Raw genomic sequence first — 72,089 nt, forward strand, 5'->3', positions numbered from 1 at the left:
CTTTGATACAGTCTCTTATATGTCCAGAATAGTGAGTACTAGGTAGATAAGGCGAGTTCGGCTTGTGTTTGTTTTCTTTATTTGCAAATGTGTATTTGGCTGGAAGGAGTTCAAATTTGTATTTTACTGAAAGGATTTTAATTTGTACTTGTATACTTGGGCTGGGAGGGTATTCCCAGTGTCTATAGCTGAAAGACCCTGTAACATATTCCATCTTAAATTTACAAAGATAATTTTTACTGTTTTTCCTTCTTTAATTAAAAGCTTTTCTTGTTTAAGAACCTGATTGTTTTTTTATTCTGGTGAGACCCCAGGGGACTGGGTCTGGATCCACCAGGGAATTGGTGGGGAGAAAGGAGGGAAGGGGGAGAGAAAGGTTATTTTCTCTCTGTGTTAGGATTACTTTCTCTCTCAGGGAGAGTCTGGGAGGGGGAGAGAGAAGGAGGGGGGAAGGTGGATTTTCCTCTCTGCTTTAAGATTCAAGGAGTTTGAATCACAGTGATCTTCCAGGGTAACCCAAGGAGGGGAAGCCTGGGAGAGGCAACGGTGAGGGAAAGGGTTTACTTCCCTTGTGTTAAGATCCAGAGGGACTGGGTCTTGGGGGTCCCCGGGCAAGGTTTTGGGGGGGGACCAGAGTGTACCACACACTGGAATTCCTGGTTGGTGGCAGCGCTACAAGTACTAAGCTGGTAATTGAGCTTAGAGGAATTCATGTTGGTACCCCATCTTTTGGATGCTAAGGTTCAGAGTGGGGAATTATACCATGACATAGGGGTAAAATAATCCCTGCACATATTCAAAAGGAAAAGAAATCCACAATGTATAAATACAGTAACATATCAATATGGCTCACGAGTGTGAGTGCCAACCCCAGGGCAGACTGCCCAGGACCAGCACACAAAACCCAAACTAGTTGTGTGTTGTATAATTAGATTTTGCCAACCATGTAACAAGCATGAACTCCTAAAGCACTATAACCGCCTTACCATGGAGTCACAGACAGTCCCCTTGAGCTCTCCAGTCTATTTTGCCACCCAGGCAAGCTGGACTATGTGATATATGGTCCCTTATACCCTGTTAGTCTTTAAGGTGCTATCGGACTCCTTGTTGTTTTTGTGGATACAGACTAACATGGCTACCCCTCTGATACTTAACAATAGTCAGGTTACTCCCAGTCCCAAAAGACCAGTAATTTACCCCAGGTTAAGTGCACCCCCAGATCTCTCACCAAAGACCACACTTGTAGCCAATTCTGTAATTAAGGAAAGATTTATTAATTGAGGAAAGAAATGAGAGTTATTTACAAGGTTAAAGCAGGTAACATACACACACAAATGAGTGGCAGTCTTAGGATCCAAAAGATAATAGAAACTTCTGTAATAAGCAAATTCCGCATGTCTGTTCGGGCTAACCCAGGCAAAACAGCTCGGAATTTTTGCCTATACCTAGTGATTCTTGCCCCTCTAGAGTCCAAGCAGCAAACATTTCTCCTTCTCAGGGATTTCTGTCCCCTCTTCCCCAGAGACCAAGCTGATGGGATGAGTTCATGCACAGGTCTCCTCTTCCTAGGGTTGGTGAGGAATGCAATTAACAAAATCATTGTTCTTTGATGTCTCACAATGGCTCACTTGGTTTCAAAAGCCTTCTAGTTGGGCAGGACCTAACACCTTCTGTAGGAAGCCAGCATTTACATTAGGGAAGGCTTCTTTCCTATTTGATGAATTACACACTCACAGAGGTTTGCAATGCAAACATTTGCCAGGGGAAAGCCTAAGATTTTGTCACGGATATTTTTAGTAAAAGTCACAGACAGGTCACAGGCAAAAAAGAAAAATTCACAGAAACCCATGACCTGTTCTGACTTTTATTAAAATATCCATGATAAAATGAGAAAGGGCTGGGCAGATGCTGGGTAGCTGGGAGCTCCAGCCCCGCTCCACAACCTGCCGTCAGCCAGGGAGGCGCGGGAATCCTGCTGCCATCGTCTGCGGCTGGGGAGCTGCAGAGGTCCCCCGATGCCACCCATGGTGGCAGGGGAGCTGCGAGTTTCCCCCAATGCCACCTGCGGTACCCGGGGAGCTGCTGGGTCTCCCATGCTGCACGAGGCAGTTGGGGGGCTGCATAGTACCCCCCAGTCCATGGCGGCTGGGAGCTTGGGGGCACCACTGCATCACGCGGCTCTCGTACCTCCCAGTTCCCTACCACTGCGACAGGCTGCAGGACCCTGTAGCTCCCAGTCCCCGGGGCTGAAGTCACAGAGGTCTTTGGAAGTCACAGATTCCGTAACTTCCGTGACCTCCATGACTAAATTGTAGCCTTAGCCATGGGGGTATAAATAAGTGAGACTAATACATGCAGCATCCTACAAGCTATTTGTGAGTGTTAAGTGCCAAACACATTCTTACAACTCTAATATCTATCTTAATAATACTAGTTTCCAGCTCTGTATTTGTTAGTGTTCAGAGAGCCCTGGGGCTTTGGCATGAGCTGGCACCTGGTCTGCCAGCATCACAATCAATCATAGATTAAGTCCTTCTGATGAGAAGCTGAAAATCGGACAAAGCGTGAAATAGAACACTATTCTTCCAATCACATCGCAAAGAATTAAAGAGGAAAATAATAACAAAGCGACAATTTTTAACATTGACATTTTGTTGTTTCTTGCTGTACAGCATATAATTATTTTCACAGTAAAAGTTTCATTTCTTTTCTGACCCGCAATTAGATCCTAGTTCTCTGCCAAAAATACATACAGGATAAGAGGCTTCCGCTTATTATCAGTGTTGCCATTTTGTTACACAATAAACTATCAGTAAACGCACAGTAGCTGCGGGGGGGGGGGGGGGAATCTAAAGATCACACAGAAGAAAAGAGAGAGAAATGAATGAGTAAAACACTGATAATCAGAAATTTGTAGCCAATAGAGCAGAAAATATCAAGCTAGAAAACTGACAGCAACAAACAGGCTTTTCCATTATCGTATCTGAACTAAGAAGGAGATTCTGTTAAGGAAATATCAGTGTCACACTAAACAACTGAAAAGAAGACACAAACATGATAATTATTTTCTTCACTTTCTGCTGAGAGGCTTGGTCTTTCTGGGGAATCTTAAATAAAGTTGTGTGCTTACAGGGCCGCTTGTTGGGGGTGGGGGGGAATGGGGCAATTTGCCCCAGGCCCCGGGCCCTGCAGGGGCCCCCACGAGAATATAATATCCTATAGTTTTGCCACATTTTTTTATGGAAGGGGCCCCCGAAATTGCTTTGCCCCAGGCCCCCTGGGCGGCCCTGTGTGCTTAACAGCTGAACTAAGAGGAAGGATGATCTAATGCCCATGGCATTGGCTGTGGAATCAAGAAGATGTGTGTTCAATTCCTGCCTTTGTAACGGGCTTCCCGTGTGGCCCTGAGGAAGCTGATTAAGGCCTGATCCCGCTCCCACCAAAGTCAACGGCAAAACGCCTGAAATTTGGCTGGAATGAGAAAACCTTTAATTCCTCCATCTCCTGTCTGTTAAATGGGGATCATAATTACATCTGGTTGAACAAAGGGACAATTTCTTTGCAAAAATTTGCCTTTTTTCAATCAAATAGTTTCACAGTTAGAAATATTTCAACCCGATCTAATAAAATGGTTCCTTTCTTCTGCCATCCATCCTGTCTTCTTATATTACAAGCTCTTCAGCGTAGGGGGTTATCTCTTACTATGTGTATGTACAATGTCTAGCACAAGGGAGGCTTTGTTTCACTTGGTGCCTCTAGATGTTGTGATACAAACAATACTAAAGTTGGGCCTTTTCAAAAATATAGCAATCTTGTACAGTCATTTTTTTATTTTTTAAACCTACTAGTCATATAAATAGAGTGTTTTTTTACATACAGGATCTTGCATTTTTCATTAAAGATCAAAATCCTAAAATTGTCTTTCCTGAAGTGGCAAAATAAACAGAGGACACATTAAAGATGTTTCATAGGAGAGGAGAAAGCTTCTAGAAAGCTGATTCTAGATGGCTTTTACCCTGGGCCACTTCTGCTGGAAATAGACTGTGGAAGTGACATGCAGAACCAGATTAGCTTTAGGCTTTGTTTGAGGCTATTGTTCACATGTCAAAGCCCTCGTCCAGACTAACCCGCGGCATCGGCGGGTTAAAATCGATTGCTCGGGGATCGATATATCGCGTCTAGTCTGGACGCGGTGTATCGATCCCCGAGCGCGCTTACATCGATTCCGGAACTCCATCAACCCGAACGGAGTTCCGGAATCGACGCGGAGAGCCGCGGACATCGATGCCGCCCCGTCCAGACTGGTGAGTACCTCGATTTTAGAAATTCGACTTCAGCTACGTTATTCTCGTAGCTGAAGTTGCGTATCTAAAATCGATTTTAATTCCTAGTCTGGACGTGGCCAAAGAAAAATGGGAGTTAGGATTTGGTGTTGACTGCATCTAAAACTTGCAAAATAAAGTCAATGAAGCTACACGCACTCTGTAAAGTCAGGCATGTCAGTACACTGTCGCAGGATTAGGCCTAACAGGTAATACTAGTTTTTGTCTCTAGTACCCCTGTACTTTGTGCTCTGAGCTTTCACACAGGGCATGGCAGCGTGGTTTGAGGGCCAGATGGGAGTTAGGCACCTAAATACCATTAAAAATCTGATCCTGAGACAACGGGACACCTTTTGCCACAGTTTCCATGCTGTCTAGCCCGACCCTTTGCAATCCGGCATTGTTAGATACACAGATGCACTTTTAGACATCTTGAATGGTAAAATGCTTATGAGAGCAGCTGTTCCTACACTATGTTATCTGGTATTGAAAATGACCCCCTTTTAGTTTGGGATCTGACCCTGCATCTAAACTAATGGGTGGCTTGTACCGGAATTTGAATTCAAACCACACTCTCCACTCTAGCCCAAAACATTTCCTTTGGGGAGATTTCAATCCAGAGTTCCAATTTTGGCCCATTTCCAATGGAAAGCAGGAGAAATGTGAAGTATAAAACAATCACCCTGGGAGGATGATGAGCCAGATTCTAGTCATAATGACGCCCGTGTGCAGTAACTGCTCTGCTGTAAAGATAAATATTTATACCACTATCACTGAAATCAACAACAGTCACTTTATAGTTGATGTAGTTTATTATCATGTTTACATTCATCTGTCTGGTTCTATTGAATATCCTGATATGATGAGGTCCAATCAGCACTTCTGCAAGAGAAAAGTTGCACCTCTTTAACCTACTAGCGCTCTGAGACATAGCCATGACACTGCCAAGAACCTCGGGCAAACCCCCTCATAAGAGGCTATTATGAAAACTAAACAGTAATGGTTCAGAAACTGGGTAAGGCCAAAAACGAAGAGTACATGGCCAAAAGGCTAGTGGTAGCTCTTTAGAAAAGGGACCATCTGCTCACAATGTCATATGTCCTCTTTGCACAGTGTTTGAAGTCTATAGCTCATTCAGTTTCATGAATGCTTTGCCAGTGCAATGTTCCTCAGTGGGTTACTAAGCATTCTTCACACTAATATTACACTGCTCTACAGCCAAAATGCTTCTGAAATAAATGTAGTCCAACTTTACTAATTCTTGGTCACTGAGAACGAAAATGATGCTTAAAATTGTTGATTGGCTCTAGTTTTCAAGATATGCTATTGGGTCAGTATATACGACCCTTGACTTGGGAATGGCGGAGGATAAGTGAGTTACAAAGGGAAGGGATCTCAATTTAAACCAGAAATGACTAAAATACATCTTTGACTGGATCTATGAATAAATCTATGACTGGGTTTGGACAGTACTTGCTTTTTAGGCAAAACAATGAAGGATGCAATCTGAAGCTGGTATTGCGTCATACATGATATGAATTGCATCATGTTATTCCTAGAAGGATGATGCAATCATAATGAAGCTTACATCACTCTGCTGAACAAATTGCCCTATATCAGCTCTAGAAATCATACAGTGTCGTGCTCTCTTATTTGTCAGTGTTTGATTTTGCAAAGGGACACATTTTTGTTTAGCCAAAGTGAGCAGAGATGCTTCATACTTGTGTGAACAGTGCAGATAACATCTGCTATGTTTGTGGTGAAGTGACTTTTGCATCACAAAAGCGCAGTCTAACTACTATGGTTAAGAAAGCCTATCACCTTTATTTTGGCTGCAAAATTGGAGATCAGGACAAGAGCTGGGCCCCACACATATGCTGCAACACTTGTGCAACAAATCTTCGCCAGTGGTTGAACAGGAAAAGGAAATCTATGCCTTTTGCAGTGCCAATGATTTGGAGAGAGCCAACAGAACATACCAGCAATTGTTACTTCTGCATGGTGCCTCCAGTTGGGAAAGGTGTGTCAAAGAAGAAAAAGTGGACTGTGCATTATCCAAACATTCCATCAGCTATACGCCCAGTACCTCACGGAGAAGGACTGCCGGTTCCTGATGCACCAGAATCATTCTCACTTGAGTCAGACGAGGAAGAGGAAGAGGATGAAACTTCTGGTCCTGAACCATCAATTTCACAGGACCCACATTTTCTCCCATCCTCCTCCTCCTCTGAACCACACCTCATAACACAAGGTGAACTGACTGACCTTGTCAGGGATTTGGAACTACCCAAGAGTAAGGCAGAGCTGTTGGGCTCCAGACTACAGCAGTGGAATCTCCTGGCAGGCTATCAGGGCAAATGGAGCCCATCAATGCTTGCAGACTATTGCTGGACAGTGACAAGAGATGCTCCATTTAATGAATACAAGAGACAAGCCAAGAAGCACCGAGTAGACACTGAATAGGACTAAACTATGTACATAATAGTTTTTTGCCTTTTGTTTCATAATAAATTTTATTTATATAACCCTTTTGCTGATTTTTAAAGTGTTACATAAACAGGACAGGTGAAATATTATCATGTAAAGCAACCATAAACACATGAAAAGACCTAGGTTTACAATTTATGATTAAAACTCTACTATCTACACAATATACATAGACATAAAATGTAAAAACTTAAATATCTTAGAAACAGTAGCCAATCAGTTGTTTTAATTGTCATATTTGAATTCAGCACATCAAAATACATAATAAATAGCACATTTTATCTCTGAAGCAGACGACTTCTCAAAAATTGTAGACCAGTGTTAGCTGTGCCACGTATTGACTATAGAACATATACTAAGGATTTAATTCAGTTCTGGTAATCCTATTGGTTGAATGATTGGTACCACACGAAGTTTTCATCAAATGATTATTTCAAACTAGAGAGGAAAAAGAATTGTCAAGTTTTATTTCCACCACATTCACTCTTCTGCTTTCTTAAACAGATGCATATAGGGTGTGCACAGACTGTAAACAAACAGGAGCAGAAATGTTGGATTTGTGTGCTCCTATAAATCATAGAAGCACACAATGCTGTACCTTTTCAATAGAGAACAGACTAAACAGCATTTTATTGCTTGTCTTAGAATCTAGATATGGGAAAGACCTAATCAATCATCCTGTACTTCCCTTACCGATGCAGGATTTTTATCATCTATATAATTGTATTGCTTTTTCCAATCCAGTTTTAAGTAACCCAGATAATCTGTCTATTCTTACTAGCCACTTGGTTTAGTGATAAGAAAAAAAGTGCAGAACATGGTCCAACCTTAATTACCATCAGCAGCACAATGAAAGCAACAGAGCGATGATGGGTTTGTGTATTTCTGTACATTGCCAGACTGACACAATGTCCTTGGATAAAGTCTTTAGAAAATATGTGTCTTGTTGAGCAACTGCAACTGAAGAAAAACTGCTGTCATGTTAGTGCAAAAGAGCAAATACCATTTCTTCATGCCCTAGTTATTAGATAAAGTATAGCTTGAGAGGCAAGAATAATCAGAGACAAAATGCTCCACCAGCTCTCCATTGAAAGAGTGCAGTATTCAGGAAAAATCTGACTCTTACAGAACATGAAAGGCCAGCTGGAAAGGATTCTACTTGCCAGGTTATCAGCAAGGACAATGAATTACTGATACCTAAAAAAGAAAAAGCACTTCGAATCCTGAGAAAGCACAGACACCTTTAAAACAGAGAGGTGTTATGTAGTATGTGATATGATTGAGGACTGTATTGCAGAAACTAATTGCATGTGCTTTAATGTAATAACAGGGCAGTATCCTATCAAAATTACTATTTAGTTCAATAATTATATCACTGTTATTGTAGAGATGCATTTTCCCACTTCTTCCCCTGTGAAGTTTGGGCTTCTCTGCATGTATGTTGAAGAAGTTGTTGTTTATAATTTCTTGTCAAGAAACCCAATTTCCTGTGCTAGTGTGACAGAGGGCAATTTCCTGCAATATCCTAGATAAGCTTTATTAAATTAAGTTTAATAACTTTGGGGTCCATTGTATTAAAAATGCAATTGTTTATGTGTTCTTGTAGGACTGTAGGTAACTTTTCCAGGAGAATGACTAATGTAAACCATGGGTAAATGTTAAGAACTTCAAAGATCTGTTTGGGATCTAATACATAGACTCAGACTTAAAGTCAGAAGGGACCATTATGGTCATCTAGTCTGACCTCCTGCACACTGCAGGCCATAGAATCTCATCCACCAACTCCTAGAACAAACCCCTAACCTATGTCTGAATTATTGAAGTCCTCAAATCGTGATTTAAAGACCTCAAGGTGCAGAGAATCCTCCAGCAAGTGACCCCATGCTGCAGCGGAAGGCGAAAAACCTCCACGGCCTCTGCCAATCTTCCCTGGAGGAAAATTCCTTCCTGACCTCAAATATGGCAATCAGTTAAACCCTGAGCATGTGGGCAAGATTCGCCATCCAGACACCCAGGAAAGAAATTCCTGTAGTAACTCAGATCCCGCCCCATCTAACATCTCATCACAGACCATTGGGCATATTTACCTGCTAATTATCAAAGATAATTAATTGCCAAAATTAGGCTATCCCATCATACCATCCCCTCCATAAACTTATCAAGATTAGTCTTGACTCCAGACATGTCTTTTGCCCCCACTACTCCCCTTGAAAGGCTGTTCCCGAACTTCACTTCTCTAATGGTTTGAAATCTTCGTCTAATTTCAAGTCTAAACTTCCTAGTGTCCAGTTTATATCCATTTGTTCTTGTGTCCACATTGGTACTAAGCTTAAATAATTCCTCTCCCTCCCTGATATTTATCCCTCTGATATATTTATAAAGAGTAATCATATCTCCCCTCAGCCTTCTTTTGGTTAGGCTAAACAAGCCAAGCTCTTTGAGTATTCTTTCATAAGACAGGTTTTCCATTCCTCGCATCATCCTAGTAGCCCTTCTCTGTATCTGTTCCAGTTTTAATTCATCCTTCTTAAACATGGGAGACCAGAACTGCACACAGTGTTCCAGATGAGGTCTCACCAGTGCCTTGTATAACAGTACTAACACCTCCTTATCTTTACTGGAAATACCTTGCCTGATGTGTCCTAAACGGCATTAGCTTTTTTAAGGGCCATATCACGTTGGCAGCTCATAGTCATCCTGTGATCAAACAATACTGCAAGGTCCTTCTCCTCCTGTTACTTCCAACTGATGTGTCCCCAATTTATAACCAAAGTTCTTGTTATTAATTCCTAAATGCATGACCTTGTACTTTTCACTATTCAATTTCATTCTATTACTATTACTCCAGTTTACAAGGTCATCCAGATCTTCCTGTATGATATCCCAGTCCTTCTCTGTGTTAGCAATACCCCCCAGCTTTGTGTCATCCGCAAACTTTATTAGCACATTCCCACTTTTTGTGCCACAGTCAGTAATAAAAAGATTAAATAAGATTGGTCCCAAAACTGATCCCTGAGGAACTCCACTAGTAACTTCCTTCCAGCCTGACAGTTCACCTTTTAGTATGACCCGTTGTAGTCTACCCTTTAACCAGTTCCTTATCCACCTTTCAATTTTCATATTGATCCCCATCTTTTCCAATTTAACTAATAATGTGAAGTGGGTTTCCTAAAAGCTACTTTTGAGGCCTTTTGAAGCTACAGCTTGGGGAGAAAACCAATTGTCTCCTGAGTACCTGCAGATCAAAGACCCTGAACTGTATAAAAGAACGAGTGGACTAGTCTTTTCCTATGTGCTAGTTCTGAGGTGAAACTGTTATGAACTTGTGACCATAGGAGAGACCCTTTTGTGGGATCTGAAGGACTACTCACCTACCAGAGCCCATGAGATGATCTTGGGTAAGCTTATTAGCATGCGTGTAGATTCTTTTATTGTTTCAAATATGTTTTCTCTGTAATGATTTCACTTCCAGAATAAATAATCTTGCACAGGAAGAGCTGTGTGGTAGCTTGACTGTGGGCAGTTACACTCTTCCTCTCTGAGGAGAAAGCGAGCAGGTGTGTTTGGGCAGTCTGTTTCTTGCTGGGAATAACACAGTGAAGCAGGGAACTGTTCAGCCTGGACACACCCCAGTCAGAAGGAAGACAGATGCCTATATCACATTCTAGGGTCAAACCAGACCAATGAGTGATTGTATCTCCACCTGCCCTGCAACTTTGGGCATCTCACAAAGCTTTGCTGTTGTAGCTCCCAACCTGGGCCACTGACAGAGTGACAGATCACACCCTGGGTGTCTGTGTTTAGCTGCAGTCCTGGACCAGCAACTTTGATCCCAGAAGCCTGTCAGTTACACACCAGCCACCCTGTGACTTCCAGCAGTCTTGATTACTCCCTGCAGGGTGACCCAAACACATTCCCAGTGCCAAATTTCGCCCAAAACTTGTGTTCTGCACTGTCCACTACTCTCCTGGACAGTTCAGATATTATAAAGCTCTTGATCCTGTAAGGGATCAATATGCAACTGCCCACTACTTTAAATGGAGTTACCAATCAGCTCAGTTTAAATATAACACTGGATTAGTTTAGATAAAAAACACAAGTTTATTTAACTAAAAAGAGAGAGTTTTTATGTGAGTACAAGTATAACGTATTAAAGTCAGAAATGGTTACAACAGAAATAAAGATAAAACATTTTCTAGTAGCTAAAAATTAACACATTAGGCTTGGTTCAAGGTAAAATCTTTGCCACATGCTCCCAGTAACTTTGCTGATGGGTATATTAAAGATGGATACACTTGCGCTGAGGTTGAGATAGAAGTGGGAGGCAGACTTGTTGAAAGTTTTCTGGGTAAGGATAAAAAGGGTAAAAAACAAGGATGATGTCATTGCAGGGGGTCTAATATAGACCACCTAACCAGGGACAAGAAATGAATGAGACTTTTTAAATAACTAAAAAAAATCCAAAGCACAGGATTTAGTAGTGATGCGGGACTTAAAGTATTAAGATATCTGTTGGGAAAATAGAACAGCAGGGAACAGATTATCCAGCAGTTCTTGGAATGCATTGGAGACAACTTTTTATAGCAGAAGGTGGAGAAAGCAAATAGGGGAGATGCAGTACTAGATTTGATTTTGACAAATAGGGAGGAACTGGTTGAGAATTTGTAGGTGGAACGCAGCTTGGGTGAAAGTGATCGTGAAATGATAGAGTTCATGATACTAAGGAATGGTAAGGAGGGCAAATAGCAGACTAAAGACAATGGGCTTCAAGAAGGCAGACTCTAGCAAACTCAGAGAATAGGTAAGTAAGATCCCATGGGAAGCATTTCTAAGGGAAAAAGAGATCAGGAGAGTTGATAGTTTTTAAAAGAAACATTATTAAGAGTACAAGAGCATAGGAAAGATAGGAAATATGGTAAGACTGCCTTAACCAGTAGATTGTCAATGACCTGAAACTCAAAAAAGAGTTATATAAAAAGTGGAAACTAGGTCAATTTAGGAAGGATGACTATAAAAAACAATACAAGCATATATGGACAATATATCCTGCCTATCCTTCCTGAACAAGCTGTACCCTTTTACATCACTATTTTAATCATATGAATTATTCCATCAAATCTGTGATGCCAATTATGTTGTAACCGTGATTATTCTAATATTGCTAGTTCTTCCTGTTTATTCTCCATACTTCTTGCATTAGTATACATACATCTAAGAAAGCCGCAGTGTGCCTTGTGGCACCTTATAGACTAACAGACGTCTGCCCATGTCCAACGAAGTGGGTATTCACCCACGAAAGCTCATGCTCCAAAACATCTGTTAGTCTATAAGGTGCCACAAGACTCTTTGCTGCTTTTACAGATCCAGACTAACACGGCTACCCCTCTGATACTTGACATCTAAGAAGTTTGTTATATTTTGCCTCTATATTCTCCCTTGTCTCTCCTTTGTCCAAGCTGTGATGTTACCCGGGGTTCTTTCAACCCAAAGCTCTCGGTAACTTTACTCTGCGCGAGGAGGTGTCAGGAAATGAATCAGTGGAGACACGGCCGTCCGACCGATAGATGGCTGGCACAAACAGGACAACACAAGAGTGCTTTCACTGAAAGCTAAACTTTACTTAGTCTCAAGCACTTACATACGTCCTCAACAAGATTAGTAAAACACCCCCAACCCTCGATAATTACCGAAGCTGTGTGTGGCTCTCGAGTGGCACAGTGGTAGCCCGTCTGCTGGTGAGGAACACAAGATGCATCTAGAGGGAGAGACCAGAGGGATGAAGAGTCCCTCCATCTCAAGCTTTTCCCCCTTATTTATACATTAGTAATAGAATGACATGTCCCTTAAAGAAACCTTGTTAAGTAAGTAGTTGTGATGATCCAGCAAGAGGTTCCTTCTGATTATTGATTAACCAGGTGTGGGTTTTTCCAGAGTTTGCAGCCTTGAGGCCCCAATAGACATTCCTGGGGCATATCCTACTCATTTCAAATGCATGTATCAGCAATTTCAACACAATTCTTACTAGGAAGGATGCGGGGCCAAGCTGCCCTTTCTGTGGCACCCCAAAACCTCCTCCCCTCCTGCCTTGGTCAAGCTGCACGGCCACTTTACAGCCTGCTGAGTAGGTTGCTTTTTAACAATAAGCCAAAGTGGTTTTAGGCACTTTACTGGTTTGTCAAAGTCTCCCTGTACAGTGATTCCCCATGTTCCTCCTAGATTCCAACCCTTCACCCAGGTCTTCACGTTTTGGGCTTACCTATGAGCTTTCTCTCCTGCCCCCATTGAACCTAGTCTGTATCCGAAGATACTCCTCTCCTTCCTTGATAATGGACCCCATCTCTGCTCAGCAGTCTTTCCCAGAACAGTATCCCACGGCCGAGGAAGCTGAAGCCTTCCTGGGAAAACTACGCCACCTGCCCACAAAGCAGGTAGGCACACATGCTGCATTCAGTGAAATAAACTGGATAGCCGCCACTCCGTGGCTGGGTTTCTGCCTGAATTATTTTTACTCTTACAGTTGTTGTTGTTGTTGTTGTTGTTGTTTACTTGGGAGTTTTTTGGGAGGGGGTAGACTTTACTGGCCTATGTTTAGAGAATGTTTGTTAGGTGTACATGGCTCTTGCAGTCCCTCTCTGAACTCCTTCGCAAAACTCCCGTTCGTTTGTGCATCCTCTCCTTGCTTAGGAGCAGGCTTTTTAGACCACTCAGTTAGCCTCACCCCCTCACGAAGGGACCCTAAAGGCATTAGGGATCAAAAGATGGCAGGCGAGAGCCTTATTAGAAAGCTCCCAGCCTTGCCTAGGAGACCCCCAAACAAACCACGCTCTAAACAGCAATAGAGAATCAAGCCTGTTTCTGTTTTTGTTTCCTTTGAAGCCAGCTACTTGTTTATTGACCTCAACTACCTAATGTAGATTTGGGAGCATTTGAAATAATCACAAGAGCTATTTTGTTCCTGCTGACTGAAAGCGGCCTTGGAACTGTTAAACTAATGGGGCCAAACTCTTAGCTGGTTTGGCATAGCTTTGCTGATTTCTACAGAGCTATATCTGCCAATTATCTAGCAGCGTGGAAAGAAAGCTGTTACCATGGAGCTCCTGGGAAGTTGCATTTGCACACAGAATTAGTTACGAAACGAGAAAACTAGCTGGCAGAACACTTTGCTGTAGTAATGTCCTGGGATTGGAGAAAAGTTACAAGGAGAATAAATTGTTCTCTAAATGAGCTATTTCCTACCCCTTGCAGTTGCTAATTTTTCTAAAAATTGATACCCTATGGTGAAATCCTAAATCAGAGCTGGGCAAACTTTTTGGCCCTAGGGCCACATCTGGGTGGAGAAATTGCATGCAGGGCCATGAATGTAGGGCTGGGACAGGGGGCTGGGGTGTGGGAGGGAGTGCAGGGTGTGGGAAAGGGTGCAGTGTGCTGGAAGGGGCTCAGGAGAAGGGGTTGGGGTTCAGGAAGGGTGTAGGGTACAGGAAATGGCTCAGGGCAGGGGGTTGGGGTACAGGAAGGGTGCAGCAGGGGGCTCAGGGTGGGGGGTTGGGGGCTCAGGGCAGGGGGGTTGGGGTGCGGGGTGCAGGAGGTAGTCAGGGTGTGGGCTCCAGTCCTGCTCTGCTTACCTTGAGCAGCTCCAGGGTGGCAGCAGTGTGCAGCAGGGCTAAAGCAGGGTCCCTGAGTACCCTCGCCCCCCCGCCACTCCTGGAAGTGGCCAGCATGTCCAGCAGTGACTCCTGGGGGTGAGGCGGGGCAGGCAGCTCCACAGTGTGCTGCCCTCAACTGTGGGTACCATCCCCTAAGCTCCCATTGGCCACGGTTCCCCATTCCCCACCAATGGGAGCTGCAGGGGGCGGTGCCTGCAAGCAAAGGCAGCGCACGGAGCCCTCTCCAACCCTGCCCAGGAGCCACAGAGAATTGGTGCAGGCCACTTCCTGGAGCAGCGTGTGGCCAGGGCAAGCTGGGAGCCTGCCTTAGCCCTGCTGAGCCACAGGGTTGGCAATCCCGTGGGCCAGATTGAAAGCCCTGATGGGCTAGATCCAGCCTGCAGGCCATAGTTTGCCCTCCCCAGTCCTAGAGCATATGGGTTTTGCTTGTAAATAAAGCTGAGTGTCTATGGCCTGAGTGAGCTTTTCCCCTACCCATGTAGTAATTGTCCGGCCAGTGCTTGCTGTATGTTTAGCTTTAAGTATTTACCATTGAATGTTTATATTGTCATATGTTTAATTGTTCTATTGTTATATGGTATAGAGTTAACTGAGACTGTTATTGCATTTGGTGTGTCTCTCATTTGCCACGCCACTTCATCCTTCTGTTAGTGTATTACTTTTATTATTATTGCACCGTATCTTTTTGTTGTCGCACCACTTATCTTGATCATATCTACCACTTATATCTATCTCTAGTCTTTTATTGTAACCAGTCACTTCTAAATAAATATTATTTCTTTTTTCAAAGTATTACTGCGTGTGTGCCTATTCTACATCAGAAGGCTGTGTCTGCAACCTTTCAAGGGTCCGCCAGGCTAGCTTGCTTCCTTGGCAATTACTTTCGGGAGGGTACAACCTTGGCTACCGGTTTAGATAATTAGCATATAACTGAATTAAATCTTCCGGTAACACTAACCTCATCATACCTCCTTCCCTGTTTCAGGCAGGGAGGCTACATCCTGGGTCCTAGTGTGCCACCCTTCCAGCGAGGGACTCGGACACCCCTACACAGTTTTGCTTAGCTCACTGCGCAGGAGCACACGATCGTGCTCCCTTCTGGGAGTTGTAGTTTACCCGCCGCCCCAACATCAGAGCAAGCTGGGGACTACAAGTCCCAGAATGCCCAGTGGGCTATTGCTGCTGCTGCTTGATTCAGAGACCAGAGCTGCAGCCTGAGGGCTGGGTGACAGCCACTCCATTTGGATGACTGTATGCTGCAGAGCAGTGCATGGATAAAAGATGTGTATCCACATCTGAGCTGCGATCCGCAAAAATGGTCTGTGGATATAAACCGAATATCCATGGATCTGCAGGGCTGTACCCCTGTCGGCCTGACATAGCGCCCTGGGAGTATGCCAGGGGCCTGTATCTGAGACATTATGAAAGGATTGCCGAGGCCCACTGACTACTCCCCTAGGCTCCTCATACATGTGGGCACTCATGATACTGCAAGTTATGACATTGAGCAGATCAGAAGTGACGACAGAGCTCTGGGAGTGAGGGTGTGGGTGCTAGGGGTGCAGATGGTGTTTTCATCTCATGGGCCCAGGCAGAGACAGACACATCCTGGAGGTGAATGCGGCTTCATTTGTTGCAATGAGCTCATGGCCCTCAGAGACTGAGTACAAGATCTTGAGACTGGAATGGCTGAACTGGAGAAGCTAAGGGAGACAGAGAGGTACACAGATGAGACTTTCTGAGACACAGTACAGTGGTTCCACCCCCAGTCTCACAGTTTCTGTGCTGTTGAGGAGGATGAAAATCTCGTGGAAGGAGAATATCAAGGTGCTGTGGAAGGAAATGATCCCATAGTTGGGACTCTCCTTCCAGATGATGCCATGGTATCTTTTTGCACTGAGGGGACCCCAGTTATTAAGAACTGGCAGACATGGGGGCTTTGATCATTAGAAATAGAGATAGCTGGATTTGTGACAACTGGGAGCACCACATGGTGAATTGCCTGCTAGATGCGAAGGTTGCAGACCTGTCCAGACATCTAAAAAGACTTATATGCAGTGCTGGGAAGAAGCCAGTGGCTCTGGTACATGTAGGTACCAGCAACATAGGGAAGGATAGGAGAGAGGTCTCGGAGGCCAAATTTAAGCTGTTAGGTAAGAGATAGAAGTCCAGGACCTCCATGGTAGCATTCTCTAGGATGCTTCCAGTTCCAGGCACATGGCCATTTAGACAGGCTGAACTGCAGGGTCTCAGTGCATGGACGAGATCATGGTGTAAGGAGGAGGGTTTAGGTTTATTAGGACCTGGGGAACCTTTTAGGAAAGGAGGGGACTATACAGGAAGGATGGGCTTCACCTAAACCAAAATGAAACCAGAAGGGAGTTATTAAAGGAACTGCTCTATAATCTTGTAAAAAGAAGAGGATAGAAGTTGATAAAGTACAGGTAGGAACTGAAAAGAGACAGTCAAACAAAAGAGTCCCATTCAGTTACATCACATGAAGGCAGAAAACTAAATACTGACAAATTTTATAAGTGCTTGTAGACAAATGCAAGAAGTCTAAATACTAAGATGGAGTGCTTGGCATTAAATGAGGATATTGATATAATAAGCATCACAGATACTTGGTGGAATGATGATAATCAACAGGACACAGTAAAACTGTGGTGTTAAGCTATCTAGGGCTCACAACCATGAATGCCAACCTCAGGGCAGACTGTTAAACAGGGCACAAAACCCAAACTGGCTGTGTGTTCTATAACTAGATTCCACCAACCCAGTATCAAGCGTGACTTTCTCAAGCACTATAACAGCCTTACCATTGTTGGGATTTGGTGGTTCCCAGTGAGTCTGATGCTGGGTAGAAATCATGGGACTTCGATCCAATGCAATTCAATTCAATAAAGCTTTATTCAACATGTGCACAAAGAAAGCCCCTGTACAAAGAATCAGGCAGAGTCCCTCCAGCCAGGACCCTCTCCCCTAGCTACTTTATAGCACATGGTGCTTATATAACAAGTTATATAACAACTTACATAACATGAACCTTTAACCAATCAGAGTTAAACAAACCCATACATGGGTTTGTTTATCACATGCTCATAGTGCTCCAGTCCACATGCCAAGCTCACACCCCTCCCCGTGGCTTTCTCCAGAATGTTGCTAGGCCGGTGAGCCACAGTATGCTTCCCTATGCATAAGCACCCTGTAAACCACATTTTATTTAAAATAAACACAACCATACCCTTCACCATAGAGTCACAGACATTCCTCTTGGGCACTCCGGTCTGTCTTGCCACTGAAGAAAGCTTCCGTTTGTGATAGATGGTTCCTTACACCAAAAATCACACAATATTCAGGTTATTCTAGGTCCTAAAGGATGGGTTACTTACGCCAGGTCAATCGCACCCCACCAGATAGCACACCTGTAGCCAATTCAGTAATACATTAACTAAAGACTTATTAACTAAGAAAAATGAGAGTTATTTACAAACTTAAAACAGGTAAACATACACACACAAATGAGTTACAGTCTTGGGTTCCAAAAGCTGAGAGTAGCTAACCCAAACTAAGCAGCTTGGGGAAACAATGTCTTCAAATTCCAGGCAGCATAGTTATAAAATTCCTCCTGGTTTGGCATTTTTATTCCTTCCTCCAGAATTTAAATTCATGGAACAAGTGCCTGCGCCTGTCTCCTCTTTATGGGTATGTGGTGGGGGCAAATCAACAAACATGGGGTCCTTTGATGTTTCACAATGGCTTATTTGGTTTCAATGGGCCTTTTTGTATGTAGGACCAGCACTTTACACAAATTAATGCTTCTTTCCTCTTTGGTGAATTATACAATTAAAGAGGTTTACAATGCAAATGCTCAATATAACTTTGTACCAGGGGCTACAGATGTTATAAGTGAAATCAATACATGCAGCATCCTACAAATATTTCATCAAATCTAAAGCCCAAACACACTTATCAACAGAACAACTATGTTAACAATGCTAACACACAGGTGAGCCAGCTATGCATTTGTCAGTGTTCAGTGAGCGCTAGGGGCCTTGGCATGAGGGTAGGATTTATTAAAGGAAATATTCTACAACCTACGAAACAGGAGAGGATAGAAGTTGAAAAATTACAGGTAAAAGCTAAAGAGAAACAGTGAAACAAAAAAAGAGTCCCATTCAATTACATCTCAGGAAGGCAAACAACTAAATTCTGACAAATGTTACAAGTGCTGGTAAACAAATGCAAAAAGTCTATATAAAATGTGGGGCTCAAGCGCCAGGTATTAAATGAGGATATTGATATTATAGGCATCAAAGAAATTTGGTGGAATGATGATAATCAATGGAATACTGTAATACCAGGATATAAAATATATAGGAATGACAGAGTAACTTGTGCTGGTGGGGGAGTGGTACCATATACAAAAGAAAGCATAGAGTCAAATATAGTAAAAAAATCTTAAATGAATCAAACAGTACCAAAGAATTCCTATAGATAGAAATTTTATGCTTGAATAATAAGAGTATAGCAGTAGGACTATACTACTGAGCCCCTGACCAGGAGGGTGACTATGACTGTGAAATGCTCAAGGTGATGAGAGAGGCTACAAAAACAGACAATCCAATAATAGTGGAGCATGTCAGCTATCTCCCTATTGACTGGGTTAATGATTGCTTCTTGGAGCATCTAGTCCTGGAAACCAAAAAGGGAGAGGCAATTCTTGATTTAATCCAAGTGGCACAGGATCTGGTCAGTCCAAGAGATTAATGTAGCTGAACTGTTTAATAATAGCAACTATAATGTAATTACATTTAACATTTTTGTTGGGGGGAAAACAACAAAGAAACCCACCACTGTAGCATTTAACTTCAAAAATGAGAACCACACAAAAATGAGGAGGCTAGTTAAATAAAAATTAAAAGATACACTCACAAGAGTGAAATGAGTGTAAAGGAAATCACTGACCAAGTATTATTTTATTAACAACAATTGGTTAACAACATAGCAAAAGCATCCTGATTGGTTAATAACTTAGAATGATTAATTATTAAATCACACAGTGTTTTAATATCATGTGCTGCAAAGAGCCATGGGAGACACATTAAAGAGTCACTTGCAGCTCACGAGCCTCAGTTTGAGTGTCACTGATCTAGAGACTCCTGCAGTACAGGATGGGAACCTGAGACTGCACCACAGGAAGAGAAGCTGGGGAAGACAAACACACTGGTGGATGGGTGAGGAAGAAGGCACTTGCATTAGAACTTTTCGGGGCTGCAGTAAGGGGGCAGTTTGGTTTCACTCTCCAACCCCAACTTTTTGGTCAAAATTATTCCTCTTTTAACCAAGCTTCTAACCTTGAGCTTAAGTTGTGCAACAAGAAAGCTAGACAGGGGCCTAGAAAGTGCTATTCTTTCACCCTGTCATGTATTACTGTCATGTATCACAGTGCGGCTTCCACAAGGGACGTGGGACTACTGGCATGATCTTCGCTGCGCGTCAGCTACAGGAGAAATGTCAAGAGCAGAATCGTGAACTCTACACAACTTTTGTGGACCTCACGAAAGCGTTCAACTCTGTCAGTCGCCAGGGCCTGTGGAGGATCATGTCGAAATTCAGCTGTCCAGACAGATTCATATGACTGGTACATCAATTTCATCACAGTATGATGGCTCGTGTCCTGGATGACGGTGAAACATCTGAGACCTTTCCAGTCACCAACGGCGTCAAGCAAGGGTGTGTTTTAGCACCCACTTTGTTCAGCATGATATTCTCTGCCACTCTGACTGATGCCTTTCAACACTGCACTGAAGAGTAGGCCTGAAGTACAGAACTGACGGGAAACTATTCAATCTGAGGCAACTGCGTGCCATCACCAAGGTGAAGGAAACTGTACTTCAAAACTTTCTCTTTGCCAATGATTGTGCTCTGAATGCTAGTACAGAGCCAGAAATGCAAGCCAGTATGGACAAGTTTTCATCTGCATGCAACAACTTCAGTCTCACCATTAACATCAAGAAGACTGAGGTCATGCACCAGCCAGCTCCCCATGCTCCGTACTCAGAACCATCCATCACTGTAAATAGACAGAGACTTCAGGCAGTGGACCACTTCACGTACCTGGGCAGTACCCTTTCCCGAGCAGTGTCAATAGATGATGAAGTAAACTGCAGAATTGCTAAAGCCAGCTCTGCATTAGGCTGATTGCACTCCAACATCTGGGAATGTTGAGGGATCAGCCTACCAACGAAGCTGAAGGTCTACCAAGCAGTGGTGCTTCCAGCTCTGCTGTACGCCTGCGATACGTGGACTGTCTATCGGAGTCATGCACGAAGGCTCAATCACTTCCATATTTCCTGTCTGCGAAAGCTTCTAAAAATCAGATGGCAGGACAAAGTGCCTGATACTGAAGTCTTTACCAGAGCCAGTCTGCCATCAGTTCACACACTGCTGATGAGAGCCCAGACCAGATGGGCCAGACATGTCGTGAGAATGTCAGATGAGCGCATTCCTAAACAGCTCTTCTACGGAGAACTCACCCAGGGAAAGCGCTCCCATGGAGGACAAAAGAAGCCATTCAAGGACACGCTGCAGACCTCTTTGAAGTCCCTCGAGATCAACACCGCCACATGGGAAACTCTCGCACTGAACCGTCCAGCATAGTGCAGCCTCATTCACACAGGCAGTAATACCTCTGAGGCTGAAAGAAAGTGTGAGTTGCGCAAGTCCAGAGCTGCCCGCACATCATCGACAGTGCCATCACATGTCTGCCCAACGTGTGACAGGACGTTCCACGCCCAAATCAGACTGATCAGTCATCTTCGGACGCACATAGCCCGGTCATCAAACAAATGAGTTGTTGAGGTCTGCAACGATAACGATGGATGAATATCATCATCATCATCATCATCATGTATTACTAACCCAATTTCACTAAAAGGGAAGAACATTATGGGGCTCTGTGACACACAGGCCCATGTGTGGTTCACTACTCTGCGTCAGCAATTTTTGTCAGGCCTGACATACTCACTACACCTAGCAGACTGTTGTCATAATCTGTATCTAAAAGGTGCCGTGTAAGATGTCACTGGAACCCAATAAATCACTGTTCTTTAATATTCTTGCATGATTTATGTACGAAGTGTGTTGAGTCTGGGGACAAAACAGTGAGTTTGGGCAGATATAAGGGGAGAGAAGAAGCCATGTTGGCTTCCATCATGGGAAAGACACAAGGGGCCAGAGCTCTTGCAAGCTGAGAAGGATGGCGCCTTCAGCTAAGAGAGTCAAAGCCTCTGGAAACTGAGTACAGAAGAGAAACCTGCTTAGACAAAGATCTTTCACCTACAAAGACAAAGGAAACCAGCACCTTGTACTTTTGTGAAAGGTCCTGAGAGAAAGTCAGCCATGGCTCGAAAGAAAAAGATTGTAAGAAATCTACCTTGAACCAAGGCTGTAGCTTGTTAAGTCTTAGCCACCTGAGTGTGTATTTTTACTTTTGTTTGTTTGTAACCCAATCTATCTTCAATCCCTTTTACTCGGTATCACTTAACCTATGTCCTTTTGTTAATATGCTTGTTTTACTTTTAAACTAAACTGACCTAGTGCTGTGTTTGAATTAAAGTGGTTGTTAAGTCCATTTAAAATGATACGCTGCACTTTTGTCCCTTTAAAGGAGCAGCAAACCTTATTATTTCCACGAGTGTTCCCAAGAGAAGGCAGAACACATCAGGATAGATGGTTTGGGGGAAATTCAGGAGTAGGTGTGTTGGGGTCACCCTGCAAGTAGTTACCAAAGCTAGTGAAGACCAGAGTGGTGTTATTGTGTTGTAGACAAGCTGCTGGGGTCAGAGAGCTGAAGCAAGGTGGCACAACACACACACACTCAGTGATTTACATGTTTGTCCAGTGGCTGTTGGTGTCCAGGCTGTGAACCACAGCAGCAGAGCATTTAAGGCACCCAGAGTTACAGGGCAGGTGGTGGCACAACCTCTCACTGGTCGGAATTGCACCCCAGAATGTGACAGGCTCCATCTGAGGGAGTCCATATCAGAACAAGAATTCTTAGCTCCCATATGTGAGACTCACATATAAGGTAATTACACTGAGGTATTTATCAAACATAATACAGTAACACAAATGTTCTGTCCCTGAAAAAGTCAAATTACTTTATCGCTCTAGGGAAAAACATCAATAAATCAATCAGTAGAAGGTAAACTCCATGAGTGAAATACATAATGACTGCGAAGAAGCAATTGTCTCATTGGCAGCCTCAAGAGATCAGAGAAAGAGGATTATGTAAGTGAAGAAAAATACAGATGTAATTGTGATTATGAAGTTTAAAATGTAATTATTCATTTTGCATCAGAAGGGAGAAAAATAAGCTTTTAAGAATCATTGAGGCCACAGATTGTCATGAAAAGCAGCAGCTGTTTCAAATACCCAATAGTGAATCTATTGAAAGAACAAAAAGATCACTGTTACTCTTAAAACATTGTTTGACTGTATTATGAAGTATAAACAAATGCCATAATGGATTTTTTCTGTAAAATTCTGTTATTGCCCTTAACTTGAGATACTTGTTCAGGCTTGACATTTAAACATAAGACATTGTTTATGCAGTTCTTAGGCAGTTTGTCCTTTAGATGCACTTGAGGGAAATGGCTTTAAAAACTCAGCCATGTCCACGTAAGATTTTTTTTGGAAAAGAAAGTAGATAGCATAGCAAATAATCCAATGTATCACTTCAAAGGAACTTTTGTGGCACACATTCCAAGACTCAAAGGATCAGACAATAAACAATAATAAAACTTTTTACCCCATCCTTCAAGGTACTGACTACCTCTGCCATACACGACCATTGGCTTTAATGAGGACTGAGGATGCTCAGCATCTCACAGGGTCAAACCCTTACTGTGGTATCCACCTTTAGTGTTACAGAATCACATTAAGTCTTTAAATTATAATCAAATATTTGTTATAATGAGTTAGGAAGTCTTTTAAGAGTTCATTCAAAGGTGAATTAAAAATGCATTTTAGGTTGAAAACTTTATCATGTTTTCAGTGGAAATCAAGTTCAATGCATATTAGCAGGTCTGTTATGAGCCAGACAAGCTGTTGGGTTTTAATTTTCCCTCCTTTCTCTCTCAAAGGTCTCAGACCACGTTACAGTGAAGTCAGCTTGTGGCACCTTGACTTCTCACTGCAGGCCTGCCATAAAAACACTGAACAAGCCAGATGCTATTTAGGTTGAGATCTGCGAAATCACTGCAGAAAATGGCATAAATGACAGCAAAATAAAGTCTTTGAGGAGGGTCTCCCTGGGAAAAATCTCAGGCTGCTCTAGGTCTCTGAAAAGGCAGCTATGAATCTCCTGCACTCCTGAAGGGCTGGAGTCTGAGATGTGCCATGATTCTTCAAAGTCCTTGAGCATATGTTTAACACTGCACTACCCATTGCTTCCTTTTTTGAGCTGGGAACTATTCCGCATGAGTAAGGGTATTTGAGGCTAGCCCTTAGGTTGTCGTGCTGTACCACTCTGTTCTGGTTTTGAACCTTTGCTACAGCACTTTCAGTTGTGCCATGACTAATGGCATTTACCCATTTCTTTAACATAAAGGATTTTATAGTTTCTTCCTAAGTGCTCCAAGAGCTTCTGTATAAACCGCAAAGAGTCCTGTGGCACCTTATAGACCAACAGATGTATTGGAGCATGAGCTTTCGTGGGTGAATACCCACTTCGTCGGATGCATGTAGTGGAAATTTCCAGGGGCCGGTATATATATGCAAGCAAGGATATATATATATACACACACACACACATATATATATATATATACACACATATATATATATATACACACATATATACACATATATATATATATACACACACACACACCTGCCCCTGGAAATTTCCACTACATGCATCCGATGAAGTGGGTATTCACCCACGAAAGCTCATGCTCCAATACGTCTGTTAGTCTATAAGGTGGCAAAGGACTCTTAGCTGCTTTTACAGATCCAGACTAACATGGCTCCCCCTCTGATATCTGTGTAAACCAGCATTGCTAGTTAGTAAGAGTTAGAGCCCAGGCACAACAATGTGGATAACTTTTCTGATTAATGATAATATTAGCCTCTGACTGTGTCTCTCAGCTCTTTCTATCAATAAATATGCAGGTATTTTTCCTTTGGTTTGAAAGGACAGACAACATGAAAAATGACAAGCACTAATATTTCTGGGACATTTGCCAACCTGTTTCCCTTGGCATTTGTCCATGCCAGCAACACTCTAACCAAACTGTAAGTATAAGCAAGTGGTACTTTCCCTCAGCTTTTTCAAAGAGCTTCTACCTTTGTGTAGTTTCCCATTAGAGAACAAGTACTTTTCTTTGCTGCTGTCTGTGCAGCTTCATTAGGGTTTGCAGATTGTGCTATTTTCTTATTACCACAGTGTCACAGTGTGGAATCCATGAAGAGACCTGGGGCTTGCAACATTGAGTAACATGACACCAAACTTTTAGGTGCCTAGGAAATCACAGGAACCACACTGAGAGATGCAAAGCTGAGCTAGACACCTAGGCTCACTCTACAATGGCAGGGGAGAGATAAACACCGTAGAATGCAATCCGCCAAAGCCAGCACAGTTGGCAGGGAACCACCGAGCTAAGCAATGGGAGATGTCTACCTGCTAAGCCCCACCCTTTTCTCAGACATTGGCACCTAAGTCCAGCTGCAGGGAGGTACCTATCTCTGCTAGCATACACAAATGGGAATCTCTCCCAGGCTTTAGACCGCTACGCAGTTTCTTGTGGGAATGAGTTAGGCGCTTGCCTCGCTCCACACAAAATGCTGGAGGAGGAGGTGCCCGTGTCCAACTTATAACTTTTAGTCCAGTGTTCAGAGCACTCGACTGTGGTGTGAGAGATCCAGGCAGGACTCCCCTCTCCCTGGGAGGAGGTTAAGAAGGGATTTGAACAGGGGTCTGCAACCTCTCAGGAGAGTGCTCTAACCACTGAGCTCTGGGATATTCTGATGTGTGGCTTCCTAAATCTCTCCTGCTGAAACTGTTCCACAGGGGATAAGTACTGAAAGAGTGATTGGAGCAGGGGGATTTGAGCCAGGATCTTCTGTGGGTGCCAACCACTGGACTGCAGAGTCATTCCCAGTATAGCTCTCTCTCTAGCCCAATCACTTTTTCTGTATATATCCACAATGGAACAACTACAACAGGAGGCATTGAGGGGCCCCATATCAGAATATTCCAGAGCTCAGGGGTTAGAGCTGATTCCTGACAAGTGAGAGTCACCTGTTCAAATCCCTACTCTTACTCTGCCAGGGAGGGCGGATTGAACCTGGGACTCCCATATCCCAGGTGAGCACTCTAACCATCGGGTTAAAAGTCCTAAAGTAGGCATGCTGTGAACATACTTACTGGATTGGGCCTCTGGGTCAAGTCAGCCAAATGCCTATCTTCCCTTGGCTCTGGGGTTTAGTGGGGTAATAGGCATCCTGACACCTAGAAGGAAGCTGCTGTGAGCATGACCGGAGGCAGAAACTTGGGTGTCTCCAGGGTTCAGCAGGAGTTTGGAGGATCACAGTGGGGGACTCAGGTGTAAAAATCTGGACATAAGCACCTTACATAGTTTTATGGATTCCACCCTAAATACTTCCCAAACACTAGCAAAATAGTGGGGGAAGCCTTGTGCATGATGGAAAGTGTGTTCCCTCTTGAAGATCCAGCATCCAACCAACAATAGGGTAAGAGATCATAGTAGATATATTAACATTTAAAAGCTTGGTATTTTACAGACTTTCAGCTATTAAGGGTCAGATTATTAAGGGCTCTCCCTGCAGAGAAAGTGCATGAGAAAGAAACTGCAGAGAAAGTGGCATCTGCAGTCTATGATCTTGAGAGAGAGCACAGGAGGATCAACTCCACAGGGCACTGTGAAGGGGACGTCCTCCTCAGCCTGCATAGGGCAGAGTTAGGGTCATGAGACTGGACTGGGCACAGAATCTGCAATTTCACATATACATCAGTCCTAACACATGTGCCAATGGCATGTAGGAGATAAGGCTCATGTCTGCTGCTCCAGAGGAGATAGCCACTGAGGGAACATGGGGAGCTCTAGCATCCTGCATCCTAGCTCCAGGTTTGGGGGTGGAATTTGCTCCCCCAGACTCCCAAAACTTCACTCATAGGTGACTCATTTTCTCTGGGGTTCACATGGATGAAGCAAATTCATTTCATTTAATATATTGATGCATGATCAGAAGGCCAGAGAAATTGAGAGGAAAAGGAGGAAGCGACCACAGCATGAAATAAGTCTCCTGAGGACTGATTCTTCCCTGCCTTGCACCTTCAGTAGCCACTTACACTTGTATAAATGACTGCACAAAGTATAAAGCAGGAAAGAAGCAGGCCCAAGAATTCTTTTTTCCTGTCCACCAGAAAGAGCAGAGATGGGAATGGGGTGGTGTGTGGATTGAGTCATCCACTTACACTCTTTTGCCCACACTGTAAATCTGCTTTGAAATCATTTACATCCTTCAGCTGTTCTGCATTTAACAGCATAGTCATTCTTTACGTGGCACTCCCTGTTCCATTTAAAAATTATTTTTTACCTTTACCCTTGGAAGACTGACTATTAATCAGGAGAAAGGAGAGATCGACAGCTAAGGGGAAATTAGGGAATGCTGTAAGTATTTATTACAGCCATTTGGGCTCAAGGTATTCCAGGCTTATTTAATGTGCTGGTGTGGTGAACACAAAGTGGCTTTTTATCATCTTCACTCAGCGCTGATATATTAATTATACCAGCAGATGATCTGTACAGATATGCATATTTGGACTGGCCTACAGTTATAACAAAATTCATGTCGATAACAGCTGAATAGAAGGCAGCAACTTACACACAAAATCAGGACCACAGCTAAGCCATTTGCCCTTGTGAAAGCACAGCTGGCCCTCTGCTTTAAAAGTTAAGATCAGCGGAGAGCAGAACCACTCGCCACCCACCCTTCTATTGAGGCATCCAATATAAGAGACGTGTTGGGGTGTGCTGGGGAAGTAGGGGCCACACTGTATTCTGTCAATCCTTGGTGGATGCCATATCCTGAAGGCCTCTCTAACCTATGGCACGGATCATCGTGACCCTGCGTCCACCCTGGGACTGTAGGAGCATAAGGGTGGCTTAGAGATAGAGATGGGTATATAATGGATTGTTTTGATTTGCTGGCCAATTCTAAAACTTTAGAAGGAAAGATTTATTTGGGTCAAACCAATACTGCATTTTTTTTAAACGTTTAGCAAATCGAAAGGTCAAAAAAATCATTTTCCCAGAAACAAGTATTTGGTTTTTTTTATTTCAAGCATTTCACACTTTTCATATTTAAAAGAAAAAAAGAAAAAGAAAGTAACTTTCAAAATAAAAAAGTCATTTGAATGAAAAAAAGCAAAACTTTACATTCTGAAGAGGATGAAATGAAACTTTTCAGTTTCGAAGGAGACGGTTTGATGGGAAAAAACTTGTCAAAACGAACACAAACTTGCAAAATTTATCAGTTTGCATTTTTCACTAGAAAAAAATGTGGTCAAAAAATGTCACCCAGCTCTATTTCCAACCCCATTGCTCCTCCTTTTCTGGACCTCTGCTGACTGCAGCTTGCCCTGACTAGGGAATCTGGCTCCAAATGAGGCATGCCCTAGGCCCACAAAAGTTTGCAATCTGTGAGCAGTGGGCCAGAGATCCTCTGGTGGTGCAAATCTGTTTGGCCTCATTGACTTCAACCGAGCTCTGCCAATTTACACCAGCTGAGGATCTGGCTCCACAGCTGAACTCTTCTTTTCTCCTTTGTCTAGAATATCTATTCTCTTTGCCCATGTGTGTTATAAAAAAGAGTGATAGATTATAAGGGTCAAAGTGACCATTACTATCTAATCTGACCTTCTGTACAACACAGGCCTCTTATAGGAATTTTATTAATTCCTATCAATTCCTGTTTGAATCTGAAGATATCATTTAGAAAAGCATCTAATCTTGATTTAAAAATTGCCGGTGATAGGGAATCCACCATTTCCAATTATTAATATTACCCTCTCTGTTAAAAATTTGTGCCATATTTTGAGTCTGAATTTATTTAGTTTCAGCTTCCACCCACTGGATCTTGTGGTACCTTTGTCTTCTAGAGTGAAGAACCTTCTATCATTAAATTTCTGTTTCCCTTGCAGGAACTTTTAAAATAGGCTTGCACTCATAACTCATTTATGATACTCTCTTCGTAATATATTGTTTGCCAAGTGTTATGAAGTGAAATATAAAAGGATGAAAATTATGATTGAAATCTTCAGAAATGGCATTTTAATGTATATTCTGCAGGGGACTGGAGCCAGTGGAGCAGCTAACAAGAAGATCAAAACGTCCACTGACATCCGTAATGGATGTGCCACACATTTTTCTCCCTTGTTGTTTTTGTTTGTTATGAAAACATCAAATTAGGCTGCAGTTTGAAATGCACTGCTTCCTAGTTCATTCCCACCCTTAGACTAAAATCAGGATTTGCCATTTTAAAAACAAGATTTGTGGGGGTCATTAAAGATCAAGGCATTAATTAAATTAATACATATTCTCAAAGTTGAGCTGCACGACCTTAGCACAGAATGAAAAGCAGCTCAACACGGCAGTCGATACAGCTGCCTTCCAAATCTAACCAAAAGGGATCAAATCAAATTCTCAAAACTTCAGGGGCTGCATGCTTCCGGGGGAGAGGGAAATGGCATAAAATCGCTGCTTCTGTGATTTCCAGTTGCATTTATCAGAATCCTACATAAAGGTAAAATCCATCTCTGCAGGAGCAAGGAAACCTTCTTTAATTACTAATTGTCTGTTCTTGTCTACAACTTAATCAGCAATTCCTGCACAACGAGGAAGGGGGGGGGGGAGAAATTAAAGCAGCAATTCCGAATGATTTAAAAGCCGATTTACAAGAAAGAAAACAAAACCTGCCCAGATCATTGTTAATGGAAAAATATTAGGATGCCAAAGAACTAAAATCTGCCATGTAATGCCCTGTTTTACTAGGCGCCACATCTGGCTCATCTTTGGCCAGGTTCATCCCTGTGCTGGGGCGTGGGTCAGTGTAGGAATGAAGAGTAGGCAGCCTGTGTTCCCTCTATTCATGTGCAGTGAGAGCTCAGAACAAGGCTCCTAGGTGTTGTCTACACAGCAATCGGGAGGCGTGATTGCAGCACATATAGAAATACCTGAAATAGCTTGGATCCAGTTAGCTCGCTAAAAATAGCAGTGTAGCTGCTGCAGCTGCCACACTACAATCCCGCCCGGGACCTTGGGGATGTGCCTAGGCAGCCAGCCCATGTTGCTGCTTGTGCCACCATGGCTACGGTGCTATTTTTCGTGAGCTTCCCCAATTAAAGCTAACTCATCCATGGGTATACGGGCTGTCCCAACTGCAGTGCAGACATAGCCTTTGTATCTTAACAAGGGATTAGAATCATCAGGACGCAGATCTGCCCTAACCACACCTCCTCCCACCCTCTCCTTCCTCTGCCCCACCCCTGGCCTGCTCCAAAAAACGCCCCTGCTCCCATTCCCTCCCCATGCTCAGGGTATTCCTGGATGTGGTGCGGATCTGTGCCTGCCCTGTGGCCTCTTTGCTGCAGCTTAGCTAGTATAAAGAGGCTACAGAGCAATGATGATTTGGGCCTTTTGTTCACATCACACTGAAGTGATTGGTGAATAAGGGCTTCAGGATTGGGCCAGAGAAGGTCCCTTTGAAGTCCATAGAACAATTTGCATGACATAGGCCTGGTCTACACTGTGGGGGAGGGGAATCGCTCTAAGTTATGCAACTTCAGCTACGTGAATAAAGTAGCTGAAGTTGACGTACTTAGATCTACTTACCATGGTGTCTTCACTGTGGTAAGTCAATGGCTGATGCTCTCCCGTCGACTCTGCCTGCGCCTCTCACCCTGGTGGAGTACCAGAGTCAACAGGAGAGCACTCAGCGGTCGATTTATCGCATCTAGACTGGCGGGATCGATTGCTGCTGTCAATCCAGGAGGTAATGTAGACAAGCCCTAAAGCTAAACTCATGTGAGTAAGGGCTGCAGGATCAGGGCCAAATGAGACACCCCATGTGAATGAAGTGAGCATGGTTTGACTCTAGACTTTTCCCCAGTGCATTGTGTGGTTGATATAAGATGGGGTAGGATAGTGGACTCCAAAAAATGAAGTATTTATAACACCAGTGGAACTGGTGTGCGGAAACAGAATGCTGCAGTGTCACTATGGAACAGTCCCTCCATACGTAGCTTTTCAAATTACCAAAATGCAGAGAAACAGCCTTTGTCCCATGTGTGATTTAATAATCTGCTGAGCTTGGAATGCCACATCTCTGCAAGCATCTCAATGTGTGGACAGAAAAACAGAATCTGTGTAGGCTTCAGCACAGTTTACGTCCCTCCAGGTGAGTGATGCACGGACTAGGAAGTGACATTACAACAGTTCATTACCACTCACAGAACAATGAGTGCTTTTCAAAGCTTAGTACAAGATATAGTAAAACTTCATCATACCATTGCCTGGGGAGATTTATAGGGGTTATATCCATCTAACATTTTAGCCAAATTTCAAAGGGGAAAAAAAAAGCACTGAAAAAGCAGCTTTTTCTTGCATTGCTTCAGTCTAAGTTTTCAAGAAATGAAGTGTTGTGTCAAATGTTGACTCCCACCTTTGCTCTGCCAATGTCGCCAGCCTTCACCACCCTTTTGTTACATTTTTAAGGACGCTCCTTTGTGCTTTCTCCCATGCTGCTCCTCATGCATGGGAGAAGCTCATCACACACATCACACCCCATTGTCTCTATTAAAACACTTCTCTGCCACGATGCTTAAAAAATACATTGTTAGGCAGAAGCACTGTTGTGACTGTTGCTTGAGCATGCTGACAGCATTGTCTCATTGTTACCTTGTGCTCTCCCCTCTCTGTCTGTAGTCTCTTGTTTTAGGCTCAGATTGCCAGCTCTTTAGGTCAGGGATGGTATTTTTGTTCTGTGTTTGTGCAAAAAGGGGCCCTCAGCCAGGAATGGGGCCCTACATGCTACTGCAGTACAAATAATAAACAATAACCTGCATGCTTTAGCTACAGAGATGGTTTAGGTATTAAGTGACATATAAACAGTAAATGTTCATTATTACAGTTTAATATAAGTATGAAGATGATACTAAACTGCTCAAAATAGTTAAGACGAAAGCAGACTGTGAAGGACTCCAAAAAGATCTCTCAAAGCTAAGTGAATGGACAACAAAATGGCAAATGAAATTTAATGTGGATAAATGTAAAGTAACGCACATTGGAAAAAATAATCCCAACTAAACATACAATATGATGGAGGCTAATTTAGCTACAACTAATCAGGAAAGAGATCTTGGAATCATCGTGGATAGTTCTCTGAAGATGCCCATGCAGTGTGCAGCGGCAGTCAAAAAAGCAAACAGGATGTTAGGAATCATTCAAAAAGAGATAGAGAATAAGATGGAGAATATCTTCTTGCCCTTATATAAATCCATGGTACGCCCACATCTTGAATACAGCATACAGATGTGATCTCCTCATCTCAAAAAAGATATACTGGCATTAGAAAAGGTTCAGAGAAGGGCAACTAAAATGATTAAGGGTTTGGAATGGGTCCCATATGAGGAGCGATTAAAGATGCTAAGACTTCTCAGCTTGGAAAAGAGGAGGCTAAGGAGGGATATGATAGAGGTATGTAAAATCATGAGTGATGTGGAGAAAGTGAATAAGGAAAAGTTATTTACTTGTTCCCATAATATAAGAACAAGGGGCCACCAAATGAAATTAATGGGCAGCAGGTTAAAACAAATAAAAGGAAGCTCTTCTTCACGCAGCACACAGTCAACCTGTGGAACTTCTTGCCTGAGGAGGTTGTGAAGGCTAGGACTATACCAGGATTTAAAAGAGAACTAGATAAATTCATGGAGGTTAAGTTCATTAATGACTATTAGCCATTGGGTAAAGGAATGGTGTCCCTAGCCACTGTTTGTCAGAGGGTGGAGATCGATGGCAGGAGAGAGATCACTTGATCATTACCTGTTAGATTCACTTCCTCTGGGATACCTGGCATTGGTCACTGTCGACAGAAAGGATACTGGGCTGGATGGACTTTGGTCTGACCCAGTATGGCCATTCTTATGTGTAAGTACGGTTTAGGGAGTTATTGTCATGTAAATAACTTTCAGAAATTCTGGCGTATATGCAAGATGCTACATGAAGGTCTCTACAGTAATGGAAAAATTGAATGGCATGTATATTATTGGAGAGAGAATATATACTATTGTAATTGGAATATGGCTCATCAGCTCTGTCAGAACTGTGCTCTGGACATCTGGAGGGATGGCTATATGCCATCTTTGCACTTCCTAATCCTCAGAAGCAAAATTGGCTCTCATTGTAACTTTGGACAGCCTCAAGGCTGTGCTAGATTACACCAAAAGGGGCAGTTACACCAGCTAGATATTGCCAGAGTACAGCAGGCTCTGGCCATGTTTTCTCCAACCCATTGTATGCTCTGGCATATTTTCTATGTCAGTGAATCCAGAAGGGGATACTGGACAGCTGGCTCTGGCAGGTGCCTGCTGAGGGAAATTTTACTGGAAAGCGCCAAAGGTTCATAGCATGAGCCACAATCTCCCCTTGTGTCATAATGCATAAGTAGGCAGAGTCAAGGTACCATGTACAGCCTTAACTTTGCACAGTTAAATGCTGACATGTCAGGATGCCAATATTCACCATGTAATTTTTGTTTTTTAACACAGACTAAGTTTTGATTTTAAATAGAGAAGTAATAGCAACAAATAACACTTTTTTTCAATTGTGCAGATGTTTGCCAGCCTCAGCAAAAACTGCAGCATGTGGTTGCAAATTGAAGCACATCACTGCAACCAGGGAAACAGTTTCACTGACTTTACTATTCTGGAAAATAGTTACTGCAAAAAGCAAATACCAAAATAATATTGTAATGAGTTTTGTTCCTCAGGGCAGCTCCTCAAGATGGTATAAAATGAGCCTAGCTCCACTGACTTGAAGAGAAATTGACTTTCAAAACTAGTGCACCTGGCATGAAACCAGGCTTGATGCTGGAAACCCTTACTTGCAGAATTAGACCCACTGACTTCAGGTGACTGTTCACGCAAGTAAAGACTATTCCCCTGAAGGATAGTCAAGATCATGCTCTCACAAAGCAATCTCTCTTAATTATGTTAGACTTTTATGTATTATTTGTGCAAAATACTTTGCCTCTATAACTATTTTGTATCAATGGTTCAAGTCACTTGAAGCCGCTTTGGCATATGTTTAAACTAATTGTAAAAGGAAGCTCTGTAAAAGAGGTTGAGCTTTCTCTGTGTCACTTCCATGCTGAGCTCTTTTGATTGGTTTTTGGAGCTGTATTAGAGACAGGTAGCAAGAAAAAATGCTCAGAGGAGGGTAGTCTTATGACTAAAGCATTGGCTTGGGGCTCAGGAGCTGGTTCAGTCCCAGGCTGACCTTGGGGAAGTCACTTAATCCCTCAGAGTCTCAATACCTCACCCTGTAGGGCTATTCCTTGGACCGTTCTTTGGGCTATTCCTTTTGTTGGCATTTCCATACCCCTTTCTCAGGCTCTAGTAGGGGAATCCAGGCCCACCCTGTACTCTGAGCTCCAGCCCCAGGACCCTATATTAAGCATCTAGGTTTGCTTGTTCAAACATGATGTTTCCCTGGGCCACTTGCTACCTCTACATCCCCTTGTATTGCTTCCCCACAGCCTGTGCTTACACAGCATCCCTTTGGTTCTCAGGCCTCTGGCTTCTCCTTTGTCTGCTGAATTAACAACTCTTCTGCCCTTCCAAGGCTCCACGGAAGAGCTTTTACTGACCCTAACTCAGGGCTTTCTCCACAGGAGACTAACCTTGTCTAGCAGAGCTCGCTCTTGTTGCTTCTTGTCTTAGCAGATTCTCTCTCTCTCTGCCTCCCTTCCCCAGGGACTCTGGTAGCCTCACCTAGGGATCTTTCTGCTCCTTGTAGGCCCAGGCTCATGACTTCCTTGCCTATACTGCTCTATGTGGGTCCTCTTACCTGACTTCCTGCCTGTGTAAACATTATCCCAGGACTCCCATCCACAGGAACCTGATCCTACACGCTTAAGTTCTCTTCCCTGCAGGAGAATCCTGCCTTCTCCTCTGTGTATAGTCTCTTCTTTACCCTTCACTGATGGGGTCACTAATTATCCTTAAGATGCCGTATTACCATCAGCTGGAGCCCATAGGCAAGGCTGAGCTTGCAACTCCTTGGTAAATTGTTCCAATGGTTAATTACCCTCCCTGTTAAAAGTTTACACTTTGTTTCTAGTTTGTATTCGTCTAACTTCAACTTCCAGAAATTGCCCTCTACGCTGAAGAGCCCATCAAATATTTGTTCCCCGTGTAGGTACTCAGACTGAGATCTCTTTAACCTTCTCTTTGTTAGCCTGAATAGACTGAGTTCCTCTAGCCCCTCACTATACGGTGTGTTTTCTAATCCTTTAATTATTCTTGTAACTCTCCTCTGAACCCTCTCCAGTTTATTAACATCCTTATTGATAACCAGAACTGGACACAATATTCCAGTACTGGTCTCACCAGTGCCAAATACAGAGGTAATATAACCTGCCTCCTCCTACTTGATATTCCACTGTTTATACATCCAAGAACTGCATTGGCCCTTTGTGGATACAGTACTGCAATAATACAAATAAAGTGAGACTTAGACTTTGAGTTTTACAGGTTCATAAAACGGAGTCAAAACTAATTAATGGAGAATGTGATGAGACACAAAATTCTAATTATGTTCCACTAGCACATTTCATTCCAAAGGATCCCCAAATGCTCACTTTACTAATCAGTAAAATGCAGCCAGGGCTTGGATGGAACACAGCAATCTTGTAACAACGCAAAAAAAAAAAAAAAAAACACACACACTACACAGTTTAGGATTATTAACCAAAAATTGTAGATGTCTGAAATAAGGCATCTAAATCCATATTTACCCACCTAAATAAGTGGTTTGCATTTTCAAAGTTGCCAACCATCTACAGCTGCTATGGACTTCAACTGGGTTTTATGCGTGCTTGGCATTGTGAAAGTCACATCCTTTCTATTCAATTCTCTGAAATGGCTTTAGGAGCCTAACTGGGAGAAAAAATGGACTAGAAGTTTCAAAGGGGTCTAAAGAGGTGAAGCCCTCAACTTTCAGCATTAATTTAAGTGAATGTGAAATGAAAATCTGTAATGTAAACCCAGACAAAGTGCATTAAAAGCTACTGACTAGCCATGGAGGCTTGTTAGCCTCCTGGTTGGCTGTGGAAAGATGAAGAGATTTATTCTCTAAACTGAAGAAATAATAAACAGGTATTGAAACCGGAGCTGAATTTTATGCAGCTGATTCATCCTGTTGGTGCTGAGTCAAACTTAGATAGTTTAAGACCTGACAAGTCACTTTACATTGCTGTGTGATAGATTGATTTTATACCCTTATTTAATCATCACAGAATGTGTAGGGGCTTTACAAATAGACCAGAAAACTCCAAAGTGAACATCCCTACTAAGAAATGAAGTTGCTGACGGAGAGCTTAAAAATGAATGCAGATCATGTCATAACAGCCAAGGAGGCTACACAACACTGAACAGAACAGCACTGGAGGAACTTTTCAAAGGCCAAACAGCTGTGTGTGCTCCAGGAAAAAGATTCAGATGATGTGTTAGTGCTTGTTGAAACTATTGAAATTCTGCAAACAGAACTAGGACGTCCCTAGCCATTGTGTGCATAAAGAATACAATTGAACTACCTGTATGTATGGTTCTTGATTTGTAACTTCAGATTTATTTTTTATTGAACTGCCATTGAATTTCCCAAAACTTTTAATTGGCATATGCAACTTGACTGTCAAATTGCTAGAAACCTATATTAAGGACTTCTAATTTTTTACTGATACCAAAATCACCTCCCTAGAGTTGAATATTATAAGTTCTCCCCTATATTTATTATTTCTTCATAAGTTTTTTCTTCATTTTATGTTAAAATCATTCACTCAAACTTTGTAAACAGCTTCCTATAACTGTTTCTTCCTGTAATCTTATTTATTTTTTAACAATACCATACAAGACTCATCTGTAACTTGAGCTAAGCAACCCAAAAGTTAATTAATTTGTGAGAAACCCAGTACATGTAATTTATTAAATTACTGAACTAATATGGATTCAATACAATATCTTCCCTAATGTTCACATGTACAATCTAAGGACCAGATTTAGCTATCACACTAAATAGCACCTTGCTCTGCAAATAATTCCATTGATTTTAATGGAGTTACTACAGGAATAAATTTGATACTCAAAGTGAGTAAGAGTAGATAGAATCTAACTTTTAGTGAACATAAGATCATCAGATTGGCCATACTGGATCCAACCTACAGTCCATCCAGTCCAGTATCCGGTCTTCTGAAAATGGCTGGTGCCAGATGCTTCAGAGGGAATGAATAGAATAGGGAAATTCTTGAGCGATCCATTCCCTGTTGTCCAGTCCCAACATCTGGCACTCAGAGCTTTATGGACACCCAGAACATAGGGTTACATGCCTGACCATCTTGGCTAACACCCATTCATGGACCTATCCTCCATGAACTTATTTAATTCTTTTTTGAACCTAGTTATATTTTTGGCCTTCACAACATCCCTGGCAACAAGTTCCACAGGTTGACTGTGTTGTGTGAAGATGTACTTCCTTACGTTTGTTTAAACCAGCTGCATTTTAATTTCATTGGTGACCACAGGTTCTTATCTTATTTGAAGGGGCAAATAACACTTCCCTATTCACTTTCTCAACAGCATTCATGATTTTGAAGACCTCTACCATATACCCCTTATTCATTTATTTTCTAAGCGAACAGTCCCAGTCTTTTTAACCTCGCCTCGCATGAAAGCTGTTCCCTCCACCAACTATTTTTCGTTGCCTCTCTCTCTACCTTTTCCAGTTCTAATATATATGTCTTAAAATGGGGCAACCAAACTGCAGGCAGTATTCAAGGTGTGGGCACACTTTGGTTTTATGTTGCAGCATTATGATATTTTCTGTTTTATTATCAATCCCTTTCCTAATGGTTCCTAACATTTTGTTCGCTTTTTTGACCATTGCTCCACTTTGAGCAGATGTTTTCAGAGAACTACCCACAATGATTCCGAGATCTTTTTCTTGAGTGGTAATAGTTAATTTAGAATTTAGAACTTTTGTATGTATAGTTAAAGTTATGTTTTCCAATGTGCATTAGTTTGCACTTATCACCATACAATTTCATCTGCCATTTTGTTGCCCAGCCACCCAGTTTTGTAACTCTTTGCAACCTGCTTTAACTATCTTGAGTAATTTTGTATCATCTGCAAAACTTTGTTATCTCTCACTGTTTACCTCCTTTTCCAAATAATTTATGAATATGTTTAACAGCACAGGTTACAGTGCAGATTCTTGGAAAAGTCAGATATTTACCTCTCCTTACTGTGCAAATTGACCATTTATTCCTACCCTTTGTTTTCAATCTTTTAAGCAGTTACTGATCCATGAAAACACCTTCCCTCTTATCCCAGGTCTGCTTACTTTGCTTTAGGGCCTTTGGTGTGAGACCTTGTAGAAGATGTTCTGAAAGTCAAAGTACGCTATATCCACTGGCTCACCCTTGTCCACATGCTTGTTGACACTCAAAGAATTCTAACAGATTTGTGAGGCATGATTTCCTTTTACAAAAGTGTGTTGACTCTTCCCCAACATATTCTCCAGTCATCTGGTCCAGAGGCTGATTTAAGAGATAAGTTGCATACCACAGTTAGGAGCTCTGCAATTTCATGTTTGAGTTCCTTAAGAACTCTTGAGTGAATACCATATACTCCTCCAGACTTATTAATATCAATTTGTTCTAAAACCTCCTTTCTTGACACTTCAACCTCGGACAGTTCTTCAGATTTTTCACCTAAAAAGAATGAGTCAGGTGTGGGTATCTCCCTCACATCCTCTGAAGTCAACACTCATGCATAGAATTCATTTAGCTTCTCTACATTGGCCTTGTCTTTCTTGAGTGCTCCTTTATCACCTCAATCACCCAGTGGCCCCACTGATTATTTGGCAGACTTCCTGCTTCTAATGTACTGGAATTAAATTTCGCTGTTAGTTTTTGCATTTTTTGATAGTTGCTCTTCACATTCTTTTTCGGCCTGTCTAATTACACTTTTACACTTGACTTGCCAGAGTTTGTGGTCCTTTCCATTTTCCTCAGCAAGGTTTGACTTCCAATTTTTAAAAGGATTTTTTTTGCCTCAAACTTCCTCTTTTACTCTGCTTTTAGCATTAGTGGCATATTTTGATCCTCCTACTTCTTTTTTATATTTGGGGTATACATATAGTTTGAGCCTCTATTATGGTTTTGTTAAAACATTTCCATGCAGCTTGCATGCATTTCACTCTTGTGCCTTCTAATTTCTAGTTAACCAGTCTCCTCATTTTTTGTAGTTCCCCCTTTTTGAAGTTAAATGCTACTGCGGAATTTTCCCCCTACAAGGAAGTTAAATTAAATTACATTATGGTCGCTATTATCGAGTGGTTCAGTTACATTCATCTTTTGGATGAGATCCTATATGCCACTTCAGACTAAATCAAGAATTGCTTTTCCCCTTGTGGGTTCTAGCATTAGCTGCTCCAAGAAGCAGTCATTAATGGTCTCTAGAAAATTTATCTCTGCATTCCATCCTAAGATGACATATACCCAATCAATACAGGGGAGAGTGAAATTCCCATTATTATTAGGTTTTCTGTTTTTGTAGCCTCTCTAAGCTCCCTGAACATTTCACAGTCACTGTCACCATCTGAGTCATGTGGCTGGTAATATATTCCTGCTGCTATACTCTTATTCAAGCAGAAAATTTCTATCCATAGAAATTCTATAACACTGCTTCCTTTCACATATAGTGCCAAACCCCCAAGTGCACAACCTAATTTTTCATTCCTATGTATTTTGTATCCTGGCAAAATCCCATTGATTATCATCATTCCACCAAATTTCTGTAATGCCTGTTATTTCAATATCCTCATTTAATATCAGGCATTCAAGTTCACCCATCTCCGTATTTAGACGTCTAGCATTTGTATACAAACAAGTATACCGTTTATCAGTATTTAGTTGTTTGCTTTCGTGAGGTATAATTGTATAGTGGTGGCACAACGAATGGAGGTGAGAGTAGGCAGAGGAAAGGGAAGAAGAATGACAGTTATATACATTTAGTGGCCATTTAGTTTCGGCATGTTCACATTATGATGGTTCAGTGAAGGGTTATTTTTGATGGGCTCCATTTTGAGCTATACTACATGCCTGCACAATGGGAAAGAGGGTTTATGGAGCCCTTTTACTCCCTTTGCACAGGCTAACCCCACATTTCCAGAACCTGGGTGGGAAGAGGGGAGCTGCTATTCCCGTTCCCACATAGATGGGCAGGGAGTGGGTGGAGCTTTGACGTAGAGGGAGAAACAGAAACCAGATTAGGATTGACACATTCAGGTTCCTTCCCTGGTCCTGAAGCAGCATAGCTACAAGCTGCCACCTATTTGGGTTGCAATGTAGGGTCATGAATCCAGCCTCTGTGTCTAAAAGGTAAGGGAGATAAAAAGAACAGAGTGACCATCCTTGACTCACCTGTTGCGTGTATTGCAGAAGAGGTGAGTTTCCAAGAGACATGTAAATACAGAGGGTGTTCTCATCTGAAAGGCAAAGAAAATTTTCATTAAATTATTTAGTAGCATCCCTTCTCTCACTTTCATATCTTTTTACATATACTTTCCAAGCTTGAATGTCTATGTCCAGGTGAACTAAGAAATTAAAATAAATCATTTTATTTTATTTTGTTTTGTTGTGACAAATGATTCATTTTTTACAACAGCCTAAATCAAAGCAGTTCACCGAGTGGCATTTTCTGTTGGAGCTGCCATTATAAAAAACTGCTGTAATATATATTTTAACTGCATTGATCAATTTTTGGTTTTATGTCCTCTCCCTCTTGGGTGTAATGGCTCATAAACTGAATTTCATGTGTGATTAAATCAGTGCTGTAACCTGACAAGGACTTTAGGAGGGTGTCATAAAGTGTAAAATATGCTCTATTTGGTTAATTATGTTGTAATCTAAAACCTAATGATATCTTATAGCCTATGCTAATTCTCCAGTTAGCATTGGTTGCCATTAGTTTATAGCCTGATAATTCAAATGAGAGGAAATAGTTGTTACACTGGAGTAACTTGTTATGAAATCAAACCCTACATGGCACTTTGAGCCATCTTGGGATAGGAAGAGGCTTTCTGATTTATGCATTGTTGTACTAAGAGCTCATTCCTGAGTAGCTGATAAAATAAAATGCTTAAACCAGTTCTAATCTTACTTACACTTTGTTTCATAGAATTGAGCAATGCAAAAGAAGCAAACAAGAAAGGCATGAAGAAGTTTGTTCTTCTCTTGATGTAGGCTCATGACTCCCATTACTTGTTATTATGCAATTAATTATGATTATTTGGGGGGGTTGTTTTTTGGTTGTCCAACCCTAACAGCATCCCAATGCAAGGGGCTCATGGTATCTGCTAATGAGTTTGTTGGCCTGACCAGTCAAGTGTACCCAAATTATTTAATGTCAAACTGTATCTGATATGAGTCATTGGAAAAGTAATAACACATTGATCATTAATATTCTTGTGTTGTGTGTATATGGTTAAACACCCAAGGGCTCATACAAATATGAAGGAAATGTGGAACTAAAATGTGTTTACCAGACAAGTCTGGGGAGCAGGGGTGGCTTCTGGAACCAGCACAGCAAGCACGTGCCTGGGGCAGCAAGCCACCAGTGTGGCCTGCCAGTCGCCGTGAGGATGGCAGTCAGGCTGCCTTTGGCGGCATGCAGAGTCCGCCGGTCCCTTGGCTTCAACGGTAATTTGGCAGTGGGACCAGCAGACCTCTCGCAGGCATGCTGCCGTATCCATGTTACTAGCAGACCTCCCTCAGGCATGCCGCCTAATCCGTGTTGCCAGTGGACCTCTGCAGGCATACTGCCGAATCTGTTTTACCGACGGACCTCCCGCAGGCTGCCGCCGAATCTGCGTTACCGATGGACCTCCTGCAGGAGCACTGCCAAAAGCTGCCTGACTGTCATGCTTGGGGTGGCAAAATACATAAAGCCACCCCTGCTGGGGAGTGAGTAAATGGATAAGCCAACTCCTCCAGCCAGTTGTCATCAGAATCAATTAGCATCACATGGCAAGTGGCCACTCATTTGACTTGGAAAGGGCAGGAAAAGATCTATTTGCATTTTAGCAAAACACCAGCACAGGACTGGGGGGTGGCGGGTAACCTTCAGAAGAATCCATTTCAAAGTGTCACTGGACTATAAAAGGGAGGGACAAAGAATCCCAAGTTACCTTTTCACCAATGAAAACAAAGGAACTGAGCACTTTGTCTTTGAGGGAGATCATGGCCAAGGGCATAATCAGACATTTTGCTGGAAGGAAGAGTGATAAGAATCTTAACTTGAACCAAGTCTGTAGTTTTGATAAGTCTTAGTCTCTAGAAAGCGTTTTACTTTTTTTGTTTGTAACCATTTCTATCCTTTATACGTGAACTCACGTAAAACTCTCTCTTACTTTTAATCTAAATCAACCCAGTACTGTGTTAGAATTTAAGTGATTGTTAAATCCAGTTAAAGAGAGAAGAGGTGCATTTTGTCTCTTTAGAGGAGCAAACAAACGTTATTATTCTTCTGAACAGTCTAGGAAAGAGGTGGATATTGAAGAGCACATGGTTTTGGGAAAATTCAAGACTGGGGGATGTTGGGGGTCATCTTGCCAGGTGTAACCAAGCTGGCGAATACCAGAGTGTTACTGGGGTGTAACAAGCCAGCTGCTGGAATCAGAATTGCTGAGCTACAGCTGTTTAAAATACAGATACTTGGTGCATGCATGTCTGATGGCTGTTGGTATCCAGGCTGTGAGCCGCAGCAGCAGAACATTTAAGGCACTCAGAGTGAGAGGGCAGGTGGAGACAGCTCTTCACTGTTCTAGTGGGCTCCCCAGAACATGGTGGGGTGGGGAGAAGAGAAATTGGACATGTTCTTCATCTTCTCAAAAGACAACCTTTGATAATCTTCAGCCATGATCCTGTCTTCCATCCAGATCTTCCTGACTCCATTTTCATTGGAACTGGAGGTCACTTTTGATTTATGTTTAAAAAATTTGTCATTCTTCCCAGTGTTTTCAGCTGCCAACCATTTGGCTTTGTTTATTATTCACTTGCATGTCCTAGATAACTTAATGAATCTAGATCATGTTTTTGAAAGTACCCTCCCAGGTGCATATTACTGGATTTCAGGTCAGTGGAAGCTACTGCATGGTCAGTATATTTAAAAAAAAAAAAATAAATAACACGGTCAACTTAGGGTCTCAAATATGAACTTAGGTGTATACTGCTAGGTTCCTGTTTCTGAAAACCTTTGGTCATGTTTTCATTTCTTTCTCCCACAAAGATATACAGTAACTTTGGGGCTTTCCTGTTCATAAGGATTTGAATATATTAGTTTAACAATAATAAGGGAGTCAATTTATCCAGTGTGATAATTTCCCTTTAACTAAAAGATAGTGGATTTTTTTCCATTATGGATGAAGAAAGTATGTGCTGCTATTTTTCAGGTCATAGAAAATTTGACTATGAAAATCCCATTTCTATTTATCAGACAGGTAGATTGGTACTTGCTATAATCCAAACACCAAACGCACCAATTAAAAGAAGGAAAGAGGTGATTTGTCTCTGTATCAAATGCATTTTTTAAAATAAATAGTGTGCTCATGCCAGCTTTCATGTCCTCAAGTGTAACAAATTAAGGTTCCCAGCCCAGTTGCTGTGCAAAGAGACAAGGGATAAGACAGAGAAACCAGCAAGGGCTGCGCCTCATTAACACTCTAGGAGATCAGACTAGATGATAGAGGATAGGGTGGCCAAACTTACTGACCTTCTGAGCCATGTAAAGAAATCTTCACAAGTTCAAGAGCCGGGGCACACCTGCTCGGTCTCAGGGCTTCATCCCTGCTCCTGCTGAAGACTCGAGCTCCAGCAGGCGCCCCCTGTGGGGCTGCAGCCCAGAGACTCTCCCTTCCCCACAAGGCAGAAGCTCCTACCCCACTACCATGCTGCAAGACAGAGGTCCCAAGCTCTCCCTGCCCCGAGTCTGGTAGGTGGAGAATGGGGGGACATGAAGGACTCCGCAAGTCACACTTTAACAGTAAAAGAACCACCATGTGGCTCAGCAGCCATGGTTTGGCCACCCCGATATAGGAGCATCAAGAAGAGAGAGACAGCTCCTGTGACTGGTTGTGCAAATCCAGCCACAAGCACTTGCTGTTATTTTGCTATATGGAAAGGCTATATAGCCAGACAGATATCCAGAGAGAAGACAGTTGCCTTATGGAATGGCTATGAATCAGTGTCTCTGTGCATCCTGAGAGAAGGGAGAGGTTTCTTGTGTTCTAGTTATTCTGCATCAACAGGGAAGAAACTTAATGGTTAGAGTTGGCTGAGCTTTGCACTGTGGAGAGAATATGACAGAAGTATTTGGGAACTGGGACCCAAAGCACTCTGTAGTCATACCCTATTCTCCACTGTCATAATCTTCATACAAAATATACCTTGTGATATATCATCTGAAAATAAATAACTCACTGGTCAATAATGTCATGGTGACATCTGTGTAGCAACATTATATGTAAAGTTGTGACTTTCCCCTGTATAACGTTGCTTGTCCAAAAGCAGCCAGCTCTGCCCAGGCAAAAGTTGTTAAACAGGAATGTGTGTTTACCTCAATTTATATATAAGCAGTAAACAGAACCATCAAGGCAGCAGAGTGTGCGGGGGGGGCGGGGAATATCATGGAGCCTCCTTCTCCATGAAATTCCATGTCACCTTCCTCACTGTTTGAATAAAAGTTACTTTGAGGGGTAACTTTTGGGACAGTCCATTTCAAATGTTCTCAGGACCATAAAAGAAAGGAGACAGAAAACCTCACATTATCTCTTTCACTTAAGATGACAAAGAAACCAACATCTTTGGGCCTCTGGAAGAGATCCTGACCAAGGAGGGGGTCACCCACCATCTTGCTAGAAGACTGGGGGTGAGAAAAGCTGTCAAACAAATCCTTGAACCAAACCTTGCTGGATTACATTTTAGATGTGTGTTTTCACTTTTATTTGCTTGCAACCATATCTATCTTTATCTCTTATACTTAATCCCACTTAAAACCCTATCTTCTTTTGCTAATAAACTTGTTTTAGTATTAATCTAAACCAGTTGGGTTTGTACAAAAGTGAATGTTGACTGATTAATATGGCAGGCTGGTGGGTTTTGTCTCCTTAAAAGATCAAACAGATCTTATTATTCCTCTGTATGTTGCAGGAGAGAGCTGGACATATCTGAGTACACAGGTCTCAGGAGGTTCAGGGCTGGGGCCACTTGCTAACATTAACAGCTGATAAATGTTAAGGTGTTACACTTTTGTCTGTACCAGATGTGTCTGTGACAACCGCTGACAGGCTGTTTAGTTCACAGTGGTTAAATAAGCGCTGTACAGCGTACAGAACACGAAGTGCACACTGGCTGTGTGTATGTGCCAGGCAAGGAGCCACAAGTAGCAGAAACATTTTGGGGCAAGCAGGGTTATAACACAAGAGGTGACAACCTCTCACTGGTCAGAATTTCACCTCAGAACATGACAGGAATATGGCAGAGCAAGTTCAGCACGTGGACTTGATTTCCGCCCTGGTTGGTTAGGCCCCAAGGTCAAACCTCTCTGCAAGTGGGTGGGAGCTCCCTATCTCCTTAGCATGGAAGAGGAAGCCTGTTACACTGCTGCTCCATGTCCTTTTTCATGGGCTCTGATTTTGCTCAGCCCCAGCATGGGGACGCAAGGGAGGTCTGCTCCTTGCACCTCTGGAGAAGGATAATATGTGATATAGCCCTAATATGCCCTTTTTCTATGCCATATGTTGTGGGTAGGGCCAAGGATCACTATTTAAAAATAGACACTATCTTCCATTCACACCTGAGTCAGAGAAGGGCAGATAATCTGTTTGTGAGGGCGCTCTGATTTATTCAGCTCCCAAGCTGCAGTTTATAGAAAAAGTCAACAGTATTCAGTGTGGGCTTCAGTCTCATTGACTCCACTGTGGTCTCAGCTGAGCTCAAGATTTCAGATAATAGCCAATAAGTAGCGCTCATGTGAATTCAAGAAATGCCAGATGAATATTTATGCTAACAGCTAGATTCACTCCACAAAACCATCTCTTTGCTGATAGATTATTCCATATTCATTTGTGAATAGTGTATACCAGTTTGATGGGAAAATTCTCTCTCATTCTACAGTAAAGCGCTTGAAAGGTAATAAGAACACAAATTGCGTTTAGATCAATACAATACTTTTTTCAAAATAATTCCTTATCTTTCTATCATGGATTGTTCTGAAGATCAATCTACCTTCCTTATCAATACAAATGGAAAATTCCAGTAGGCTGTCTCATTAGAGTTGAATAAATGATTGAGTTTTCAACTTAGTGGCTGAACTGAAAAGTATATACAAAAAGTTTTTCCTTTTGAATGAAAACTGAATTAGTACTATTTTTTGGTTTCTTGTGGGAAACAAACATACATGTTTCTCGTCTTATTTTAAATGTCATTTAAATAAGAAACATTGAAACAAAACGTTTTGTTTCAAAATAAAATGCTGAAATGGGCCACTGTAAAAATGAACTCTTTTTTTGAAAAAAAGTTCCTCATTTTCTATTCAGCCAAAACTTCACTTCTAAAATATTCTGACATGCAGGAAACACTTTCTTAAAAGACCAGATTCAATATCAACTTGGTATGTGTGGTGTGGAAATTGTAATGGGTAAACTTCTAGCTCTTCCAAGGAGAAGCCCCAAAAAGAACTAGAATGAAGGGTCATTTCCCCTCATTGACGGGTCAAAACTGAATTTATTGAAATGGAAATACACTACCAGGTACTCTTAGGCCACATCCAGACTAGGTATTAAAATCGATTTTAGATACGCAACTTCAGCTACGGGAATAACGTAGCTGAAGTCGAATTTCTAAAATCGAGGCACTCACCCGTCTGGACGGCGCGGCATCGATGTCCGCGGCTCTCCGTGTCGATTCTGGAACTCCATTCGGGTTGATGGAGTTCCGGAATCGATGTAAGCGCGCTCGGGGATCGATACATCGCGTCCAGACTAGACGCGATATATCGATCCCCGAGCAATCGATTTTAACCCGCCAATGCTGCGGGTTAGTCTGGACGTGCGCTTAGGGACACAATGGAAGGCACACACATGAATATTAGGTATATATCCACCTATTTTCAGTTTATTCCCTATTTATTAGTTGTGAACATTGAAGCAAAAAGTGTATATAACAGATTCTAATTCACAAACCTTTGAAGGTTAAGTTTAGGAGATGAAGAGTTCTCTTTACTCATAGACTCGGACTTTAAGGCCAGAAGAGACCATCATGATCATCTAGTCTGACCTCTTTGAGGCCAGAGAAACTCATTCTCCCCCGTCCCCCATCCCTCCCCCGACACACACTTCTTGTAGTAGATCCATTACCTCTGGCTGAGTTACTGAAGCCCTCAAATCTTGATTTAAAGATTTCAAGTTACAGCAAATCCACCATTTACTTTAGTTCAAACCAGAAACCCCCCAGGGTCTCTGACCTGGGGAAATTGCTTTCCAACTCCAAATATGGCAATCAGTTAGGTCTTGCCACATGCTCAGGGTCTAACAGCCAGACACATGGGAAATAATTATTTGTAGTCACTCAGAATCCTCCCCATTTAGGGTCTTTGGTCCTTAAGGTGCCAATTCTGTAAGATGCTCTGGCCAACATACAAAACACCATTACAGTTAAGAAGGCTCTTGGCTGGTTCAGGGGTCCACATAACAGCTTGCAGGACCAGGGCCTCAGCTCATTTCAACCAGATGAGGAATATTTCCCAAATTGATTTCAGCCCAGGAGATGGGACTCTTTCATTTCCCTTGGTAGACATTTCTAGAGGCTAATCAGTCTCAATTTGAATGTTTTCCTGATATTAAGCCTAAATTTTCATTTTAAAAAAATGCCAACCCTTTGCGTATAGCTGTGCTCCCTTGTTAGTTGAACACAGAGTTTGTGATTCACTAGTGGGCTATGGCCCCCAATTTCTAATGTACAATATGTGCAGCACTTCTATATCTAATATATATTATTGCATGATAAGGCTTTAGTCTGAGATGCTCTGAATAGGTAGGCATAATTCATCATTCTTCACTGGACTCCACCACCTGATATTACCTGACATAAAGTCCATGGCCTGTGAACAAATACAGGAGTCTTACTTGAGTAAAAACACAGTAAAGAACTTCAAGATTTGGTCCAGTGATTTTTTTAATTAAGAAAATCCAAAAGAAAATTTCCAAAAATACATTTAAAAATTAAAAAAATCCTTCTAGAAACAGCAGAATCTGCAATAAATGGCCTAATAATCACAACTGCTGAAGTTCCTTTGATAAGAGTTCAATAATGGCATCTCAAATGTCCTAAGTCTCTGCAGAAAACTGGTCCAGTGAAGAACGATGAATTATGCCCACCTATTCAGAGCATCTCAGACTAAGGCCTTATAATACAGTAATATTGTGGGGTTCGGGAGGATTTGAATCCAGTATAATTCAGTGCTATAAATAAAGAACATGACAACAATCTACTAGTTTGATTGATCCGTCCAGTCAATCAGCTAGAAGACAAATAAATGGGCAAACAGGTCTTTCACGCTTTAGGTGTGTGGTTTCTTGTCTAAACCATGCAAGTGTGTGATACAGCAAAAGTTTGAAAAATAATGGTAAAATGTACCTGCATTTAAATTGTATTTAATCAGGTTTCAGGCTAACTGCAAACTTTCCAACATAAAGACACAGAGTTGGATGAATAAAAGCCCTAGGCAAAAAACATATTAAATGTCCTTTATAACAGAAAAAAAGAAGCCGGCGGAAGTTGGAACACATCTAAATGCTTCCTTCCAAAATGGCTCCCAATCCTGGCCCCAGTTTAATAGAAAGGCCTTCTAGTTAGAACACGGCACAGCTTTGTCTACATTTGAGATTAAAAAAAAATCAATGGTCGAGGTTTTTCTATTAGACCCACTGGTAGTAAGTTTTTACTTTGTAGCAATTGTCAGTTTAGAATTTCTAAACTGCCCAGCCAAACATGTTTGATACATTTCCCCTTCCTTATTATTTACTGTGATGTAAGGCTATTGTAATGCAGTTCATTTAACAACTTTTAATAATATGCAAACATCTGGTTAATAGTAACAGAAAATGTGGAGGGGTGGGAAGAGGAGTCCATGCACATACTATACTGGCTCATCTATTGGGTCAAATTCTGTTCTTGCTTCTACTGGTAAAAACCCAGGATAATTCCTTTGAAGTCAACAGAGGTACATGGGGTTTTCTATTCTGTGACTGAAAGCAGACTGGATGATAAGTTTTATAACAACATGCATCAAGCATTCGCACTTCAGAGATGCAGCAGTACCAAGGAGGAACTCCTTAATACAAATGTCATTGATTTGAAGCCATTTCTGTTCAGTGGCACTGAACTAAAATTAGTGTAATAAAACAGACAATTGCTTTGAATACTATATTAAGTAATTAATTATAAGTGTACTTTCAGTTTCTATTTATTTTTTTGCCATTCCCTGAAGCAATAAGGACAACTTTACGCATATTGAACAGGGCTTCAGTTAACAAGATTTTGAAGGCATGGTGCAGCTCTACCCCAGTATAATGCAACTCAATGTAACACAAATTCAGATATAACATGGTAAAGCAGTGCTCTGAGGGGGCAGAGCTGCGCACTCCGGTGGATCAAAGCAAGTTCAATATAATGCGGTTTCACCTATAACTCAGTAAGATTTTTTGGTTCCCAAGGACAGCATTATATCAGGGTAGAGGTGTACTAATTCAGGAACCTGAAGGAACAGCCAGAAATAGGAAGTATAGAGAAGTGTGAAACTTCTGGTTTATTTTTATGTGACTCAGTTTCCCTTTTGCATTGGGTTGTTTCCCCCCAGATATAAAGGGGCTAATATATTTCATGAAGCAAGACAAGAAACACAGTGACTGAAGGGAAATCACTAAGCGTGAATGAACTGTCAGGAACTAACATTAGATATCAACTACCCAGACATCTGTTGGGAGAATAATATAGCCAGCACAGATTATCCAACAAGATTTTGAAATACATTGAAGACAACTTTTTATTACAGAAGATGGAGAGAGACAGGGCCTAGGAGAGAGGCTGTTCTAGATTTGATTCAGTTAAACAGGGTGGACCTGGTTGAAAATTCGAAGCTGGAAGGCAGCTTTGGTGAAAATGACCATGCAATGATAAGAGTTCAGTATTCTAAAGAAGGGTAGGAGGGAAAACAGCAGGGGAAAAACAATGGACTACAAGAAGGCAGCCCTTAGCAGGGTCAGAGAATTAGTAGTGTGGCAAAGTACCTGTTTCTCCTCAGCAGGCACAGATCTTTTTAGCCTTGGAGACACAGGCTTGGGCAAAGGCAAAATCCTTCCAGGTAGCACAGGGTCTGGCTGATCCTTCCCTCAGTCAGTCCCTTGTGCTGGTTTTCTCCCCTTCTGGGGACAGAGTGCAGCCTTCCTTGCTGAAAGAAATCAGAGCCTTGCTACACCTAACTTTCTTGATCTCTCCCCTGCTTCCATGCCAGGGAGGGTTTAAAAAGGTCGCCAGCAGTTGGGGCCAGCTGAACCTAATTAGTTCCCTGGTAACTCCTTTTCCAGCTGAACCTTATTTCCCCATGGCTATCTCCCCTCAGTGGATAGAGGCCTTTTAACCCCTGGGACTAATTACTACCTCTCCCTTTGTACCAATTTGTCCTGGGTTTGCCACAGTAGGTAAGATCCCATGGGAAGCAAGTCTAAAGGAAAAAAGAGTTCAAGAGAGTTGACAGTTTCTTAAAGAGACATTATTAAGGGCATAAGAGTGAATTATCATAATGAATAGGAAGTTAGGAAGAATGATAAGAGACCACCACAGCTTTACCAGAAGATCTTCAATTACTATAAACTCAAAAAGAGTCATACAAAAATGGAAACTAAGTCAAATCACAGAGAATGAATATATAAAAAAAAAAGACTTACAAGCATTTAGGGACAATATTAGAAAGGCCAAGGCACAAAATGAGATTAAACTAGCTAGGGATATAAAGGGTAACAAGAAAAATGTTTTACAAATACATTAGAAGCAAGAGGAAGACCAAGGACAGGATAGGCTCATCACTCAATGAGGAGGGGAAAACAATAGCACAAAATGCAACAATGACCAAAGAGTTAAATACCTGTTTTGCTTCAGTTTTCACCAGCCAGGTTAGCAATGACTGGAGGACTAACATAGTGGATATTGGTGTAAATAGGGTACGATCAGAGGCTAAAATAGAGAAAACAACAAATTAAAAATTAGTGAGACAAGTTAGATGTCTTCAGTCAGCAAGGCCTGACAAAATACTTGAAGGAATACTTTAAAATATTTAAGGAACTGGCTGAAGAGACTCTGAACCATTAGCAATCTTTGAGAACTCTTGGAGGACAGGACAGGAAAAGGGTAAATATAATACCTATCTAGAAAAAGGAGACTAAAGATAATTCAGGGAATTACAGACCAGTCAGCTCAACTCCAAAAAGATAATGGAGCAAATAATCAAACAGTCAATTTGTAAGTACCTAGAAGATAATGAAGTGATTAATAACAATTAACATGGATTTATCAAGAATAAATCATGTCAAACCAATCTAACATCCTTCTTTGGCCCAGTAAGAAGCCTTGTGGACAGGGTGTGTCCCCCATTGCCTAGTATAGAACACAGCTAAGTGCGCCAATCTCCAGACTGGTAGTGCGTTCTCTCAAAAGACTTCACCAAGCCAGTTACAAATATGTGCTTCCAAAATATGATACTAATTATATGGAGCCACAGACAGTCCCCTTCAGGCCCTCTAGTCCCTCAGTTCATTGTTCAAAGCTCTCCTTTGGTTAGAAATCACAGTCCAGAGATGTGATGTAGGAAAGAGGCCAGGGGATGATGTCACTTCTCCAATGTATATGTGCATGGAAAGTTATGGGCACAAACATGGAGTCAGGGGTCACATGTTTTACATGCCCTTGCTGAGCCATGAGGTATCCATTGACTACATGCTCTGAGGCATCCTCAGGGGGGACCATTAGAAGAGTTGATTCTCCTTACTGGCCCATCAGCCGTGGCTGGTCTTGATGTAAATCTGTCTTGTGGGTGTTAACTGAGTAACACAACGTGTTTGAGATAGTAAAGATTCATAATTTCATATGCAATGATAATACATGCATATAAACAGAACAACATTGTTCAATAGACCACAACTTTTCCAATGATACCTTACAAGGCATACTTTGTATAAGATTTATCATAATAATGCACCAGTGGTGGTACATCAGTGGTCACAACAGTGGTAATACCTTAGTGATACATTTCTTTTTCTATAGTGTCAAAGGTGCAAGCAGTAGGTGTGATATATCACAACTTTAGTAAGTCTTTTAATACTTTCTTACATGACTTTCTCATAAACAAACTAGGGAAATACAGCCTAGATGATTCTACTATAAGTTGGGTGCACAGCTGGTTGGAAAACCATACTCAGATAAAAAACAGTGAGGAGTCCTTGTGGCACCTTAGAGACTAACACATTTATTTGGGCATAAGCTTTCATGGGCTAGAACCCACTTCATCAGATGCATAGAGTGGAAAATACAGTTGAGGACAGGAGAAGAAGCAATGGGCTTAAATGCAGCTAGGGAGATTTAAGTTAGACATTAGGAAAAACTTTTTAACTTTAATGGTAAGTAAGCACTGGAACAAATTACCAAAGGAAGTTGTGGAATCTCCATCAGTGGAGATTTTTAAGAGCAGGTTAGACAACCATTTGTCAGAGATTGCCTAGATCAGTGGTTCTCAACCAGGAGTTTGGGGTCCCTGGGGGGAGTGGTCACAAGCAGGTTTCAGGGAGACTGCCAAGAAGGGCCAGCATTAGACTCACTGGGGCCCAGGATAGAAAGCTGAAGCCACACCGCATGGGGCTGAAGCCCAGGACCCTGAGCCCTGCCATCCAGGGCTGAAGCTGAAGCCTGAGCAACGTAGCTTTGCGGGAGCCCCTGTGGCATGAAGCCTCAGCAACAGCCCCGTTTGCTACCCTCTAACATGGGCCCTGGCTTTTATATGCAGAAAATCAGTTATTGTGGCAGAGCTGGGCCAGGGATTTTTTATAGCATATTGGGGGAGCTTCAGAAAGAAAAAGGTTGAGAACTCCTGCTCTAGATAATACTTAGTACTGCCTCAGTGCAGGGACTGGACTAGATGAACTATCAAGGTCCTGTCCTGTCTTATGATTCTATGATTCCATGACTGTGAAGAATCTCATGCACTACTACAGGTTGGGGACTGACTGGCTAAGCAGCAGTTCCGCAAAAAAACGATCTGGGGATTACAGTGAATGAGAAGCTGGATATGAGTCAACAGTGTGCCCTTGTTGCCAAGAAGACTAATGGCATATTGGGCTGTATTAGTAGGATCATTGCCAGCAGATTGGGGAAAGTGATTATTCCCCTCTATTTGGCACTGGTGAGGCCACATCTGGAGTATTGTGTCCAGTTTTGGGGCCCCCACTGCAGAAAAGATGTGGACAAATTGGAGAGAGTTCAATGGAGGTCAACAAAAATGACTAGGGGGCTAGGATATATGACTTACGAGGAGAGGATGAGGGAACTGGGATTATTTAGTCTGCAGAGGAGAAGAGTGAGGAGGGATTTGATAGCAGCCTTCAACTACCTGAAGGGGAGTTCCAAAGAGGATGGAGCTCGGCTGTTCTCAGTGGTGGCAGATGACAGAACAAGGAGTAATGGTCCCAAGTTGCAGTGGGGGAGGTCTAGGTAGGATATTAGGAAAAACTAAGGCCCGGCTTGACAAAGCCCTGGTTTGGCTGATTTTGTTGGGTTGGTCCTGCTTTGAGCAGGGGGTTGGACTACATGACCTCCTGAGATCTCTTCCAACCCTAAGCTTCTATGATGCTATGACTACTAACAAGTAAATTACTACAAATCTCTAGACAAGGAAATCAGCAGAAGTACTCCCTCACTTGTAGGGAATTGCAGATACAGGTTTTGACCGGGTTCAAGAGACCCAGCAAACTAAGAACTGAGAATTGTATGAAGGTACAATAGAGAGGTGTCTCCCTCAATCAGTCCAAGAGCTGACATGAGACTTTAATCAAGAAGATACAGTCAAACCTCACAATAATGTGCCCCACCATAACGCGAAACACATATAACGCAATCATAAATTGGCTCCCCTTTAAGGCCTAATACCAGTGGTCCCCAATGCCATGGTGCCCACCGGGACATTGATGTGCCCTCACCTAGTGCCCAGCAGGGGAGAGAAGCTGCGGCCCCATGCCTGACAGGGACAAAAAACTCCGAGTCTGCGGGTGCCGGTGCTCACTGTCCCCGGCAGGCATGGGGCTGCGGCTTCTCTCCGGCTTGGGGAGAAGCCACCACCCCGCACCTGCTGGGGACAGAGAACTCCAGAGCTGCGGGCGCTGGTGCTCTCTATCCCCGGCAGGCACGGGGTCATGGCTTCTCTCCCCTGCTGGGCACTAGGCGGCACACATCTATGCACTGCATTGGGGACCACTGACTTAAACTGACCGGCTTGAAACCTCGCTATACTGCTACCCTGCATTTATCGCGATGGAATTTTTTGGACCCCATACATCACATTATAGTGGGATTTCACTGTAAAACCTTGCTAGAAGGGTCTGAGGAACTCTGAAACCTACCAGGATCTGCATATGGAAGACAGGTTACACCAGGGCATACAGGCATGCATACATCCATACTTTTTTCTGTAATGCTTTTGTTCTAAATAAGTATTTTGCTTTATGACGGCTGGCTGGTCCCTGGTAAGCCCTTCATCACTGTCCCTGGGAGACAGCAAGTGTTGAAATAACATAAATACTTTGCTTATGAAGGCTGACTGGTCACTGGTGAGCCATTTGTCTTTGTCTCTGGGACACAGCAAGTGCTGAAACAACATAACAACTTAGCATTATGAAGGCTGGCTGGTGACTAGTAAGCCTTTGGCATTGTCCCTGGACGACAGCAATTACTGAAGTAAACTCAGACTTGCTAAGGTGATCACAGTGAAGAGGAAGAGGAATTACAGTCTGAATCTGTGGTCTGGAGGGACAGGAACACAAGTTCCTGCTATGACAATTCCCAGAAGTACCCAGGGTTGTGAGGCACCTTGTTACCACCTGGTTTAGGGTGAGGAAGCCTTGTTTATGCCTGCTGTGGGTCAATTTCTCAACAGCACCAGCCTCTGATAACTCAAGCACTTGCCTTCCAGTCCTCTGCTTTTTCTTTACAGGTTAACAACAGGTACACTCCAACCCCGAATCCTCCAAGCATCTCCCTGGAGCCGCTGATCCACTGGACACTCGCAGACCCTCTGCTCCCAGAGAAATAGAACAACTCCTGCTTACCAGCCACACCTTACATCACAGCTCCCCTTAACTCACAGCACTTAGATATTTTTACAGAGAAAACAAGTAAAAAGTTTATTTCCCCAAGAACCGAATGTGACATCACACCCCATATTCTTCATAGAAATATCATTATGATATGAATCTGCTATAACTAAGATAAACTTTATGCAAGATGGGCCTTGTAAGATATCATTGGAAAGGTTATAATTTACTGAATGTGTTTACCCAATTTGTAGCCATGTATCATTTTTGTATCTGAAGCTGGGAATATTGACCATGTCTCTGTATTTCAGATGTGCTACATTGGACGAGGCCAAACAATGTTAGCAGCACCCAAGCATAAGGATCACCCCAGGAACTGTGTGCAATAGAAACCTCTTAGAGATAGCTCTACACAATGGGGACTGTTTGACCCAGGTCAGATAGCTCTACACAATGGGGACTGTTTGACCCAGGTCAGATAGCTCTACACAATGGGGACTGTTTGACTCAGTTCAGAGAGCCCTACACAATGGGGACTGTTTGACCCAGGTCAGATAGCCCTACACAATGGGGACTGTTTGACTCAGTTCAGAGAGCCCTACACAATGGGGACTGTTTGACCCAGGTCAGATAGCTCTACACAATGGGGACTGTTTGACCCAGGTCATAGCAAAAAAGACTTCCAGCAAGTAGGGGGAAGATATAAAAGTGGGACGATGACAACATGAGGGTTCCCCACTCTCCCTTCAAAAACATACCTGAAAACACCTGAAGAACAAAGACTGAACTGTGAGAAGTGATAGTCCCAGGTAAGCTCTTTAGCCTGTGTATGAAAACCTGGGAAAGCCAAAGCAACTTGTGCCTTAAGAATCTGCCAGTCTGTTTATCACTCAGGGTGATAATTTGCTAATTTGTATCCTACCTATCTAGTGTGTTAAGCTTTGTTTGTGTGTTTTGTTTCATTTGCTTAGTAATCTGCTTCGTTCTGTTTGCTATCCCTTGAACCACTTAAAATTTGCCTTTTATAGTTAATAAAATTTGTTTTGTTTATTATTAAACCCAGTTTATTCAGTTTCTAACTGGCGGTGGCCAAGAAGTCGGGCATATCTTTCTTCACATTGAGGAAGAAGGCAGATTTTATGAGATTGCACCATACAGATATTTGTATACAGTGTAAGACAGCAGTATTTTGAGTTTTTCTCGTAAAAGGGGGGGCACGTGAGTGCTGGGGGAGCCCTCTCACATAGAGCTGACTTCAGTTTGTGGCTGCAGCTGAGTAGGGCCCTGACCGTGTGTGTGCTGCAAGAGGCCAAAGAGCCTAATTCAGCAAAGTAGGGAGAGGGAACCCAGGCTGGTTGAGCAGTGGAGGCTCAGTTAAACCCCAGCACATAAGGTGGCATCCTGGCCGAGGGGGAAGGGGATCCAACTCATCACACAGAGATTCCAGCAGAGTCAATGGAAACAAATGGTTGCATATAAAACAAAACACGACATGCACTCTGGACTTACTTAAGTAGTTATTGTCATGTCATATAGAGCAAAAAACACATCCAAAACTCTTCCAGAATATTACAGACTTGGCTGTGAGCTTCCGTTCATGAGACAAATCACGCTGTCCTCTTAACTTCTCAGTGGAAAGATGAAGAGTGTTGCCTCTGTCCCTACAGTTATGGTCCTTGTCTTCACTTGCAAACGGGATAACCCCCACCGCTTGGGTTTTCCTGTCCAGAATCTATTCTGGAGATTTTGCAATTACTTGATTAGTATTGGCTCATACTATAAATGGGTGAACTACAGTTTACCCATACTATAAATGGGTGAACTCAATTTACATGAGGTCAGATGGATAAATAATCATTTCTTGCCTGAAAGAAACCTGTTTCTCATCTTCTGGTGACCAGCCCCCATTCATGGACTTCAAGAGTGTAATTTTCAGTAGGGTTCAAATTATGACTGCTTCCTAGGCTTTGCTGAATCTAACGTTGTCCAGGAATAAGGCGGGGTAAATGCTAGTGTGCTGAACATCCTAGAGAGGACATATCTGTGGAGGATGGAGTGTGGCACATACCCATTAAGCCCCAGGAGACCAGTAATGAGGAAAACACAAGGTGCATTTGTTCAAAAAGGTGAAGCAAGGGCCACATTCACTCCAGCATTCCCAGCGACATTATGCCATCGGTCCCATATACAGATGTGAGTGCGGCCACCACCCCTTAGACATTATTACCCCTTATTCCCATTCCCAACCAATATGGTTCAGGCTCTGGAAACCTTTGGTTTACGAATGGTAGTTTGTGTGTGTTGTGGGAAGAACAATACATACTGAGATCGAGCAGATGCAGCTGGGATGACTGGCAGCTTTTTGTCTTTAATGCATCAGGAAGGAATTATCTACCAAAAATAGTAACACTGTCTGAGCGAATTAATTTGCACAGTACAGTAACAGCTTCAATTCAGTTTTTAATCAGTAAATGTTGATTTCACCACACACACACACAAACCAATAACAAATATTTTCTTCAATAATAACTGACATTTACCGAAGATAAGACCTTTTGTCTTCAGTTTATTTTGTTTAAAATTTATCAGTATTTATTATAAAAGATAAAAATGGGTGAAAATCGGTGCAAAAATTAATTTCTGTTTTCTCGGTAAATATTGGGTTTATTATTGAGGGACGAGAGGACAGAAAAAAGCAACAAATAGAGAAAAATAAGAGTAGTGCAAGTAAAAGCAGTTTAATGCTGTGGTTTATTTCATGAACTGTACGTTAATAGTACACACACACACACGCTTCCTCCATCACATTGCCTCCCTTATTTTAACAGACTGCTTCTCATTTACCCTTGGACTAATATATTATTCATATCGCCACATCTACCAAAGGTAATGTATTAGATTTTTCTTAACATAATGCATATTTTCATGTACCTGTGTGATGCAAAATTCAAGTGAAAATCAGTAAAAAAAAAAAAAAAGACAAATAATAGCTTTTGTAAAACCCAGGAAAATTTCAGTAAAAATTATAGAAAGTAAATTATAGAAAGATAAACAGGTTAGACTAGTGTTTCCCATACTTGGGATGCCGCTTGTGTAGGGAAAGCCCCCGGCGGGCCGGGCCGGTTTGTTTACCTGCCATGTCCACAGGTCCGGCCGATCGCGGCTCCCACTGGCCACGGATCGCTGCTCCAGGCCAACGCAGGAAGCAGCGCAGGCAGAGGGATATACTGGCCGCAGCTTCCAGCAGCTCCCATCGGCCTGCAGCGGCAAACTGTGACCAGTGGGAACCGCGATCGGCAGGACCTGCAGACATGGCAGGGGCTTTCCCTACACAAGCAGCATCCCAAGTTTTGGAAACACTGGGTTAGACAAACACCTGTCAGGGATGGTCTAGATAATATTTAGTCCTGCCTTGAGTGCAGGGGACTGGACTAGCATATCTCTCGAAGTCCCTTCCAGTTCTATGATTCTATGATTGGCAAAGTAAAAAAAAAGTGCTTCTTGAGAATTTATTTGACTTTGGATTTAAGGATATTTACTTTGTATATTTTGATATGTGATTTTGACAATATGTGTTTTACCGGTTATAAAGTTTTAACTTTTTGAATCTCAACATTTACTGTCATTAAATTATTGCCTGACCTCTCTGCCCATGATTTCCCACAGTGTGAAAAATTAAAATTGATAAAAATTGAAAAAATACTTAAAACCCATAATTCTGTGAAATGGTGAAAAATTTAAATGAATAACAAGATTTTTAAAAATGCTTAAAACTAAACAGCAATACTCCCTCAAAACTATAAAAAAAAAATCTAATTCAGCCAAGCAGATGTGTACGTGATGAAGTGAAGTTTTTCATTTGTCAGTGTTTCATTTATGATTGTGTAGATCGTCCCCAAATGGAATCCTGCTACCATAATACAGAGCGATGTTACACTGTCAGGCAGATGAGGTAGTGCTGGTTTCAGACTGAAAGAATGCTCTAAATGTACATAGCTTCACACAAGACTCACGCTCATACTCCACTATTTGCATTCTATACACAGCATCCTTCACCCCAAAATATAACAGATGGGATGATATCTGCCCATTGTATACCGAGAAAGGAAAAAGGTTTTCAATTTGTCATTTGTAAACTCCCAGACAGCAATAGATGGCTGCTGTTCTTTCTCTCTGCACTCTAAATGTTATCCAGGCTTCATTTGGCAGAAAACAGGTTTAATTGTAAATGGGGCAGAACAAATATTCTGGGTTGGTTTGTTTTGCCTTTGATTTCTGTTTTTAAGCCTCTTCCATTTCCCCATGAAGTCTATTACCATCTAATAGCATTTATCTAAATGGACACTCATAGGTAAACACCTAAAACAAGTGTTTTGAGGCCTACGTATAAATTGTGCTCTATAATATTTAGCACATGTTCAAAACACTTTACAGATATTAACATGTACCTCTGTAAGCAGGTAGTTCAGATACGAACCAGTAGAACCTTTGCCCTGAGCTCAAACCAACCCTTTCATGATGTTCTAAATAGTTTCGTTCAGATTTCTTTTCAATGGTTATTTTTAGGTACTTGGCACTTCTGTTTCTTGCTGGAACTGGAGGTGAAACAGACTGTCATAAAATGCCTTGTTTAAAACTGTTTTGGGCCTATAGAACGCCAATGGAAGTCAATGCAAAGACTCCCAGGCACTTAGGGTTCAATCCTGCAAGTGGCTGAGCCCTCTGGCCAGATCTTTAATGTTTAAGTATTTTGCTGGATTGAGCTAGAATGCACAATACCTTGCAGGACTGGGTCCTAATTGCCCAGGTTTTCTGGATTCAAGATGTGTGAATTATTCATTTTTGGTAAACCATCCAATCTTTGCCTATCTGAGTCTAAACCTACGTTTTCAATTTTTGGTGCCACATAACAGACTCTCTAGCTGACTGTCTGATTGCGTGACAATTTGCCCATGCTATTACGCAATCATCTTTTCAGTGCTTCTGAGATCATATGCATCACAGATGCCACCTTGACCCTTTGATATTCTCCTTTAATAAACTTTAAAAAGATCTTCAATACAACTTGGCTCTGGTTTTAAAAAATGGACACAGTGCTAGCAATTCAGAAAAACAGAGAAAAAGTTAATGGACCAAATACAATCTTTGGAGAAAACTATCTGAGTTGACTTGTGGAACATTTGCTTTCAGATCATTAGCCGGCTCTGTTTTTATTAGTCTGAGTTCGCTACACTGATTTCCCAAGAGGAAATATGTGCAACCATTACCCTCCTTTAGCATTCCAAGTTTATTTGATCTCCAGTACGAAAGAAGCTCAATACATTTATTTAGTAAACACATGTGCTTTAATGCATAAAACCCAGATATCTTCTTGCTATTCAGAATCCCTTTCAATAAGTCAGTTACTGATGCAAACAAAGTCAACATTAGCTAATCATTTCATCTATCAGCAGGAATTCCACTAAATAATTTTTGAAACTATTTTATTATATGTAAAATAAGTGCTTACAAAGAATGTAAAAATAATGTAGTGCACCATGAAAGCTGAAGGTGATGTTTTGTAAAGGGGGATATTCGTTTGATCTGCAAATATCATTGTTTTAACTTAGATTAAAGAGAAATCTTACACACCTTTCATTTTTTTTAAATAAATGGTTACTGAGGGAAAAGTTCATGCTTTGTTTAATAATTCCATGCATTTAAAACAGATTTCTCAATCTCATACTTTTCACTGTCCAGTGTAAACTTGTGAAGTTGTATATCTAATGGGTCTCGTTGTTTTTATTACTAATTGTTATTAGGATAGTGCTGTAGATGTGTGTGTTGGACTGATAGACACAGGTTCCCTGACCTGAAAATCTTCATTCTGTAAACAGCTGCTAATCACTGTATTAAGAACTACAGCCTCAAGTCTCTAAAGCATTTAAGAACATGCTTAACGTTAAGCACATGATTTAAGCAACATCCTTAATTTTAAGAATGGGAATAATTCCAGTTGAAGTCAATGGGACTACACACATGCTTAAAGCTAAGCATTTCCCTCAGGAGCGCTGCCAGCTTTTTTGTTGCCCTAGGCAGTGGAAGGTCCCGCCCTGAAATGCCACTCCCGACAGAGGCAGCAGAAGGTCCTGCTCCCGAAATGCCACCCCTGACAGAGGCGGCAGAAAGCCCCACCCCCGAAATGCCGATGACGACCAGGGCAGCCAAAGATCCGGCCGCTGTGGTCACTGCGCCTCAAATGTTAGCTCCCTAGGCGATCGCCTAGGTCGCCTAATGGGTTGCACTGGCCCTGATTTCCCTTTTGGTGCTTTGCTGGATCAGGGATTGCATTAGATAGTAAGTGTATGCAGGATTAGGCCCTATATTAATAGAACAGGAGATGGATGTTTTATCTCCATTTACCTAGAAAGCCACCTGCATCTTTATCATCTACAGAGGCCAGAACCTCAGTAGGTGTAAAGCACCATAATCCGCTGAAGTCTATGAAGCTATGTTGCTTTATAACAGCTGAGAATCCAGGTGTCGTGTTTTTAAGGGACCCATAAGCTTAGAAATGGAATTACTTGGTGTAATCATTGGTTTCAAGCCTGAAGGAGTTTGGATTGCAGGAGTACAAACTGCTTTTTATTTTCACAGTTTATTAAGAAAGGGGTAACTGTAGTCTTACTTTCCACCAAGTGGTAGAACATCAAAGTTACAATTAGAAGTCCACTTTATACAGTACATTTTGATTCCAATTTAATAAATCAGATACTGTTTTATTATTGAAATTGCACTGTTTGGTGTATATAATAAACCAGTTTACATCTATGTTATTGTTTTATCTATGATAGTTGTAAAGTAAGTGAGTTAACAGAGTAGCTAGTGATCCAGTAGCTATGTGCTTTGACTATCCTAAGAAAACATCAGGTTTGTGATTCTTAAAACTCAGATTCTGAATAATATCTATCAAGTTTCTTCATGCATACCTTGAAAACAGTTCACAAAGAAAGGAATTGTTATATGCATTTTACAGGTGGGTAAACTGAGGCACAGAGCCTTACCCAAGTTCACACTGCAGGTCAGTGGTAGAGACAGCAATAGAACTCAGCTCTCCTGATTCCTAGGTGCCCTGTCCAGTGCACCATACTGCCTTAAAGCCTATCAAACTAATTTAAGAATAAACCAGTAAAAATAAATGTATTTGTGATTGTCGTTACAATGAAATGTTTTTATAAATTTGTTAATGTGCAAATGGTAAATTAGAAGGATTTTTTGCAAAGCCAGATGCAATGTACATTTAATCCAACAGAGCAGGATGCATTAGTTTAGTAATTTGCCAGGGTTTAAAGTTGCATATATAATGTTGTTTTAATTACAATTCTTCTATAGAATGAGAGCGGTAAACTCTCTCATGGAACTGTGTGAACAGTTGCACTCACTGAGTTTTGCTGGCTTGAAGGTTAAAAATGGGCATCAGTAGCCATGCCAGATCTACTGCAGATGCAAAGCAGGAAAATAAATATTCTTTTAACCACTAGTTTTAGAGCCCAGAGCGGGAACATTTGCACATCTGGAGTGTGTACAGTAAATGAGGAAAATGTCCCCTTCCCTGTTTAAAAAGGGAAGGAACCTTTGAGTCTATGTTTTTGTTAAAAAGCTGAAAATTCACAAACAGAGGCATGAAAAATATTGGTGCCTAGGTACTATGATGATAGGTGCCCTAAGAATGTTTATCTAATAATATATAAATGCCTGAATAATATTATTCCATGAACATAACCATAATGTACAGGGTTAGCATGAGGCTAAATACAAAGAGAAATACATTTCACAACATATGTTAAAGATCCCAGAAAGTTAGAAGTTCATTCACTTCCTCTTGAAACAGAAACTAAGGGCAGGTCTACAGGGCAGGGATCCATGCTCTGAGACCGATTCACCCACGGTCGATTTAGCAGGTCTAGTAAAGACCCGCCAAATTGACTGCAGATAGCTCTCCAGTTGATCCCTGTACTCTACCCCAATGAGAAGAGTAAGGTAAGTCGATGGGAGATTTTCTCCCGTTGATCTCCCGTGGTGTAGACCCCACAGTAACTCGACCTAAGGTACGTCGACTCCAGCTACGCTATTATTTTTGTTACTCATAAAAAAAAAGAAGCTAAAGCTCCTATCCCCAGTTCTGTTTTCCTGTGGGTGTGGGGAAGGGAAATGTTAGAATGCTGATGGGTTGTCCCAAAGCACACAGCTGGACATGACAAATACAGCACCAGTTTCAGATAAACTACATCCCAGAATTCTGAAGGAAGCCAGGAGGGAGATATGAAAAGTTTTGATGGAAGATTTTTGATACAGTAGCTTGCATGGAGAGGGAGAGAAAAGGAAAGGTGACGCATGGATTTAATTTATTTGGACAAAATCTGTGCTACACTAAAATCAGATTTAGAAGTGCCATGACCTAGGAGGAAGGAAATGAAAGGTAACAGGCCATTTGGGAGGAGGAGCAAGTGGGATTTATTAGTATTAGGGCAAGTTGTGTTCATTATCCCATATTTTACTTTCATTCAGAATGAGGCACTCTCATTAGTATGAATGGGAGTTCTGCTCAAAGGCTGAGAATAGAACAAGGCCTCTATGTTTATAAATAACTAATTGCAATTACAAAGTGACTACCTTTATTATATATGTGAATTTTAATTCTCTAATCAACAATGCTGAGAAGCACCTAGCAGAGCGTCATGAGGCATAAAAATAAGTGTCCAAGATGCATAATTATGCTATCTAACTTCAGCAACAGTCTTTCCTAACAAGTCCATAATCTAAAGAGCAGAGGCTCCAAAAGATTATAATTAAGACAGAAGACCTCAATGAAATGGCTCAGATTCTGTAGAGGGAAAGTGTTGAGCCCTCTCTCCCAGGGACCCTACATATGGTCGCTGTGGTGAAGCATGGCTGAGTGGGATCAAAGGGGAGCTACTATCTACAGAAGCATCCTTCTTCAAACCAACGGCGTGTGAAAAGCCCATTTCGTGTTTTCAGCACATCCTGGTGTGCAGGTGCAGCCAGACAGCCCATGGGAGCAAGGATGAGAAACCTGGGGAGTAATATAGCATGACCATCTGTCTGTCTTCAGTACATCCAGGGCTCATCACCCTGGTACCAGAATCCTCTTTTGCAATCCACATGAGAATAAAGGGTATTTAGCACCTTGAAGGATTGAGCTCTGGGGCCTGAGGGATTCCAGCACTCTAGTCAACTGCTGGTGCTCCAACTGCCTCCTAGGAAACATATGAAAAGTTTGATTAAAAAAAGTGAGTACTTTGAAAGTAGCCACCCTGTAGCTACCACAGACACAGCAATAAATCTTTCTGCTCAGAACCACCCTGCCAAAAATTAAGTTACAGTCAATTTGGGGGCTTGACAGTGTCTTTCATTGCAGTGTGGAATGCTGCTTCACTAATGGTCTTCTTGACAAGAAAGAAGGATATCAGTTTAAAATACAGACATTTATTTCTCACATTAAAAAATGCCCATTTCTGCATAATTTAGCCATCAGTCATTATAGCCTCAAAATTCTGTGTGTCCATTTCACTTGCGGTTAAATTCCAAGGCCTAGCGCCACATAAGTCTCATTGATGCCCTGTAATCAACACTGCACAATGATAAACACCTAGCAGAGAGATAGTCAGCATGAACTCGACCTTAATCCACAAGGTTTAAGTGGAATTTAAGTGGTTATTGAGTATTGTGCTGGTCTTCCACAAAGAGGTGCATTTCACCCCAAGCTAACTGAATACACAGCATTTTTATAAGACTACAAATATTGCTGCCTAAAAATTGTTCCAGAATGGAACATAAAACTAATGTGAGAGATAAAGGTGGGATTTTCAAAAGCAACTAAGGGATTCTGGCGTATTCACTTGGTGCCCTTCACTGTATTCTAAATTTAGCCTTGAGGGTTTACATGAGCCTTATGTGGTACATACACTTTGTGAATGTCATCCAAAGTGAATTAGGCACACAGAATTTTATGAGACTAGATAGAATTCTGCACAGAGTTGAAATTCACATTTAAATACCTGGATATTTCAGCTCAGAAAGAGTGAGAAACTGAGTCATTTGAGTTACAACTTGCACAGAGACACACTCTACCAGTTTTATTCTAATTGCCTTTTAAAAAGTGTTGACCACTTGTGCATTTCGTTCAGGTCAGTGGTGATGAAATCCCACCTCTCTTCAAATATCAATTTTCGTCCTTTTTATAAACTTTGCCAAGCTCAGGAAGAATTAAGGTCCTTTTCGGCTCAGCTTTGATTGCAAACAGAGAGGGATGAGTGTAAGCAGCCAAGAGATCATGTCTGTATGCATCAAATATTTCCACATGGGAATGTAAAAGAATATAAAAACAATGAGTCTTCTCCAAGCTTAAGTTTAAGGGATTTACTGTGCTAATTCTGATACTGCACAGACTAAGGATGAGAATTCTAAAATCATATAAGAAGCCAAACTCTGCTCTCTGTTACACAGATGAAAATCTGGAGTAACTCCCTTTGGCCCCGGTATACTTTTGCCTCTGGAGAATCAGGATTCATGCATGGTAGGATAGAACATTACAGTGTCATTTGCGTGCCATTTTTGGTTTCCACAAGAGACCCCAAGGAAAATGGTTAAATAACTGTTCCGTTGAATGGTTTTGATTTTACAGGTGAAGCCGATGTGTGACCTTGTTTGTCGTCTTCTCTCGGCAGACTAGTCAGGAAACAGCTCCTAACTGGAGCCATGAGAGGAGTGACAATAATCATTTAGTCTCCGTTATGATACAGATCGTTATCATGACCATTCAATAGTTGCTCCAGTTCTGTGTGTGGGCAAATGCAATGATAAAGTAAATACCATTTGGTGGCCTCTTATCAGTGACAAATCCCTGCATACCACAAGTAGCCTTACTGGAACAGAGCAACAATGTATGGTGCGTTGTTTGAAATTTTAGGTTGGGTTTAATAAAAGGGGAGGGGATTTTTTACCGAACCCACTACACAAGATGAAAAGCGATATGATTTTTTTCAGTTTTAATACTCTAAGGTGTTGTTAGTAATGGAGGAAGGACCTGATAGTACAGTCCTTACTGATGCAGAATGTCCATTGCCTCCAATAGAGGAACTTTGCCTGAATAGGGATGGCAGGATGAACCTGGAAATTTTTTTTAGGAGTATGATTGTTAAACTGACAGTGGTCCTCTAGACAAGGGTTCTCACAACAAAAATTTTGGTGGCCTCAGTGTGCGGCCACTAACTCTTGCTGGTGGCTGCTCTGACAAATTTTCCTAAAATACTTAATTAACCTTACGAAAAACAAATAAATATGTACATATCCACATCCACATCATTGTAATTTATTTATGGAGGTTTTTTTCAGACTCGATAAAAATCATGTATTTTGGTGCCCTTGGCCCGCTACCTCCTCTGGCTCCCCACCTGTTGCGTCTGGCCCCCGCTGCTTCTCCTCACCTCCCAGGGATCCCCCTGGCCCCGACTGCCTTCCCCCCCCCATTGCCCCAAGTTCCCTTTCATAGCCTCGCTCCCTAGGCTCATCCCACCGTTGCCTCTTGATCATGGTACCCTGTAAGGCTGGCCTGCTCAAGCCCCACCACTTTGGACTGAAGCCCAGAGCCAGAGCCCCACAGCTGGATTCAGGGTACAGGGGCGGGGCAAAGTCCCGCAGCTGAAACTGGGGGAAGGGGGTTTGAAGCAAGAACCCCGCTGCTGGGGTGGGTGAATAAGCAACTGAAGTTGTGGGTGGGTGGGAGCTGGAGTATCCAGCTGAGGCGAGGGAGGGGAGAGCGGAGCCTCTGGCTGAATGGGGGGTTGGGGGGTTGAAGCCACCCCTGAAGTTCCCCATCTGAAGCGGGACAGGGAGGGCTGAAGCCTGCCCCTGGAATCCCTGAGCGCTGCAGGGGTAGGGGGGTGCTTGCTTTGCCCACTCCCCTGTCTCTTCCCAGGAGACCATCATGGCCACAGGAAAACCCCTGATGGCACATGTGGCATGGTAGCCTCATCTGAGAAATGCTGCTCTAAGATAGAATTGAACCTTAGTTTGGCTTTCAAATGTGCAAGCTTTAACAGATCTGCAAACTGCCAGACTAGAATAAGAATACAGAGGAAAGACCAGCACAGAGCAAAGCAAATTTTCAGGATTTACAAACATTTTCATAAATACACAGCAGTTGACCCAATACTTGCAAATAACAAATAATATTTTCCCAAACCAGTCTCAGCATTTTTATTTGGAAAAATATTTGTGAATTATTTTTAATATCCAACCAGCTCTACATACAAGTGTTTTTATTCCTTCAAGGTTTTAGCAATATTAACTATAATCTCTGACAGATACAATGTGATAAACAATTAAAATGCTTTCATTTTGCTCCCTTTCATATCGTGATAATAAACAGAGAAAACTGGAAAATAGACAAATAGGGCATTTAAGCCAAAAATAACAAGAAACAAACTTAGTGACCTATGACCTAACCACTAGAATTTCTGCTTTCCACCCTTGAGGATAATCATGCATATATACAGATACAAATCACCTCAGATTTCAGTGGCAGCTAGGCAATATTTATATACTGCACAACCTGTAAAAAATTCTGGAAAATCTCAAGCTCACATATTAAAAGTGTCAAACAGTCTGTAGTAATTGTCTTTCTCTTTTATAGCGTTTAACTGTAGCTAATGAAAAGAGACGCTGCTTGATTTAAAGAAAGAAAGCTTTTGCAGGGAAAGAATCACTACACTTTGTTTAATCAGAAAAAAAACATTAGCTGGCTTACGCTGGTAATTGGTGATTTAGCTTTGAAACCAATGTAATGAAAAAAAATAACCCTGATTAATAGCATTTCTGGCTTTAGCTGATGACCTAGAACTACTGCTGTAATAAAGATGAAAAAGATACAGTCATGCCATTGACAATGGGTTTGTAATTATGAAAGATAATGGCTAGATTTGGCCAAATACCAAACTAGTTTTCAGTGATTATCCACTTGTAATTTTTAGTTGAATTTGCTATTCTCGTTTCTCCTTTCTCTTGGTTTTCCACAAACATGCATGTGCTCATGTTTTATCTTAACTTATATTCATGGAAAACAAAGTCACAAATTTACCTCTAACGAAGCTCAGTGGAAATGTTTGTGCAGCCATCCATTCTAGGCAGAATGACTTGTCTGGCCAATCTTAACAAGTAATATAGCTTTTATATAGTGCTTTTGATCTGTAGAGCTCAAAGCACTTTGCGAAGTGGGTATCATCTTCATTTTACAGACAGGGAAAATAGGGCACAGAAAGGTAAAGTTTGCCTATGTAACCCAGGAGGACAGTGGCGCTCAGATAACTGTTCTTTATCAAAATATGCTCTAGTTCAAACAGAAATTAATTCAGAAAATCCTATGGCCTGTGTTTTATAGGAGGTTCAACTAGACAATCACAGAGGTCCCTTCTGGCCTTATAATCTAAGAATAAGAATGGAGTTAAAAATGTTATTGGTGACATTCAAAATAAATGCAAAGCAAGGGAGAGCTGCTTGTGAACATCCACAAAGTCAACATAGTTAGCTATTGCTAACAATTGTATATGGAAGGCATGCAGATACAACATTGATGGGCAGCAGTATAAAGCTTTAAGCTAGAGTGAATATCCTGCAATCAGAAAGATAGGTTCTAAATGTGGCAAAATTTTTGGTGTGAATTATTGGCTCAGTACTACAAATCAGACTAAAATTCATACACAATTGGCACCTTCCAGACATCATCTTAGAAATCTATTGACACTCATCATCACCTGTCCATACCATCATATAATATAACAGTGGTTCTCAAACTAGGGTAGCTGCTTGTGTAGGGAAAGCCCCTGGCAGGCCAGGCCAGTTTGTTTACCTGCCCCATCCACAAGTCCGGATGATTGTGGCTCCCACTGGCCGCGGTTCACCGCTGCAGGCCAATGGGAGCTGCTGGAAGTGGTGGCCCACATCCCTTGGCCTGCACCGTTTCCAACAGCCCCTACAGGCCTGGAGCAGTGAACTGCGGCCAGTGGGAGCTGCGATCGGGCAGACCTGAGGACAAGGCAGATAAACAAACTGGCCCAGCCCGACAGGGGCTTTCCCTACACAAGCAGCGACCCCAGTTTGAGAAACATTGTAATATAATAATCACATACTGGCACACTGACCAAATACTTCCACACTCATGAGCAACAGATTTTACACCATTCCCTCTGGCTCGTTTTAAAAAAATGGAAGTAACTGTACGTAAGGAGTGATTTTCATCTAAGGATTTTAGGGTTTTAACAATATATGCCAACACTTTCACCCTGCTACACCCCACCTCTGGAACAACAAATGTGATGTATTAACTCAAGGCTTGTCTTCACTACTGGGGGTAAGTCAACCTAAGTTATGTTATTCCAGCTATGTGAATAATGTAGCTGGAATCTACGTAGCTTAGGGCGATTTACCCTGGTGTCTTCACTGCGCTACATCAATGGGCAACATTGTCCCATCGACTTACATTATTCTTCTTGGGGAGCTGGAGTGCCAGGGTCAACTGGAGAGTGTTCTGCCATCGATTTAGTGGGTCTTCATTAGACTCACTAAGTTGACCCCTGCTGCATCGATTGCAGTAGCTTCGATCTCCCCCTAGTGAAGACCAGCCCTCAGAGTGAAACAAGTGATATTGGCTGGTTATGTATTATGAGCCAGCAGGAAAGCACAAAGTTCCAGATCTTCAAAAGTATTTAGATGCCTAATTCCACTGAATTGCAGATCTAAGCCAAAGTAACTTCATTGGGGCTATTTGCATTGATATGCTCAGCTTGCTGTGAGCAATGGATGCAGAACTGGGATCTGAACCGTTCTGAGAGCCTCTCACTGGGGTAGGTCAAAAAAAAGAAAAAAAAATTATGAAACATTTTTGAAAAGTGGAAGTTGTGTTTCATGGGGTTGGCATCAGACCCATTTTTTATTTTAATCCAAAATATTTTGTGTGTTAGTAAATAAAAACATTTATCAAAAACATTCCCAAAATGGTTATCAAAAATTATCATTTACCAAATTGAATTAAAAATATCCATAGCATTTTAATGTTTTAGAATTTTTCTAAACAAAAGTTTTAATCAAAATGTTAATTGTTTTTTTCATCAAAAATGTTATTGAAATGCCTAGACATTTGTCATTGGTTTGGGTAAATGGTCAATTTTGATAGTCATTTAACATTTTGATTTAAAGTTTTGAATACTGTCAAGGCCGATTCCCCGCTCTGGCACTTTGAGTGCAGAAAGTGGGGGCCCACAAGGATTCTGAAAATAAATACTGGCCACTCCAGGCTTGTATTAAAATCCTAAAGTTACAGCTTTCCTCTGACCTTGTATGGGCAAATGCTGCCAACACCCAAGTGCAAAAACCCCTTTGAGAACCCAAGAAGGCGCACTTGGGAATTCCTTCCTGTGGGGTACCCTCAAGCCCTTTCACACTCACACCCACACCCCAGGAAGAGCTGAAAAACAAAGGAAATCAGCTGTTGTCACCAGCTAATTAAACAACATGTGCACAGATATCTTGGGACACAAAAATCCAATCCTGTTCTTTAAAAAGGTAAATTTTATTAAAACAAAAAGAAAGGAAATACATCCGGAAACTCAGGCCATTGCTAGATTTTAAAAGAGCAAATACAAGGATTAAGCATCAAGGATAGTTTCTTGAGGATCAGCTTAAAGGTAAGAAGCAAAACAAAAGCACCTGGGGTTAACACAGAGGAGTGCACAAGCCACAAAGAAATAAAAAAGAGATAAACCTAATCGCGTCTTCCTAGACATTTGCTGATTTACTTACATATCTGGGGTTTCAAATGAGTAGTTTCTAGGTATGATCTGATGATTTTTCATACCTGGCCCAAAGCTTTTTAAAGCAATACTGCTCTGTTCCTTCTCTCTGGAGAACAACCACAAACAGACAAAGGAGAAGTTTTGTTTCAATTTTAAAAACTTCTAGCCTTCCCATTGGCTCTTTTGCCCAGGTACCCACTCACTTCCTTTTATCTATGCATTGCAGTGATACTTTTTAACCTTTTACAGGTAAAGCAAGTAGAGAACTGCTACTAAGAGGGATTTTATAGCTAACTGGCTGGCTGGATCCATAAAAAGGAGCTATCTCCTCCCCTTTTATTTATCACAAATACAAACGTAAATATTTTTGGGGAAAAATCAAGTTTCTTCCAAAAGATTTTGTTTTTGAAAAAAGGCCATTTCTGATTTAAAACATTGTCACTTAAATGTTTTTGACCAGTTCTACTCCTTGTTTGACATCTCCAAAATCCTGATCCTGCCACCTTTACTCACACTGTGCAGCACTTGCTCATGTGATAAATCCTAGTGAAGTCAATGGGCCTGCCTGTGTGAATAGTAGAGTGGCAGAATTGGGCCCCGAAATGCTCGTAGTTACAGTGCCAATCTGCAACATCATTTGTTCAGGTAATGTGAAGCTATATCACGTGGCAGGGAGCCCCAGACAACCTGCTGGGTGAAGAGTCCAAAGACAAATGACTTTCCAATAATAGAAATACTAACATGGCCCGGCAGTTCGATGCTCAGGCATGCTGTGTGGTTTGCCGCCCAACCTTAACGTATTTCTTGTGCAAAATCACCACAGCATGGGAAGTTCAAATCCAAGTATCAAAAAGATATTAATGATGGAAGGCCAAATTCCCCTTTTGCTCACACCAGCATAACCAACGGTTTAGTTGCTAACTCAGAGTAATCAATTTCGCTATGGGGAAAACTAGCTTTTTCCAGGAGATTATTCTAGCGACTTCAGCCAGG

General features: G+C 41.9%; 1 long non-coding RNA gene across 1 annotated transcript; it reads right to left on the reverse strand.

Moving 5' to 3' along the window:
* Positions 1–21,146: 21,146 nt before the first annotated feature.
* Positions 21,147–51,123, reverse strand: LOC127046071 (uncharacterized). The gene is made up of 4 exons (XR_007772939.1): positions 51,039–51,123; positions 40,262–40,326; positions 38,179–38,374; positions 21,147–21,339 (listed from the first exon to the last, which is right to left on the reverse strand). It is a non-coding gene; the product is annotated as an uncharacterized LOC127046071 (long non-coding RNA).
* Positions 51,124–72,089: the final 20,966 nt, after the last annotated feature.

Source organism: Gopherus flavomarginatus, chromosome 1, assembly GCF_025201925.1.
Source record: "Gopherus flavomarginatus isolate rGopFla2 chromosome 1, rGopFla2.mat.asm, whole genome shotgun sequence".
Classification (NCBI taxonomy): domain Eukaryota; kingdom Metazoa; phylum Chordata; order Testudines; family Testudinidae; genus Gopherus; species Gopherus flavomarginatus.